The sequence below is a fragment of the Aythya ferina genome (genome assembly GCF_964211825.1).
Source record: "Aythya ferina genome assembly, chromosome: 4".
NCBI lineage: Eukaryota > Metazoa > Chordata > Aves > Anseriformes > Anatidae > Aythya > Aythya ferina.
In genome coordinates, this window is record NC_140300.1 from 75,826,572 (window position 1) to 75,887,519 (window position 60,948).

General features: G+C 36.4%; 1 long non-coding RNA gene across 1 annotated transcript; it reads left to right on the plus strand.

The window, feature by feature from the left end:
- The first annotated feature begins 26,029 nt into the window (after nucleotides 1-26,029).
- Nucleotides 26,030-57,757, plus strand: LOC311436116. The gene is made up of 2 exons (XR_014692609.1): nucleotides 26,030-28,198; nucleotides 57,022-57,757. It is a non-coding gene; the product is annotated as an uncharacterized lncRNA (long non-coding RNA).
- Nucleotides 57,758-60,948: the final 3,191 nt, after the last annotated feature.

Sequence of the window (60,948 nt, forward strand, 5' to 3'; positions counted from 1 at the left end):
TTGTCTTTCTCTTCAAAAATATCTTAGTTATCTAAGATTTTGTATGAATTATCATCTTCCCACAGGTTCCAGTTAAGTTAGCTCTGCGATGATCTGTTTGCTTTGCACGGTATATTATTGTGACCACTCCTGTTTCTTTTCTGAAATTTCCGAGTGCTAGTAACTTTTTAATCCCATCTTCTGTTGTCTATGCACCTTACCTATTTTTAACTTAATTCAGTTGACTCTTCTTGTACAATACTTTTTTTTCAGCAACCACAGTGACCAGGGAATATTGTTCTAAAGAAATGCACAGAAAAATCACAAGAAACCTAAGGTTGAAAATAATTGAATGTGCCTGATACACCAAATTGGCCAGATCCTCTTCTCTTAAGACTTTACAATTTTTAGTAATTTCACAAGAGTATATCTTTGTTGTCAGAGTATCTATATCCAGTGTCTGAAGGTAAGAAAACTTAATAACTGGGTACGACTTCAGTTCTTTGTAACTCTTCAAGCTTTGGTTTAAATGACACCTATGCTTAGAGACCTTGAACTGTCCCTTTCTGGTTAGATCAGTTTCATTGATAAAAGAAAAAAAATGCAGTTATTTTTCAAAGTGTATATAAAAATGATACACTGGGTCCTTTTATTAAAGTGTTATGTGATCCTCCTGATCCTCATGTATTGAGTGAGGAAGAAATAATGTAAATTACTTATTTTCTGTGATTTTAAGTAGTTATACAAAAAATTTCTCTCACCAACCATACGTTATTTGAGAAAACAGAATCTTAGTAAAGAAACACCTGACTAGAAAAAGACATGAAATGTTAGACTGAAATAGGTTAAAGATTACAATGGGCCAAACTTTGTTGGCATAGTACACGGACTATGATTCAGTAGTATGTCATATCAACAGCATAGGATAATGGGCAGGAAAGTAGCAATAAATGTAAATAAGTGTTCCATGGCTAGTCATATCTTAAATTCTGAACAATATTGGTTTATGAATGTAGATAATACAGATAATGTAGATAATACAGAAAATAAGCACAGATAGATATACAACAGGTTCTACCAGAACACCTTTTTTAGCACTAACCATAAAAACTGCGTTCTCTCTTCCTCCCTTTCCGTCTTCCAAGGTATAATGGTTTTAGCTAGCACTTTGGAACTTATCGTAAATCTTATTTTCTTTCTTGTCAGTAATTCCCTGGTCTTGTTTGAAACTTGAGAGAGTAGGGAGAATGGCAGGAAGGCAATGATCATTCATTTCTTTGTAACTGTTACCTTGTTGTAAAATGAGATCAGACATGGCTTTTGCCTATCAAAAAGCTCTTTCTCAGGCATAGCACAGACAAACTGAATATATAGTGATCTTTCCTATTCCTCTTTAAACATAGATATAAATGATTTCATATCATTTTATTCAAGTGATAACATCAAAAAGATATGCAATAAAACAAGTTACATTGCTGAAAAAGAGGACACTCATTTCTAAAGAACATCTGCAGGTCCAAATCTTGAAATTCAATGAGACAAAGACTGAATTAAGTGTTTGCATGTTGGTTTTGATTTCAGTCACCAAGTGAAACAAACATTTCTGAGATTAAGTTTTTGTCTTTAAATATGCAGTTATTCCATTTCGTCACCTCTGTTTCCCAGTCACAGACAGCATAGTGTTTCCCAATTAAGACTTCTAGTTCAGCACTAGTTCTTTAGCAAGGGACTTGCATAAAAGAGAAGTAGGGGGAGATTTTCAAAGTACCCATGCTAATTAGGTGTCCAGCTCTCACTGATTTAGAATAGGCTGTATGTCCTTAAGAACTCTTCTTGCCTTTGAGAATTTCTCCTGTAATCTTTCTCTGTTCTACTTGTACAGCCCCTAGCATTCAAAAGCTTAAAGTTTTTTTTTTTTTTTTTTTTTTTTTTTTTTTAAAAAAGTAGAAAGGGTACATAATGCCTAGTCTAAATTATCCTTCATGATGTCTATATGCATTAAATACATTTCTCCTGGAAGGACCATAGCACTACTGCTTAACTCTCAGTTAAATCATCTTCTGAAACAGAATATCAAGTCAGGATAACAGACTGAAATGATTTTACAATTTTCTAGAACAACGACAAATTACGAGGCAACTTGGAAATTAGTTATTCCATGTGCCGTGCTCAAATGTGCAAGGTTGAATAATGTCATATATTCAAAAAATTGCACATGTACGTATTATGTAACTTTTATAAATCTATTTTAATGACCAGTTGTTAACAATTAATTACCCTTAAGATTCGAAGTATTCTCCTAGTTGTGCAGAAAATCTGTTCAAATAGACTTTTATAAAATGTCTTGAGTCTTTTTCTATGAAGTGTTTTTTTGTTTTGTTTTGTTTTGGTTTTTAGTGTAATAGTTAAAGTGAAATACAACAAAGTGAAGGTTCACTGACTTACACTACTGATACATCAAATCAAAACTTTTTCACCTCTACCTCTTAATTGTTGGGGACTCTGATTTTAGAGAGATGGAGGAAGACAAAAAGAGAGGGAGGGAGAGAAAGAGGATTCTGTTCTGCAGACAGTCTTAATAGGAGATATGCACTTCTAATCCCACATATCTTAATAGGCACACAACTAGCAATAAAATACAAATTGAATCTAAATATAATTCTACACTGCTGGAAATGCTTCTTATGTCTTACAAGTGAAACTCCTCTAAAGTTTAGAAGACAATTAAGACTGCACTCTTAATTAGGATCCACAAACAAGCAGGAATTCTTATTAATGCATGATCAAATGCCTTGCTGAACAAAACATAATCACAGTCTATCATGCGCAATCAAATTGGAAAGGACCTTGTTCTACGATCTGCTCACCCATATATGGTGGAATAATTGCTTCTTCAGAATGAACTGTTAATAATGGCTCTTTAGACTTTGAACATAACTCAGATGCTACATACCAAAATAAAACCATTCATTTACAACATCCAGCTGCTTGGAACAACTCTGAAAAAAATAGAAGTCTCTGGTTTAGATTGCCTAAACCATATATGGTGGTGTCATATCAGAAAGTTAGCTGCAGTTTTAATGCTTCTAATTTTAGTCAAAATAAGAAAAATGAAGCTAATAAGAAGAGATCTGTAGTTTCTTCTGATCTCATTCAGCATCAGTATCTCCATTGGTCTAAAAAAATAACAGCAAATCCTCCAAACAAACACTGAAAGCTAAACACTATTTTCACCCTCAAATGCAGTTAACTGGAATTTACTTCACCTATCCTAGCTGTAATCTATTAAGAAGCAAGTAATCTTCATTTTAAAATAAATAAATACAGATAGTGAATGCTAATGAAGAAGGCAAAATCCAAAAACAACAAATGGAAAAAGCCCAACAACTAATAGATAAAAATCACTAAGTTTGAAGTTGGCCCAAAATCATGAAGGCACTGACTACTTCAGTCTTCCCCCTTTTGTGGATTTCCTCAAAACATTATTTATTGAGGAATCAGTTACATGTGATCATCAGCCTTCTTGAACTGGTCTACTGCCCAGGTTGCTTCCGAGAAACTAGTCAAATGGCTTTCCTGAAACCTCTTTCATCATACACATCTGCCTGTTCACTTTTTGTTTTATGGTTAACGTAAATATTATCCATTCAAAAGCTGTGTTGCTTCTTTTTCAAGACAGCCGTAAGACAAAGACCCTGCACTACCCAGCACAATGCCAAACGCTAACCAAGGTCTGATGAATCTTTAAGAGAGCATGCATTGCAAATGTCTATCCAGTGTTGAATCTACATATAAGAATTAATGTACTGTTTCTATTCAAACTCTTGGAAAACATCCTGAGAATACTGGTTTAGCATTCAAAAATTTTAATAAAAATAACTACCTGTATTCCTTCAACTTTTAAGAACAAAGCTAAATTTAGGGTATTAAAAGTGTGGTTTTGCTATACTTTAGTTATTTCAGTCTTTATGTCTTTATTTCTGTCTTGTTTCACGTAGGTCCACCCAAACCACAGTGTGTTATATAAAGTTACTGGAAGTATACCTGGATAGTATTTCAGGAGCAAGTGAATTTCTGTGAAATTTATCTGTGAATTTCTGTCAGTGTTGGTTGAAATATCTCACTTAGATCAACATTGAACTCCTGCTCTGAAATGCACATGGTGGTACAGAATATATTTTTAAAAGGGGTACCTTTTAAGCATTTAAACAAGTTTCTAACATTACTTAGAGATAAATACATACATTTAAGAAAACTGTTCTATAGAAAACTATTTTTAATTAGCTGGATTATGCAATAAATGTAGCCTTTTACTGGAACATAAGCACGTTATTACTGCTGCAGAGCTTTTATGAAAACAAACTGTTACTATGAATGTTGAGGTTTAGCTTCCAGTTTTAGTAAATCAGGGACCAGAATGGATATCTGTTTTAAATCATTCATCCCATGGCTCATTGCCAGTCACATTGCTTTTTATTTAATCTTTGTACAAACAGTTTGGTTTTAAAGAAATTTCTGTTAATATAAGCAAAAGTAATTCTCTCTGATTTTTAAATACATTTCTATTTTTTCACCATGGTGATTGCCTAAGCCATAGCTATATTTTCTGAGTTTTCAAATCATAAAAAAATGAAGCTTATGCATTTTTAGAAAAATTATTTTAACAGCTTTTTTTTTTTCCTTTTTTTTTCTTTTTAATGTTTATAGTTCATCTAAACTCCATCAGAATAAGAATGAAAAGATGTGGCATTGTCTTCTTTGAGACCAGGAGACAATCATAATTTTCTAGATGGTCTGCTCTGTCTGTTCTGAAACAAAGCACATACAATTGCCCAAGGCCTATGCAAGAATTCTGAAAGTCTTTTGTCCTATTTTTTTTCAAAATAAGTTGAATGAAAGCTCAGCATACGCTGACATTACAAGCGTAAGTGGTGCATGATGTCCCAGGCCAGTGAGTTCAGGAAAGGGCAGAAAAACAAGGATCCACCTCCAAATTCATGTTTTTAGGACATTTTTATATGTGCTTGCATAAAAGATTGTTCTCAAAACTACAAGAAAATTATTTCATTATTTCCTTGTAACATTTTATGGATTTTAGAAAATATTTCCTCTCTGTTTGACCCATTAGGAAAACTATCATTTCAATTTCTGGTTCTTTGTCATTTGAAATTCCTGAAGTAAGGAAATTAAGGGTTTCCTTGAGGTCATTGCAGATATATGCAGACTTCATCTGAGAAAGCAATTGCATTGGAAATACTTTTCAGGAAATATGCAAATGCTTTTGTAGCAGCATTGTTCTTCATCACACTTGTAGGCTTTCTTGCCAAACTAGCTTTTTATGTATAGTATGTGTTTAACAGCAAGTTGGCGTCTTGAATCTGTGATCAACTGTAAAAGTGATATGAAAGATACATGGAAAATGCAGCAGATCAGAATGCACTTCGATTAGCTCTCTATCAGGCATTCTCTCTATATATGCAAGATCACCAGTGATACAGTTTTGCATCTCTTTTGCATCGTGGGCATCTCTTACTCTTCTAGAAATTTGATTGTCAAAAATCCCTATGCTGGGATATTGTCTCTCATAAAGGCAAGGAAAGAATGTGTTAACTGCTGGCACCTCTCCCAGTTCTGCAATTGTATTAACAATAGGAAGAAAAATAAAATATAAAATTAAATTAAAACAAAACAAAACAACTAAATGCTCTCCTAGTTCTTTTTGAAAATAGTCACTCATATCCAGGAGAAGTTATGTCAAGTCAATGGCATAGATGTGTGTTTTGTTAGGAATCAAATAGATAATGCGTCTGAATACCAGAATTAAATGACAACTTAGCCATGATATATGGCCCAAGCATAATTTCATCATGAGTTGCATTTACTCTTCTTCTACCATAATGTTGTCGTTGATCTTGTTATATTTCAAATTCATTCTGTTAACTTTTATGTTGTAACTCATGCTGTTTAGTCTCCTTGCAATATTTTCTAGTGACTTTTTTTCAACCTATGTTCTCAAATAATTTGAGCACTTGTCAGTACTGTTATTACATGAGCTCCTGTTGACTTACTGAATAGTGAATGCTGCACCAAAATAATCAAGACCAATCAATCAAAATCATAATTATATGAGGAAAACAATTAGAGCACAGAATTATGTAATGAAATATCAGATTATTTAATCAGTACTTTAGAGGGGATTATTTAAAAATATGTATTCTCTAAACCTTATTACCATTACAAAAATATTATCAGGCCTAGTTGTTAATACCTACAGAAATAAACATACTGACTTGTATTGGTTTATAGCAGGTTCAGGGTGAATGGCTGTTACTGCAGTAGTGTTCTTAAGAAGTAATTTGGCTACTGACTCACAAAATAAAAGTCCCTTACTGTATGCAGGACTCTGTCCTGTGTTTTGCAAGTAACATTATTTTCTTCTCAACACTTAAAAAATGTAGATGCACTGGGCAATTCAGAGCCAGTGTGCCATGGTCTGCTTGGCAATTCAGATTGATTGAACAATCTTGAAAATCATAAATTTGCAGTTTTCAGTGCTTTCAGTGTATTGTACCAAAATGAATACATAAAATAGTATTGTTAATTTTATATGTAAATAGCAAGTATTGTCTGGCGCTACCTGAGTGCTAAGGCTTTAAATAAGTCAGAAGTAAGTAATACCTTCTAGATGTTTCTGCCGTTCTGGATTTAGTCATATCTTACCTAAAAGTTTACTAAAGGCTAATTTTGTGTTTTGAAATAAAATAATATTCCATCTATATTTTAATCATATACTTTCCAGCATTCTTTTATATACAGTATATTTCCTTTCTAAAACAAAAATCCAGTAATTACAAGGAGGCATTCTATATTTTTCTCTCTTGAATCTGGAAGATATCTGTGTAATCAAGTATATTTATATCACCAAAATATTTATTTGTTTTAAAGAAGCTGAGGTTAAATTTCACCTAACTATAACTACATCACAGTACAGATGATTTTCTAGATATGCACCTAGAGAGTTTCTTTCCCTCTTGGCAACATAGGGGATTTTGGAGAACGCTTTCCTAAATTTATGCTCTTCATTTAGGTGGAAAGGTAGGGCTTGATAATCTAGGTCAAATAGGAGAGTTCAGTTTAGCATAGTGGCATGGGTCTAATTTGGCTTTCCATAGACTGAACATTTCATTCACAGAATATTTAGAATGATCATGATAAAGGTAGACTAATTTAATAAAAGTGAAATAAGTATTCTAATTATTTTGTTAAAGGTAAAAGCAATAGCATATTATTACTCACAATTTCTTATTAATTTAAGTGCATTCTTGGAATAGACTTTGAAAGGTTGTCCTGATCAAAATCACGTGTTATTAAACCTTGAAATTTAATCCTAATCATTGAATTTTAATCTGAATTCACTGAATACAAATGAAAAAATAATATAAGACCATAGCATTGAAATATTAACACTATCTTTCAGTGTCAGGGGTTTTAACCCTTTATCAAGTCCTAACCCATATGAATCCTTCAGTGTATGCCATGCTATGAGTGAAATAAATTAGTAGTTCTTTGCTGTATTAGTGACTTGATAAGAATGATTGGAAATGTACCTCTTGGCTTGTGGCTAGAATTGTAAGTCATCTGACTTCAGATTCTATTTTTTTGGTTACTGGAAGGGATTCTTGATGATTCTGAAAAGTAGTGCATTCTGTTTTCTAACTTCAAAAAAAAAAAAAAGTGTGTAAGTATGTTTTATACAAACATAAGCAGCTGGTATAGAACAGCAAAGATTCCACAAGTGAACATTTTTTTGTTAAATACAGGAGATATGCTATTCTTTAAGCGGATAAAATTCATATAGGTAATTTTTTTCAAATACAATATTTTTGTTTCTTGTTTCAAAGTCCTACATCAATAACAAGCTTAACATTGAACTTATAAAGAGTTGCAAACAAATTAAATTACTTTTATTTTTCTGAAGTTCTGGGGACACTGACTCATCTCATTTATCTAGAACAAGAAACAATTTAAAATGTGGTAGCTCAATTTGCTCTGTTTTTCTAAAGAATTCTTCAGATCTCATAGTGGGGGATGGGGAGAAGAAAGGTAGGAGGTGAAGATGACAGGGCACTATCATCAATTCAATTTAATCTTAAATTCCAAAAAGCTTTTCAAAATCAAATCAAATATAGAGGGGAAAATTAGCATAAGAATCACCAGTAATAAAAGTAAAGAGAAAGAATAAAGTAATTGCTTTTCACCAAAGTTTAAAGCAAAGCAATAACAGAGAAAATACAGCAGCTTAGAAAATGATTTGCCATTGCAGTGATTCATTTCTAGCCTATAATAGGTTTGATTTCCCTGCTTTGCAGTAATGCATTCATTACATGCCCAATTTAGAGCAAAGTTAGCCACAGAATTCTCTATAAATATACTACTGAGTCACTTTTCAGCTCATCTTGAATGCTACATCAGCATGACAAAACAGATGATATCAGTGTAGCACAACAACAAATGTAGACAATAGTTGTCTAACACCATCTTATTAGCTAAAAAAAAAAAAAAAAAAAAAAAAAAAAAGGTTAATATAACAAGAGTTCATTGCATAATTGATTAGACCAGGTTCTAGTCCTGTTGGAGTTTGTAGCTCATTGTTTTGAATGAGTTTAGTGTCAGAGGTACATGTTTTTCTAATGCTTGCCAGGTGTAATGGTTGTTGTATGAACAGCTTTAATCTGATGGAGATCTTTGTGATTTGATATGTCATATGCAGTCAGTTTGCACACGGACAGCTCCAGTCAACTACAGGGATAACTGGTAAGACTTTTCTGATCTAGTAATTTTACATATTCTCTGCATAATGTACAAGGTAGGGGAAAGCTGCATTCATTTAAGTCAGCGAAATAACATCACAGACAGATGGGTTTGGGCACTAAGTAAGCCAAACAGTAATTTATCATCATAAATTCTCACGCATTTTGTGGCTACTGTTAGTAATATTAATTTTCAGAAGAGGAAATGGGCCAGAGTTTGTGAATCATTTTTCCAAAGATGCACACCTGAAGAAAGATCCCATCTATCTAATATAGGTCCCTAACTTTCTCTTACATAACTTCAGGAATTTATTGAATTTTCAATGCTTCTATCATCTTATTCTCTGTAGATGTAGTTTTGGCATCTTATAAAAAAGGAAGCCTTGGCTTTTAAATTTAGGTTCCCAAGGTAGACAGACACCAACTACATCAAGCAGTTTTCAGAGGCATCTCTGCCTTACTGTTGAACATCTGTGAAACCTGCACATTTATTTTCATTGCAGTGTTCATCAGGGACCTTAAAATTAGGTGAAAACGCATAAACCATATCCAAAACATCATATTTTGTCAGCTGAACTTGTTACAATAACTCACTTCCAAGTTATTAAAGAAACATCTGAAATGAAACATGTTTCAGTAAGCTTTAATAGCACCTGTTTTTTACAGGCTAACAATTGCAGGTTGTGTCTATACTAACCTGTCAATAAGAGGAAAGTAGAATATCTTTTTATAGGTGCGAAAGGAATAAAGAAATACATGCATTATCAAATGTCACTCAAAATAATAGTCCAAAGATTTAGACTTTACCACTGTCAACATGTCATTGTTTAATGTCCTTAAATGCTTCCTTGCACCACTCTCATATCCTAAAGATTGTATAGTGAAGCAATAATACAAGGAAGCAATCTATCTATCTTGAAAAGTCATCATCAAAATTAAACAGAAATATATTCACCTCTGTCGTACCACAGTGATAAAAATATAGCACTACAGAAGTCAATGGCAGAAATGTCACTGAATTAGGTAGGATTGAGTTTGAATCTCAGGGCTTCTCTTTTTTGTGATTTTACATATTAATTTACTGCCCTAAAATGATACATTAAAAAATACAAGCATGTAATTATTCTGACATGCAGACCAGGAGAGCAGGCCATCTGGCAACTGAAAAATATTATGACTAGTGGAGACTTGCTTCAGAAATATGAGTTTCTGGATTGGTATTTTCATTTCACCAAAACAAACAGGTTAAGAGTGTTCACTTTGAAGTTGATATTATTTCTTTGCAATACAACAGATGGAAGTGGTATTCACCCCACTCACCACTAGGCAGGAGGATGTCATCTTATTTTGATAAGTTTACCAGTTGAAGTTTACAGCTTCATCAAGAACATATTCTAACTTCTGGTATCATTTATTCAACAATTTACAGCTTTTTGCATTGTTTTCTCTCTGGGCAACATTCCAAGTTTGAGAATGGTTCTCCTCTAACTTACAACAGATGGAGATTGGAAAGTAAAACGTCTTTCTAAAAAGAGGCTGCAGATTTACAGCAAATAACTGCAGTCAACAGTGCACAAAATGACACATCTATGGCCAAGAACACCTTTATGGAAAGTTACTAGCTCTTAATTAGTTGCCTAGGAATATCTTCAGCTAGTTCAGAAAGCAGCTAAGTGTTTTTTTGCAGCAGCTTGTCTACAAAATGGAATTGTTTTATTTATTGAAATAAAATTAGAGATGATATTAAACCAATCAGTTGCACAAAAGCCAACAAACCATCTGCAGCCATGTTAGATGTCTGACTATATGCCTCAGGTAAAAAATAAAGTGAAATAATAGAACACGAATGTCAGTGGCATGATGTCCAACTTTGATTATCCCGTTACAACCACTTCAGTTGTAATTCATGTGTATTAAAGGCAATAATTCAGTTTTTCTCAGCAGGCAACAAATTCATATAAATCAAAACTGTATCACCCATGGTTAAAAGCTATTAGAAGGACTGGACAGGTTATTAACTGTTAATGTTCTTCCCAGCAGTGGATGGCAAATTACATTTTAATGAGTATGCCATGACAAGAAGAAACACAATACATTTTTGGATTGTATGCCTAGATTCAAGACATCACGAGAGACGTTAATAATTATATTCTGTTGTATAACTCTAGAATAAGTAAACGTAACACAAAAAGAAAACAATAAAAAAATCAGGGAACCAAACCAAAATGAATGAATGTTGGATGATAGGTGCTAGTGTTGGGTATACAGTTATAAGGGCTATTTATTTGAGGCACATAGAAATGCTGGAGTTATTAATTTAACAGTTTAAGCTACAAAAATTCAAGTATCCCTGCCCAATACGGGGAGAGGGGACGAGGGGAGGTTGGAACTAGATGATCTTTAAGGGCCCTCCTAATAAAGCAGTTTAATGTATCATAGCAACAAAACAAAACCGAAAAAAAAAAAAAAAAAAAAAAAAAGTAATTCAGCTCCAGGTGATCTAATAAATATTGCAGATTTTTACCTTTTAAGCCTATGAAAAGTGTAGAATGGAAGAAAGGTGGACAGTGACTTGGTGGACATTTGAGAGAACATTCAAAATTCAAGTTGAATTCTCTGGAACTAAGCTTGATGAAGCAGGTCATGTAAAATGAAACTGAAAGACTATGCTTGTCTGACTGAAAATGTCAGAAAAGAATGAGGGAAAATGTCTGTTTTCTTCTGTCCCTCAATCCCTTGTTGCATAAATAACTAGCACAGAGGACTGCACTGTTTCTTACAGTGCACTGTAAGAAACACTGAAAAAGAAGACAGTTATTTTATGAAGGATTACTTCAGTGATTACAGGAGTTGATATTAGTGAGATGAAAGGACACAAACAGGTTTTACCAATCCATTAAAACAGAATCACAGAATCACAGAATTTCTAGGTTGGAAGAGACCTCAAGATCATCAAGTCCAACCTCTGACCTAACACTAACAGCCCCCACTAAACCATATCCCTAAGCTCTACATCTAAACGTCTTTTAAAGACTTCCAGGGATGGTGACTCCACCACTTCCCTGGGCAGCCTGTTCCAATGCCTAACAACCCTTTCGGTAAAGAAGTTCTTCCTAACATCCAACCTAAAACTCCCCTGGCACAACTTAAGCCCATTCCCCCTCGTCCTGTCACCAGGCACGTGGGAGAACAGGCCAACCCCCACCTCACTACAGCCTCCTTTAAGGTATCTGTAAAGAGCAATAAGGTTGCCCCTGAGCCTCCTCTTCTCCAGGCTGAACAAGCCCAGCTCCCTCAGCCGCTCCTCGTAGGATTTCCTCGTAGGAAAACAATTCTTCCTGGCTGCCATGTTGCAGCTTGGCTGAATATTCAGGCCGCTGGAAAACAGTCATGCATCCCTGCTTGTAACTGGATTCAATGCATTTAAATTCAGCTGGTTAGCATGTAGTAGAACAGCTTAACTTCAGTGGTTTTGTCATTATTGGTCAGTAGGGCATATCCTTTCAGTTCTTTGTGATTTAATTTCTCCATCTCTAACCAGGACTTAGATTAATCTTTAAATGCATTTAAAAAATATTGTATACAGGTGTAAGATGAGAAGCAGCTGTATAGTATAGGAGGAAAAGCCCACACCTTAGATCACAGATGTCCGATACATTTTAAATTTTGCCCAGCCCATTAAGACTTTCAGATTTGCATCTTCTGGAGACAAATCTGAGAAACTGAAGAAGCATTTTTATTAACTGTAGTTCAAAGAAGAAGGTGAGCTTTTTTATTACCTTCTGCAGTCTATGTATTGTGGTTATATCAAATCCTATTGATGTTAATTTATATTGCAAGAACTAATGTAATATCAGTACAGATAACATGGTAATACATCGAATTCAATTAATTCTTTGGTGAATTAATTCTTAATATGTATGTAAACAATGGTTGCTGTTAGTTAATTAAATGTCAAATGACTGTTCAAAGTGTACTTACTGATACTTGTAAATGTAGTTAACTCAGAAACAACTTGGCCATAGAAGCATAATTTGAGACATGTTTGTTTGGAGTTGGTAATACTAGAATATTCCAGAAACTGAATTTTGCTCCCTGAAAATAGGACATTTGTGGATAGTTACTTTCCTGACTACAATACTAGCATAGCAGCAGGACTGCTGTCTGTGCAAATAAGAAGTGAACCTGCAGTATGTTTTTTAAGTTATTGTATTTTCTGACAGAAACTGGAGCTATAACACAGAGCAAGAATGATTTCTTCATTTTGGTAAAACAGAAGCAACTCATATTGACAGAAGACTTTATTGTGTATGCTGTCAATTGTACAGTTCATTATTTCTCCTTAGGTTTAGTTTATGGCTAGAAAATTTTATATTGGCAGCTGTGTGTTTTATTTTGTTTTCTGATGTTGATCTTTACTGATTCTTCCCTACAGCGTATTTCTGAATTTGAACAGTTTATGGTAAAGGAAAAAGAGGAACGTATATGAATGACAGAGACTAACAGAGAAGAGAGGAATTGGAAGGACCCTATGGCCTTTAAATTCTATCAGAGCAATTTCATTTATAATCAAAGACTTTATTTATTATCCTGGCATCACTTGTCATCCTGATAAGGGTAATGATTAAAGTGCGGTACACAGAATGTTATTTAAGTATTCCTTTAAACTAAAAATAGTCTCTTTTTAGCTCAGTCCATTTTACATGTAGTTTTTAATTTTTCTTTGATAACTCAATATTGCTTTTCTTTTTGCCTTGGAAATAGTTAATAAACTTAGAAATAGTTCATAAATTACATGTATAGAAATTCTGTCAGGGAACATGTTTTTTTTAAATGTTCGGTGATGCATTATTTGTGGAACAATGTCACATTTTCTAAATGTTTTCTATATACAATAAATATTTTTTAAAAATTGATATGTAACAGATAACAGAAAGAAACTTGAAATAACTTTTTTTATGAAAAAGTAGCTATTTATAATAATGTGAACTAGACATATTTTAGCAAAATTCAATATTCTCACTCAGCTGAAACACTGACTAATGGACTAAATGCTGTGAAACTCAGCTGGAAGTCCTTATTTTCATAATCTCTTACAAACTTGATGGATTAGGAAGTGTTATAGTTAACCTTTTAGGAAAAAAACGTGTTTTTCTTAAGGAGTATATGTTGTGACACCGCTGAAATCCTTACTTATCTGGTATGGAGAAGTCATACACATGGTTACTGTTCAAGAACATACATATATGTGTTGGTTTTTGGTTTGTTTCTTTATTAGCACTTGTTTATACATCACCTTGTGATGTATTTTTCCTTTTTTTTATTATTTTTTTTAATGAATGTGTTATTTTTTCTGTAACTGGGATCCTTCAACTATCAAACATGGTTTAGATGTGGGTGCTAGGATGATAGTGTATGAGAAGGGTCAAATGGGAAGCATAAACAATGTAAGTAAAGATCTCTAAAATGGAAAGACATCTAAGCTGAGCTACATGAAACAGAACTATGAGTATATTACCCACAGAAAGATTATTATTCACCATTCATTTTTGAATGGCACCCTGACTGGAGGAAAAAATGTCCTCTAAAGACAACCAGTGTTCTGTATCATGAGGCTATCTGAAAAATTATTGTTAGGATTCCTGTTAGTAGAGATAGAAATAAATACTAAACTAATGAAGCTATATGTATTCTTGGGAGGCAGATCTATCTTGTTGACCCAGACTGATGATGTGATCAAGTTACTTTCTGATTTCAATTCAATTGCTAAGAACAACTATTGCCAGATGTCCCATGAAGAGATAAAGAGTCCTCTCTTTGCCTAGTTGTATAGTGTGCTTTTCACTCTGTGAAGCTCTTCCTTGACAGTTTACTGTTAACTGCATTCAAATGCTTATATTTTCTAAGGTAATTGGACTGTATTGATCTGAGGGTTGGGGAACAAAGCTGTAGTGGCAGCCCAAAGACCAGCAAATACAGCTGCCAAAGAATACATTTTGGAAATCTTTTTCAGAGGTTTCTCATCACTCAAATTTATTATTTTTTAAACTTTTCTCATTTGTAATTATCAAGTACATATATTTGGAAGGAAATAGATATATACAGCATGATAACAAATTCTGAATAAAAGCAAACTGGTGACAGTCCTTGAAAGGAAATTGTAAATCAATAGGGTTTGTTTCTTTGTTTGTTTGTTTTTTAATTATTACTGCTTCTATATTCATTCATGTCTGAACACCAGCATATGATAAGAAAATCTGTATCTCATAGAGCTGTGAGGCAAAGGCTTTCCATTAGTCATCACACCCTGCATAATGAGTGGCACTGATAATAAAATGCAACAGACTTTGAAGTTATTCAATCAACAGTCTGAATATGAGATTTTACATTAAAATGTAAATATTGAGCATGCAACAAAAAGGTGGATTATAAAGTTTTCTTTTTAGCCAACACAAATTGATAAATTCAAATGAAAATATTTACATTTTATAAGTAATCTAGAGCATTCCTCATATTCTTTGTATAGAAGAATGGGCCAACACACTCCTAGAAGAACAGGAACTTCAATAATAGATGTAAGTGCTAAGAATAAGCTTTATTGGAATATGTAACTTTATGCTTAAATCTTGGTGGAAAATATCTGCCAACTATTTCTTGCAACAACTGATAAGACTGCTGATACCAAATTTAACAAACATACCACACTTACAGATCAGCCCCTTGTATACATTGCTGTAATTTACATAAATACGTAACATAATTGCTTAGCATCTCTTTGGGAAAGAATGATTTGTGTAATTGTTTTATGTGTTGAATCATGTATTTTTACTCTTAGAACTTGAGAGAGGTAAAATTAAAGGACCTTAAACTACCATGAAAACCCAGCAGCCTCAGAAGCTGTTGAAGCTACTGGCAGCTTTGTGGTAGATATTACTGTAAAATAAAAATTTGGAAATATGAGCATTTGGGGTTCAAGTTTAGATGTTTTGGAGGCTGTATGTTACAGCATCAAATATTTGTAGAATATATTTCTTATATCTATATAGACAGATATATGTAAATATGTATTAAATATAAATATGTAAATTTAATGCAAAATTGCTTAAGCACCTGACCAAAATTTCTTAACGTCCACTCCCCTCCTGTTACATAGAACATACCGTATTTTATAGCATGACAATCTACATTAGAGCTAAAATGGTCAAATAAAAACAAAAAACATGCATGTTACAGTGCAGAGAAGCAGAACATTATGCAGTCAATTGGGATAGCACCACAGAAAGGTCAAGTGGCTTAGAGCAGACAGCAGAATTATGAGACCCAACTGGGGCATGTTCTGTAATAAAATATACCAATAAGTTCAAGACAAACAGAGCTGGTAGAAGAAAACTGTTTCTTTTATTTGGTAAATGGGGGTAGGGAACTGGCAAAATAAGTGTAGTTTATCTGAAATGAAGTAGCATGTTTAAGCCTGGAAGATGACCTAAGAAATAGTCACATGCAAGTGAAAAACCTGGAGATAAATGATGAAGTACATAAAATAGAGGCTGGAGATAAGTGGCATAAAGGCAAACAGTTCAAACTCAAATGAGATTCAGATTTCTGTGACTACTTAGTAAATTCAGACCTGATTCACAGCCACTTAATGTCATCCCCATCCACCTGCTTGTGAAAATATATGAGGACAAAAATTGTGTAACAGATTTTCTTTGCTCGTTTTCTCTCCTAACCAAGGTTTTTTTTTTTTACAGGCAAAAATAACTGCAGGAAACCTGGGATGAAAACAAGGAATTTAAAGGGCCACTCTAAGCAGGTATCTGCAAAGAGAAGAAAAATCTTTCTCAAATAAAAGGCTGGAGAAGCAATAACATTTTTAAATTACGAATATTGTGTAGAAAGTAGTCATTCCATTCTAAATATTTAAGAAAAAAAAAAAAAAAAAAGAGAGAGAGAAAGGAGACAGTGTCTATAATCCTTGGAATGTTATAACCCGTATTTTTTAAATACTAAATTTTCAATCTTCTTTAGGTAGCATCTGCTTCATCCATATTCAGATTTATAAGTTAATAGCAATTATATAGCATGAACTAGTGAAAATAGGTTGAAGCTTGTTACTGTAAAAGACAAAACTCAAAACTTTTGGTTCAATTTTGGTTTGATTTACAGATTCTGTCCTAGAATACAATGAGAGATTATGGCACTATCAGATACAGTTTTCATGGAAAAAATATGAATAGACTGGCATATATCTGTATAATGTCTCAGAAAAGGTTTGGTTTTGCTACAGGTTAGAAAATATAGATAAGCACCTCAATAACAAAATTGTAGAATTTAACATCTAGAACAATTTTTTTTACATGGAAAATGTTTCTTATACAACTTTCTATTTTGGGTCTGGTACAAAATAATGATGGCAAATGCTTTAGTTCACCCCTGTAGCAGGTCACTGTAACACTAATTTCTGACCAACATCAAGAATCTTTATAGGGATCTCAAGCATTAATTTTTACCAAATCTGTTCCATCATTTTGCATGCCAGCTCAATGAGTTAGTGCTACTGCTAGCTGCAATCTGCAAATTCTCATGATTTATTATTTTTCATTCTTGGCAAGTCATCCTTTAATACAAAGCTCTAACATGTTTGGCTGATAGAATTGCTGTGTGAAATCAGGTGCTTCCAGGTAGAAGTGTCAAATACTCATACTACTCAAACATATTTAACACAACTTTTATTTAGCACAACTATCCCTAACAGATAATAGGATTTAATCAAAGATTTGATATTTTTCTACAGATTTTTTAAGTTGTAACAATGATTTAATGAAAGGTTTTATTCCATAGCTTGTTCTGTATTAAAATTACCATTTCCATTGATTCTTTAGGATGGCTGTAAAGACTTCTAAAAACTTATGCTGAGCTGCAGCAGCAAACTTAATTTCTTTTAAAGCCATTTAGAAGTATCTGAATTTCATTCCAGACACTAACCCGATCTATGATAAGTTTTTATACCAGGTTTTCACACACAACCTCTAAAAATGAAATTGCAAAAAAAATTTACAAACATAAGAGAATTGGGTACACAAAGATGTGGGAAAGTATACATTGGTGGATTGACAGTAAGCCTCTGTGGTAGAGACAAGCAAAGGTTGCTTTGAAATCCAGTCTTCTGAACTGGATTTCTGGTCTTCTGGAATTCTAAAATATCTGGTCTTCTTATTTTGGCCGCTTCTTCTTATTTTCTCCTTATTTTGGCCACTTTACTTAAAAAATCTAGCAGTGCAAAGAAAAAGCATTGCAATGATCATCTGAATTGTGTGAAAAACTATGTTGTGTAGTATATATACTATGTCTCCTGATACTTTGTATTAAGCAATGCATGAAACACATTTTAAAAGTAATTAAGAGTAGTAGCAAGCTCCATTTTATAGCAGCATGCTCCCTTATGATCATGTCAGCAGCTAAAAGCTTTGTTGCAGGCCGTCTGACATGCAGGTAGGCTATACTACCCTTTAGCCTGTCTGAAAGAGTAAATCTGCTCTTTAAAAAAAGACACCAGAACTCTATTTAAAAACATCAGCTTGAGCTGCTGGAATAAATAAATAAATACTTTTAAAAGTCTTCAGCACTAATGACTTCAGTATAACTTATTTATGACTTAGAATGAATTTAAGAGAAATACATTGTATGAGACCAACAAAAGTCTCTTAAGTAAACTAATAATACCATATTTACAACTCTATTAGCTAATAGCTAAGAATGCTATTTTGCTAACTTATTCCCAAGTGTTGAATAGGATCTGTAATCTGAGTACTGACACTTCTTTATTTCCTAACCTGAATTTCTCATTAAATGCTATGACACTTTTGGGGACAAAAGCAAATAGAATTTTGGGAGAAAAAAAAAAAAAAAAGACAAATGCTTTTAGTTTTGTGCATGAATATTGGTATCAGTAACAATACATTGTAGAAAGGTTTCTAGTAAATGTTTCACACATTGCTGATTTTACTAAGTCTATTTAAAAAAAAAAAAGGCATAAATATCTCTGGTTATCAAAAGTGTTGAGTAGTCTTCTCACAGATTTTTGAAGTTCTTTAATATAACACATCAAAGCTATATCAAAGCTATTATACTTCTAGATATAAAATCATTGTCAGGTATAGTGACTGGTATAAATACAGATGTGTCTGCAAAATTCGTAAATAGTAAATGAACGTGGACATTTTTCTGTTGCTCAGAAAAGAAAAAATGAATGAAGGGTTCAACAGATTTTGGATAAATGTATGTCTTGGTAATACACATGTAGGATAGGTTTGCTTCAGGAATGTCAGGTGTTCATATAAAAGCAAGACAGATGCCGTAGAAAGAAGCTACAGTGAAAACGTAAACAAATGAAATTATTTAAAAATGCATATAAATGGATAGTGAAAGCAATAAAGCAAAACTGCACTTATGCTTAAAAAAATAAATAAATAAAAAGGTTTGCTATTGTGAAAATGTTAAGTTATAGGTCATTCTTTAGATCATTCCAGTACTTCAAGGAGAATGAGTAACTGAATTTGAAGTTGGTTAGTTTAAAGCATTCCATCAAATAAACATTTAAAAGTAATGATAGCCCAAAGCTGTTCTTTTGCCTTAGTTATTTTAAAAGAGAGGAATACTATGAAACAAATGAATTGATGATGATGATGATGTTTTTTTAATACTTATTATTATTATTATTATTATTATTATTGTTGTTTGATGACAAAAATGAGTTGTTATTACAGTCCTTAATACTGCCATCCTAATTAAAATTTGGTGGGGCCGGGGGCTAATTGTTTCATTGTTATGGTTCAGAAACACTAAGATTCTGAATATTTCCCTCAGTAAGCACAGAAGTACTTCAAAATTGCAAGAAAAAAAATCTGCCCCACAGATTTTTCCATAGCAGGTAAAGGAGAAAATAAGCTAATTCTATTTCTGTATGAATGCAACTTTAAGTGCAAACCATGAATGTTATTCTTTCCCAGTTAGCTTAGAAGAAATCCTGCCAAAATCAGTAAGTTTCAGTTGTAAGAAACCTGTACAAGCAGCGTCTGAGACTTGTATTTACAAGTTTATCTGTTAAAAAGAGGTTACAACAAAAAGAAGAGAATCTCTTGATCTTCGGACACTTCCTCTTATTTATAAATAACTAACAGTTTAAGTACCATTCCACACATTGTTTCTATGATCAACTATATTTTAGCTCAGAAGCATGTTCTGTCATACTGTGAAGTAGGTCTAAACTTGACAATGTCTCAAAATAATGGCTCTATCATGTTTAATTGTTCTGATATTATAGTAATAATATTGATGATTATGAACTCATTTAGTATTATTGTGGTTGTCATAAAATGCTTATATAGATACTCTAAATTAATTCATTTGACCTTAATTTTGAAGGGTAACTCACAAGTGCCTAGTACAAAAACTTGACGGAGTAGAAGGCAGACTGGGAGCATGATTCCTGAGCATGATGCTTGGTTTTTCAGAATTTCCTTCTCACACCTTAACAATAACTCTGTTGGATAAATGCAACATTGACCAGGTGTTGTGATTATACGTGAATAATAGAGGCCGATATGTTCAAAGGAAATGTTTTCTGGATCTTCTTTCTGTAAAACATGCAGAATTTATTCAATGTGAGCACCTTGGTGTCTTCAGCCTTTCAGTATATATACAGATTGCAGAGACAGAGAGTGAGTTAATTTCTGCAATGTCTGATATAGTTGAAAGATTTTTACTCTTCTGACAGTAATGGTACTGGTGCATCAGCACAGAAATAATTCATTAAGAATCTCTGATTTAAAAAAAAAAAAAGCATATTGTTATATGACCTATACCTCTACCCTAGATTTTGATGTCCCTGCAAGCCATACATATAACATTTTAGGCATCAAGCCATACATATAACATTTTAGGCATTTGGATTTTACAGTGAAAAGCTTGTCATTTTCTGCTCTTCAAAAATCCAGTTCTCTGCTTGGTAAAATATATATTTGTCAATACACAACAATCAGTTTGTGATGGACCCCTACTTAACTGTCATATCAGTATTTTTCATCTATTCTGTGCCGAAATTCTATGTACCAAAAAGATTCACTGGAACACTGGTAGATATTTAAGCTACAGTTTTTCAAGAGGGACCCCACACCACATCCAGAAGAAGAGAAAGATCATTCTCTGGGGGGAGAGAAAAAAAAAAAAAAAAAAAAAAAAAAGTTTTCATTTGTCCTGCATCATCCAGGACCTGATAGCTTTAAAAGGTTCTTAAAAATCTCTGTGTAAATTCTATAATAGATAAGAGAAAGATAGTACATACCACTTCCTTTGCTGTGTCTTCCTTCTATTATTCTAATATACCTGCACTGACTCACTAGGACACAGAGTTTAAAAATGTTAGTATTAAACTCTTAAAATTGCCTGCAAGCCACTAATAAAAACGAGTGTTGTCATGGGACCCTGTCACATGGACATGCATAGCTATACTATATATATAAACAACCTTAAAATGGGTTTTATTCCCAGGTGCTTCTTGGTGAAATCTTAAAGTCCATTGTAGCTGATCTTTTACTAAATCCAGCATAAGAAAGCAGGGGAAAGACAAGTCAGTGGTGTTTCTATATGTTCACGTCTTGAGAACACTAGTTTGAGATGCCACTGTTCTAAAGTCAGCTACAAAGTCTCCTGACATTCTCATTTAAAATAAAAATTTGTGGAAGGACAGCTACAATTTTCTCAAGTTTTACTCTTAATTCAGTTCCAAAACACTTTGTTTAACATGCAAATTCTTTTATAGTAGGGATAAAAAACACTAGTTACAGTTTATAATTGCAAGATTAAACAAATAATTTATTTTCTTCATTCAATAGGGAAAGTACCTATGCATCAGTTGTATATTACTATGGTGGATCTCATTCTTTTTGTGTACCCCATTTTCCAGGGCCGTCTTTTGGTACAGAATTGAGCAGTATGTATTTACATTCAAACATTCTTTGGATTCCTGAACTACTTCTTAATTTGTCAGACTGTTTTTTCTCAACTCAGAGCCAACTACATATTGACACCTTTATATTTGAAACAGATTGGAATATGATCAGGTGTCTTTCTGCTTTTGATTTAATCTCAGACAGTAACTTATATTTATGGCCAGAGTTAGTGAGAGAGTAAAAGATCCCATCTCAGCTGTATGCTATCTGACTGTTGTTTCTCACAACTTGTAATCAGTTCTGTATGCCTAAAAACAGAGATTCTGATCATTTGAGCTCAGCCAGGGAATGGAATACTCTAAGCTATTCCAACTCCATTAACCTTACCATTTCAGATATGGTGTGGAAATACGTGATAGATATGGGCTTTAATGGTAAATATTTTGGAGTATTTTTATCCATCTTCTAAATTATACACCAACTAAATAAAATCACTAAAATTGTTTTTCAGTAATCAATATCCCAGCAGGAGTCAGATTTGTAATTTCTTTTGTTCTGTATTTTCAAAACTGAACTTTTCAAGAAATACTGATGATTTTACTAAATGAGGCTTTTAGAACAGTAATAAGTGACAGATACAGGTAGATACTTTAAAGACACTTACTTGATTGCCAGAGTACAATTTAAAAATGGATATTAAATTCAGATGTGTGGTAAATCCAATGACAAAACTAACTTGAGTTGCACTTAGCAAGAGGAAGAGAATTATAGCCCAAGTTATGGTCAGTAGACATACTGCTAAAGTGTAAGAACACCATCAAATAAGAGAGGCATAAATCCTGTATAAGTGATTGAATGCTGTGTGGAAAGTCTGATCATTGTTACTGTTCTGATCCTTAGCTCTTCTGTAGAAACCTGCAGAAACTAGGGCTCTCAGTGACTCAGCTTCTCTCTTTCAGCCATATTTGATTTAATGCCTTACTAATGAATATTCAGCAAAATGTTTTACAAAGAAAGAGCTTCCCTATGCTTCAATGGTATAATGTAGATAATGTATTTTATCCTTTTAATGCACTAGATTTTATATTCTCCTTACAGGGGCATTTGTGATATATTTTCTGAGAATCAGTTCATCTTACGTGGTTCTCTAGAGGATTTCAAAACTGTAGCCAGGAGAAAGAAAACTGAAAACCCTGTAATATAAAACCTTAATATAAATTAGGACAAAAATAATGTCTATTGTTTGCACATACACAAAAAAGTCTAATTAAGATATGGCAAGGCAAACTAATACTTGAGTCTCTCCAGAAAAGAATGTCATGCTGTTTTAAGACAGGATTTACATTTCATGAAACGAGAAGAGGCAGAGAAGATAAGCAGCTCAGGTTAGATAGGATCAATAAATCACTCAAGTCCTTAACTAATGGAAACTCAGACAGAAAGAAATACATTTTAAAATTAAGAAGCAGCAGAAGAGCGGTAAAAAACAACCTTGCTAAACAGACTGAATTTGCTATGAAGAACATTTCGTAAGAAATATCTCAAAACCATTTAAAAACAAGACACTCAGCTTCTGCCAGGAGACAAGAAAATTTTGTGCATAGCTGAAACCAATCAGTTGCACTGAAACCAATGACTGCATGAGATGAACAGAAAGTATTTAGTTGCTTTTGGTCTACAGAAGACAGAAGTGGATTCAGTCATTTCTAGCCATTTACCTTATTACTTGTGTGAATCTATTTGTATAAATTCACACCAGAGGTTCACATAGCATATTATATAGCATCATTATTTTGCAAACTCAAATTATACTGATGTAACTAATAAAATTTACTTACCACGTTCCAAGATAGAGGGATACAAAGATCCACAGTAGAAGGTTTCGTTCTACGTAAGGCTTGAAAGAATGCAGTAAAGAAAAAAATAAATGTTTCACATCATATGTTTCATTACCTTACAGCGCTCATCATATTTTCTCAAAATCTGACTTACTTCCTGGCATCTCATCAGACTTCTTTATCAGTATAGAAATTCTGCTTCAGTTCTTTTCACCTTCACTGCAATCCAGATTTTTTACCGTCACCACATGGGCCATTGCGTTCCTGCTTTAGATCTTCCCTACTGTGTTAACTCTTCTTGTTTCTATTCAGCACTTCAATTCTCTTGCCTTGCTTCAGAAAACCTGCATCTTCCATCTAACTAATGCAATTCTTTCATTTGGCTACTTTCAGATGATTTTGACCAGGCTGCTAAGCCTGAACCCAACTATAGGCCCAAGCCTGTAGACCCATATGGAACTGAAAGCAGTTTCTGTGAGGCTTGGCTTCAGCATTAGCATTATGACTGGTATTATAAAACTGGTGTTGTCAGACTCTGACATTTCCTCAGACTTGGGTGTTCTGAATATTTTCCTGTTCAACTGATTTTTTTTCCAAGGCAATGCATTTTCCAACTTAAAGAGAAGCTGAACTTCTACACCTTCTCATTTAGTTTTCTGTGCATTCATTATTCATAAAATACCATAAAAACGGAAGGAAACCTATTATGTGCTTCCAAAACGCTCTGACTTTATGTGCAAGAAAGACACCCCAAAAAAAAGTGTTTTGTTTTTTTTCCTAAGACTGTGGTTTAATAATATTAATGTTTTCTCTATTTCTTCTGCCTAGTTCCCCTACTCATATGCAAACACATGTAGAATTTGTGAGTTGTTGTTTAAAGAAGATACAGTAGTAGTTTATCTTATTCTTCTAAATGAAATATTCCAACCAATTTTCCTGGTATTCTTTTCCCCTTTCCCATACCACCTGTTTCCTATTATTGCAGGCAGCATAAGCCTGTAGGAAAAAAAAAAATCTATATAGAAGCTAGAAGTAAAGAATTAAGTCCGTTAGAATTTCCCGGGAAGAATAAATGCTAGACAGATGTTTTCAAAAGAAAACAGCTGGTTTTAATATTTTGAGGGTGTGTAATGTAATGTATTTTAGAGATGAAAACTTCTCACCATTTTTGAAAGTGATTTCCTTGTAAAATATATTATTTTATTAGTACTAATAATATATATTATAATAATATATTATTATATAATTATATATATTATATATATATGTATATAATTATATATATATTAATAATATATTATTAGTATATTAGAGTATTAGTTGATGGTCCATAAGCCTTTCACACTATGTATTTAAAAAGTTTGGGTGACCAAATAATGCCTTTCAGAGAAATTCACCATCAGCTATAGTTCTCATTAATAAAGCCAATGAAGACTCCTCTTTCAATTACCAGTGGAACTGAAATAATCAAGTCCATTTATTGAAATTTATTGATCATTTATTGAAATAATCAATATTATATCCTCTGTCTTCTTGGCTTCTCAGGGAGAATATAAAAATTTAATTTTTCTTATAAAAATATTTTGTTTGGCTCAACGCATCAACATTACTTTGGTTTCCATTATTCTAATATCGGTTCTTGTGCTTCAATTATCTGTTCTGTCATCCACTTCCAGAAGTCTTCTGCATTTCATAAGTCACTCCTTGCATGAATCTCTGTGATCAGAGATTCATCATAATGTTGTCAGAAGATGTTCAAACATAATTATTATTTCAAATGTTAATGAATATATTCCTAGTAAATGGTTCTGTGAACACTTGAGGTATTACAAGTAAATGAGTTGACACTGAAATCAGTAACCAGCATCATAACTTTGATTTTTAGTAAGAAACTTTGTAAATTGAAATTAAGATATGTCATAATTACTAACGGACTTTCTTTTCCAAGGTGTTGTGGTATTTGGAACAGTTTTTTCTTGTCTTTTTTTTTCTTTTCTTTTCTTTTTTTTTTTTCCCTTTTCTTTTCTTTTCTTTTCTTTTCTTTTCTTTTCTTTTCTTTTCTTTTCTTTTCTTTTCTTTTTTCTTTTCTTTTCTTTTTTCTTTTCTTTTCTTTTCTTCTTCCATTTTTCCTAATATAAAGATTTTTATTAGAACTCTTTATTGAATTAAATATTTAATAGTTATTTAATCTCAAGATTGGACTGACACAAAATTAAAATGAATTTTCTTCAGTTAAGGTAAAGGATTTCTTGCCATGGTATTGATATGAAGTTTGTTTTAAAACATGAAAGATCATATTAGACTCCTGAAAAGTGGTATTAAAATTTATTGTTATATATTGCTGATTGTGATTGAAAATCACTTCATTAAATTACAGTACAGAGAGATGAAAGACATCTTGCAGAAATTAAAATGGTTGCAAATTTAATTAAAACATTAAATTATTGTTGGAATAAAGATCATAATCTTAAAATGTAATTGAAGAGAGTACATTAGCATGTACCCTAATGTATCCTTTCTATTTCAAAATATAAATTACATATTTGACATTTAAAGAGGAAATGGGTACCATTTTATCTAGATGGATGAACTACGATGGTAAGCATTGTTATACATAGAACGATTTAAGAGCCCAATTTTTCAAAAAATCATTTGCTCCTTGCATAGGTGCAACATACTATTTTTATGTCTCTGAGAAAATTCGCCTTCTTATTTATTGACCATCATGGGCCTGCACAGAGAGTAGGACATTGTATTGTATACTAAGACGTTATCTCTGTGCTAAATGTATAACACTACTGACCGCAAAGACTGTTCTTGTCAGACTCTGGTTAAATTTATGATGGTGTGTAGCATTTATCACTGTATTTTTTCTCCCTTACAGCAGATTAGGAAGGCAAACAGTACATAGCAAGAGAAAGTAGAAATGGCACGTAGAACATATATCCATGAAAACGTTGTTGAAGCATACTGATAATGCTGCTACAGGACCTCTGTCATACCATGCCCCAAGGATTTCTTTTTCTAAACAGAAAATACTCAAGAATTGAAGCAACCTTATTCTTGACTATTTCTCCCAAATGCTTAGCAATATTCAGTGAATTCAGTCAATGTCTTTTAAAATGTTCTGTATTTTATTCACTTCCTATATTTACTAAGCTACTTTTTTGGAAAGGGGGAAGGGGTGTTGGCTGAAATCTTTCAGAGGGGAAAATCAGGGTGAGTATAGTTGGAAATTTGAAGAAAGTCAGGATAGCCAAACTGGATTTCAGCAGCAGTTATGCTGATATATGAATGCTGCAGATTTAAATGCTTAATTGTATGGCTACTGAATCAGTTTATTTTTGTAGCCGTTTCTAGATTTTAGAATGACAATTTTACTCATTGGATAAAATTACTGTACTATAGATACTGCATTGCAAATACATGTGCACATCTGTCAGTCTATTCAGTACATTAAGAGATTTTTCTTTCCCTAAAGTAATTATCAATTTTTTCATCAAAACGTCTCATGTATGTATCCCATATACTAAAAGGTTCCTACAAGAGGATGATCATATTCATACTGATTTTGAAAATAATACAGATTGCTGACTAAGGGTGGTAACAAGCAGAACAACAAGCAGAAGGAAGGAGAGAAGCTCTTAATTCTTTCTCTTCTCCAATTACAGTTCTTGTTGATTCTGTTAAGAATTTTTTTCTGAAGGCCTAACATGAAAGTTACACCAGTTTTGAGCTATATGCCATTTAGGAAACACTCATGAGGCATCCCATCTCTAGACTAAAACAAAGCCAAAGGCGCATGCAGGAATTAGTAAATGTTGGAGACATTTCAAAGGAAGAAGCCCTACCTCACAAAACAATTTTAGTACTTCTACATGTGTGGTCTTCCACTGCCATTAGTGAGTTCACAGAATCACAGAATCATCTAGGTTGGAAGAGACCTCCAAGATCACTTAGTCCAACCTCTGACCTAACACTAACCAGTCCTCCACTAAACCATATCACTAAGCTCAACATCTAAACGTCTTTGAAAGACCTCCAGGGATGGTGACTCCACCACCTCCCTGTGCAGCCCATTCCAATGCCTCACAACCCTCCCAGTAAAGTTCCTCCTAGTATCCAATCTAAACCTCCCTGGTGCAACTTCTCCACCTCAACCTCTCAACCTCTCCACCTCCCCCTTGAGCTCTGCCACCAGGCTGACCACATCATCCACCTGCTCGCACCTCACACACACGATGTCTCCGCCGCCCTCAGAGGGCAGCAACAGGCTCAGACACTCCCTGCATCATGAACTGCTGCATTTTTGAGCAGTCTGGGTGTATACAGACTTCTTAGAGGGAGCTTTCTGCCTGGTGTAGACCATTGCAGCCTAGCTAGTGGAAGACAGCCGTTAGAGCCGTCGTTGGTATGGGCGGGGGGGAACGCTGTGCCCCGCCTGCTCGCCCTGCCTTGCCCTTCTGTCGCACCCCGCCCTGTTTGCACGTCCTCTTCGCCGGCTGCTGGTCGCTCGCGCTCCCTAGGGGCTGCTTTATGCCGGAAAAAAAACTCGGCCTGTCCCGAGCCCCCCCTCCGCTGTAGAACGCGTCTGCCCCGGAGCCCATCGCCTCGGCAAGCTGTAAGAGTTCTTACAATATAGATCATAATACAAGTACTTTTGGTTCACAGATACTGTGAGGTCATCCAGTGGGTGCCTGCTTTCCTAATTAAGTACATCTTTTTTTCTTTTCATAGCAAGCACTTGATCTGTAAGGATCACTGGTGTGGTGGTTGGGTCTTCAAGATGCATTGTGTAAAATCTCTTTTTCCATTGAAAAAGGGCGCGTTTTCCACTGCTGCACAGCTTTTCCTTGCCAATATAATCTTCAGGCTCAAGTGTCGGCTCTTTCTGGGTTGGTGCGAAGTCTGCCTAATTTCTGTAGCTCAAAGCACTCAGCTGTTCAGGTATTTGCGTGTAGGTTTCTGGGGACATCTCTCATATGGCATCTGTAGGGTTTCTGTAGTATTTTCATTAAAAGTCCTTGTACTTTTATGAGTGATCTTGTATAAATACTCTTTTCAGACAAGAACTTCTGAGGGGTGATTTAGTTAAGAAGCTATTTTGATTTTTTTTTTCTTGATATGTAAAAATGTATTGAGTTAAATGTTTTTTGTAATTCCACAGAGTGGTTGGCCATGATTTAAAGAGCAATTACAGAAATATTTGTTTTGTGTAAGGGATATATATTCCACCAATTCAGAATGTGTCCTTACAGTAAATAGAAATTCTTAAGATAAAAGTGTGTGGAGTGCAGGAATATCTACCCTGTGAAAACTTTTTGCACCTTTTGAATGAATGGGATGCATTCCAGTCGTGTGTTCATAGGAACTATCTTTGTAACTAGAGGTGAAAACATATTACTACTAATACTCAAATTACAGTTAATTCTGTCATAGGCAGGCTAAGACATTTCTCCCATTTTGTTATAAGTTGCCCCCTTAATTAATTTTCAGAGAGCATTGCATTAATAATAGAAAGGAATTTATTGAGTAAGCAACAGCAAGCAAAACAGCGCTGGGCGGCCGGGGAGTCTCGGCTCCACCAACAGCGCGCACCTCACCCCCGCCAGGGTCCCTTTTTATATCTTGGTAATTCTGGGATTACGCAGCACATCCTGGTATACTCTGCGACTGCGCGCACTGTTGCTAGGGGGTCGTCTCTGTCCCTCTGGTGGTCGTGAAGATGAAGGCCGTAGTCTTCCTCCGCGTTGTGGTTCAACTTCTTTTTTTTTTATTTGGTCATGTTGGCCCAGCGTGAGACAGGAATGCAGGATGTTGATACACTAGTTTAGCAACTTATCAGGAGATGGTTACATGAACTTTGCAGCAGTGTCTTTGAACAAAAGAGGCAACTGAGATGCAGAAGGAGAGAAGGGGAGGGGGTTCTCTTTTTTGTTACATTAAGCAAAAGAATTTTCATAGTGTCTAGCCAAGTATTATACATCTTACTTCAGCAGGGAGCTTTTGCAACTCCTGCTCCTCAAACGGAACTCCTTGTTTTATAATACAAAAGACAATGAACAAACATTTATTGTGTATTACACATTTCATCCTTCCTTTCAGTTTTTGTATCATTTTTTTAGCAATGCTTGTAGATAGACTGCTTTTTTCTTTGAAGAGTATTGTAGAAATTTTGGTAGTCTTGGAAGGATCTGACAAAGAGGGGTACCTAGTAAGTATATTTTTATAATCATATAAACTGGGTAAGAATGTAATATTTATGAATGCAAATACAAAAACTTCAGATTGTGTCTACAACTAAGTATAAGAAATTGGATTTTCATAAAAGCAATGAGAAGCATATATATATGTATATTCCACAAACATTCCTTGGAAATTTTGGCTAGAAATGCGTGCTATTATGAACATAATTTATGCTATGGCACTAATCAAAAGACATGTTATTAGGAAAGCTCAGTAGCATGAGAAATTAGGTAAGGATTGAATTTGATAAACTGTATTTAGATGTAGCCAGTAAGATGGTTATTAAGGATCTCAAACACAGAACTCTGTGTTTTACAGATGTTGCATGATTGGAATAGGGTACCTTTTATTAAATAAATAAATACATAAACTCTTGCAGCTTTCTTGTTAATTTAAACAGTAAACAGAGTAGTCACATCTATAGTTTGCAGTCATATGGGAAGACATGTAATTAATCTTACAATATAAAAAATGATTTGTAAAATGCAACAGGTGTATCTTTGAAAAATACTGCTGTCAAATCTAACAGTGAACAAATAGATTTTATATGTATTTGAAATAAAGATTCACCTTTGTTTTCTTTTAAGTTTGTAGGGCCAATTAATCAATTCAAATGGAAATGAATTTGTACTTTAAAATCAAATAATTGGTATGTAATCATTACAGCAAAAGAAATTATTAGATTAGTTAAAAGATTAGTTAATACTATCTGATAATTTTGAGTGTGATATGAGAAGCATTTGTATGCAGTTAAGAACAATTTATGGACAAAGATTCCTAAGCTTAAATCTATTTCTTAGAATATACAAGACCCCACTCTCCCCCGCCTAAAAAAAATAAAATAAAATAAAATAAAAATAAGAGCCATACTATGTTATTTTTATATGCTGTTATATTGATTTATTTTTTTCTGAATTCTTCAGTATTTCTTTTCCAGCAAATTGTTAAGCTGGCATATTACAATATGCAATAAGACACAATACAGATCTGAACATCCTGAGAGGCATCCTTTTCCACATTGGGATCTCCAAGAACCCTCATGTACAAGTGAAATCTAGAATCTGTCTGTTACTACAGGTGGAAGTGCTAGCAAATGAGTTGGTAGCAGCACCCCATTGCCTGGAGAGAAAATAATAATAATAAAACAGGCCATATTTCCTAGATCCTTTTGTTCAGTTGTCAAGATACAAGTTCTTATTGTCAGCACTGCTAGAATAAAAAGATAGTGAATATCTTACATCCAAAAGTCAAATAGTCTAAAAGAAATGAAAGGCCACTCCAATCCCAAGCAATATAGATGTTTCTTAACTGAGCATACATATCCATGCAAACATCTGTGCCTGCAATTTTACATATTTTATGGAAGAGAAGATCAGGCTGAAATTCCAGGCTTTAATATTGCATCATACTGAACTACAGCATATAAACATCTACTTTCTGAAAGGAACAGGAAATACACATTGTATTTCCATTGTTTACCTGTTGGTCTCATTGGCTTTTTCCAATATATTGCCAAAATCCATTACGTTGTCACTTCCTGATGACTTGGAATACCTAAAAACTATTATATTAGAAGTCTGTTTGAATACAAAAGCCATGCCCATTACTCACAGCTTAATGAAAGTATCTCAGAAATTGGCGTAGTTCACAAGGAGTTATGAAAAGTCTCTATAGTACCATTTTTCCAAGAGGCATTTCCAAATCTTCAGCATATTGCTGTCTTACAAACCTGAGCTGAAACAGAGAAATAGAGTAACAATTACACTTGACCAGTAGAATGCATGTACCGTGGGCTTGCAATGTATCTTGAGGTTATCAAAGTGATTAGATTAATTCAAATCCATCTGAAACTATTTTGTAGGCTAAAATCTCTTTCCTGCTATGAGCTTTACATGTTGAGAGTATTAAGCGACCTCAATGAATTGAGAAAAAAAAAAATCCTTCATTTTACCTGAAATCAATGATACTATTGTTTACAATTTATAGTTTATAAAATATAGTATATATATAGTGTGTGTTTTATATATACTTTATATAGCATATATAGACTATATAAAATGAAAAACTATATATGGAAAGTATATACTATATACTATTCTATATGTACTATATACTATACTATATATAGTATGTATACATACTAGTAGTATGTATAGTATATAGTATATAATATATGTACTGTGAATATTATATGTATGAAACTGGCAGTAACTGGTAGTATTTTTTAAAACTAAAGAAAATAGACTATATAAAATGAAAGTTTTGCTACCATTATATTTGTGACAGAAAAATTGTTAGGCTTATCAGTGCTTCATTTACATTAATGGATAATCTGTCCCCTTCCAGCCTGCCTTGGAGAAAACGTCACAGACGTTATTTAAGTAGGGAGCTCTAATCTATTGTCTAAATTCATCCAGATATTCTGAAAGGCAATACGAAATAATCAGCCTGGAGACAGTTGTATTTTATTTGTGCAGCGTAGCCTCCAGTGCTCTGTTTTCTATAAACTGCTAATGTTACCCCTTATTTCTTCTCCTCTAAAAGAACTATCCAAAGAAACAAATACAAAAATAAAGATCCTTGCTTCTTCATTTTGAATCTTATGATTTCAAAGGTAATCATCATGCATTATTTAATACCTCTTTTTTCCCCTTTAAATACTGAAATAACTAGATAAAGTGGATTATAGTCTTTGCTACTTAAAACATCTAAAAGAAATATAGTAGGAAAATGAATACTTGACGCTCCTACCAGTTAATGAAATTGGGAGGCGGGGATATATGTTTTACTGAGAAGTCATTTCTGAAGACCTCTTAGGAGTTCCAGTCTAAGCCATGACCATGTAGTGAAGAAAGAAGTGAAGGAAAAGTATAAATAGATAAATGAAATAAAGATTACATAGCAGAAACGTTTAGATGATGGAAGACTGAAATGGTATTGGGTAACTACAATAATTTCAGGTAATACAGGAGAAAGAAGTGCATCAGAAAAAGTCGTATGTATTGTAAAAGAACTAAACTAAACTTGAAGCTGAGACTGAGGCTTTGTCTACATTTCTATTGCACAAATAAGCAGAAGAATTTCTATATGATAAAAATTCATTATCCCCATATCAAATAAGGCAGGTATTCCAGAACAGGCAAGGCGTGAAACTTACAGAGAAAAACGTATAGGTCTTTCATTTGCCAATTACCAAAAGAAAAATCTAACTGTAGTTTATTGTTAAGTGAGAAAAGATTGTCCATAGTTAAAACAATGACAGTTACTTCTCTATTATAAGCTGTTTTTACACTTTTTCTGTCTATTGTCTTTGAATCAATAAATGCATAAGCATGCTCATATAAATCATAATGGTCTCTTGGTAACTGCTGAAACAAATTAACAAAGTTGAGGAAGATTTATAGTTTAGAGCAAGAAGAAAATTCAAAATTGCTATGACTCGCTTTAGTGAAAAAAAAAGATCTTAGAAAGTCTTAGAAAAAAATAGAGCATGATGGATCTCTTGTTTATTTTTGATCCCTTTTGGAGTACTATGTTATTCTTCTAGAAAAATATGCTGTTTAAGAGTTTTGTGTTTTGAATTTGTTGTATAGTTCTGTTCTATTTCATGTTAGGTAAATGGATCACAGGATATAATCAGTTGCCAAATCAAGCTGGTTTTTTGTTTGTTTGTTTGTTTGTTTTGACATTAGGCTAATATCTTGAATTTGAAATGTACATCATTCTTGAATAACAAAACACCAATCTTCCACTTCAGTCATGTGAATTTGAAGCATAGAAGTAGTGTCAGTTCCTAATTATGAAAAATTATGAAAGCTGAAAAGCAGGAAAAAAAAAAAAAAGACAGGTAAGAAATGGTGAGACAGCTAAACTTTTATTTGTCTTTCAGTACTTCCTAAAGCTGCTCAGTACTGAAATGAAGGCTGCAATATCAAATAAGTGAATTAAAACAGGTAAGAAAAATGAGGACTTTGGTCCCGTATGAAAAGTGAGACAATGCTGTTGTTTCAGTGTGGGTTCAGTTTTGCCACATTAAATTTTAGGAAAATCTTGTAAGATTGCAGTGAAGCATTCAAAGTAATACAGAGTTCTGAATGCTGGCAAAGAAAAAATCAAAACACCGTGAAGAACAGTGTCATCTCAAAATTTACAGTGATTAAAAATTTTCCAGGCTTTTTATTTTCCCTTTTCATCAGTGTTTTTTCCATTCTAACTGACCATTCATTTTCAATGTGTCATTAAACAGTTTTATCAAATTAAGGCTGTGTGGCTATGTAATGAGAATGTATGCAATAAAAATGCTTTCAATTACATTTTTTAACTGCAAAATATCAAATTAATGCTGTGTGAGGATACTCCATTGAAAACACTAAGATTAGAAAAGAGGTCATTATGTTTCTCTACTACATGACTTTGTAGTATAATAGCATAGTGTCACCTTAAACATGATTCATTGGAAGTGTTACAGTGAACAAGATAATTTTTCATTTGTAGAGCCGTGCTATCAATGAATACATTCACGTAAAGAAAGACACAGTGTAAACTTTTATTTCTTTATTTCAATTACTAACAGAACTTTTAGATGATAAAAACAAAAAAATGAGATCTAGTTTTCACTCTGTGATTTCATTAGAATATTTCTCATTGCAGTTATATTCATAAGTGCTAATATCTTTCATATTTTGGTTCTCATTCTGTAGCAAACATTGGATTGATAGAGAAGTGACTGAGTTGTGAGAGATCAGGATTTAGCTCCTTATTTTATAATTCCCATATCTTTGAGAAATTAGTGCTCCAATGTAGTTAAGATCCATTTACAAAAGAGATTTAGTTACACAGAAAACAATGGGACAAAAGTCATAAAACAACTAGTCATTTTTAGAAATCTTGTCCTAATCTCTCCTTAATCAAGTTCCTTAATTATGAATTTATTTTTTCTTTACCATGGTGATGACAAATTTTTCAAGGAGTACATCTCTAGCGCATATCACAATGGCATATATACTGAAGCCTAGGACCACTGCTGTTGTGCAATAATAAGCTGAAAAACTTGCAGGATGTTTTTGGTTATTTCTAAAGTATGTCAAAATATGTAATTTTTAAAATCTTTCCAAACAATTGCATATTGTTGTAAGATTGTGGTTTGGATGGAACTGTGTATAAACTGTGCGTGTTACATAGACATTGTATTCCTGATCAGTACAAAAGGTACTTATCCTTTTACAGTAGAAAGAGAAATCATTTGCCATTACGCAAGCTGCAAGCAAAACAGCTATAAACTGATTATTTTTTCTTGTCTGAATCTCAGAAGCAAGTGACTAACACATTGTTTTATGCACACCAGAGACATTTGCACACCTTTTAGCATGATCCTGAGTATAAGTAAAGTGTATTCTGTTTTGCTTGTTTACTGAAAAGATACCTGCAATGCCAAACAGAAAATCTCATGTGATTCCTAGAAAGTTTATTAAAAATGTATTATATGTTTGTTCTTTATTTTAAAAGTTTTTTTATCAGAAAACATCAAACCATAAGCCTTTCCATTCATAATTTACCTACTTAGCTACTGAATACCAGATACCTATTAATAAAATTGTTCAGGGCAACACAACCGAACAGTTACATTTTCTTCATGCTGTCAAAATGACCTATATGTAGATTAATGTGCAAGAATACAATAGGTGTATCTCAACTAGTAATTTGATGCTCTGGAGTGGCTCTTTTTAGGTGCTAAATTCCCTTGCTTTTATAGGTTGGAGCTGTGTTATGTGCAATATAATACAACACTGCACACAAAGTTATTTCCTTCCCAACGGAATCAAGGTGGAATCCCTGTCCTGCAGCCCCATGTAAAGTGACCTAGTCACAGGGTGGACATAAGCTCCTCCAACACTTTGTTCCCTGGGCATGAATGGAGGGTCCTGTTAATAATGAAAGGTTTGTGTGGAGTACTAGGTTTAGATGGTCAGTAAGAGGTTAGGACCAGCAACCAAGTGAATTTCATTGCCAGTAAACATGCATTGCTCCAAAACATGCATAGTTCCAAAATGATGCACTAGACCAAACTCCAGTCTTTTCCCTCTTTGCACTGCACCACTCAGTAAAGTGCATGCACCAAAAAAGGACCAGTAGGATTCATCTTTATATGAATCCAGACCTCTTCACATGGGCAGATCATTTACAAAGCCTTGTACTGTCTAGGTGTGGAGTAGATACCGTGTACTATGATACACTTTTAGCTGTACAAATACTTAACCATAGAGCCCAATTACTCAAGCATCCCACAGATGGAGGGAATTTCACCTTTCAAGCATCAGCTTAATGTAATTTTCAAGAGCATATTTTACTTTTTACACATTTTTGTGGTATCACAGAACTCTGTATTCCTGCTGACAGATGGAGTGGATGGTTTACCAAAATTAAATTAACTTTTAAGAGTAAATCTGTTTCCTTCTATATTTTACAGACTGTATTCTTATAGTTCTGAATTTATAGGGATATTAAAAGGAATGATCTTTGAATATGTTTTCTGTTGTTTGCTGGGGGAACAAAGCAAAAAATCTGGTGGTTCTTGTGGAAGGTGAAACATTTTGAACACTTTACTGTGTTCCTCATTGCTTCTCCTTTCTTTTAAATGATTATAGAAATGGCTTTTTTTCTTGACATCTATGTCTTTCCTGTCTTAAAACCATCTCTACCTTAAAAGACTGAAAACCAGTTTCTGGATTTTGGCCTCTCCTCTGGATTCCTTAAGTACCAATGAAGAAGTCTATGTACACAGCAATTCCTTGTTCACAGCAGTGAGTGAAGCTATTGGAGCATTTCCAGTCTGGTATTCTGACTACTTTGCAGTCAGACAGAATTTTTCATTGATATCTTCATGGCACTCTATAACCAATAAATAAGCAATGTGATCCCTAGCATTAAGAGTTCATCACTATCACATCTTTTACATTTGTCATTAGAGAAAAAAAAAATATATATGTAACGTGCTGGAAAAAAAAATTACTGAACAAGCAAAAATATAAATGGCAAATTACAATACCTAGCTTCAAATAAGGGACAGAAGAACACTACAGACAGGACTGGAAAGCGCACAAAAGGGAAGACACACACACACACACACAACGATTTGTTTAAAAGTAGAGGCAATGGGAATTTTCCTGTCTACTGTAGTGTTTCCTTTTCATCAGACCTCAGCCTCTTATCAGCATCCATGGGCCTGTATATTTCCCATCCCAAATTTTGTTACAGTTTGCATGTTAGTAATTTTAGTGGCTATTTTGTTGTTCAAAAGAAAACAAAAATTGACTGTCATTTGTCTGTAGTGTTGTTTTGCTTTTTTCCAGTTGTCCATTTAAAAGATTTCATATGTTAGTATTACCCCCAAATTTAAAAGAAAATAAGTTTGTTACAGTTACCGCAGTGAGTTATGAGACATTTTTTGTCCAAAAACAACATAGCTCTGGACTTTGAAGCATTGTGGGAACCATTATTTTGATATTTAAAACCTTTAAGCATAATTTAAAATTAATCCAGACATCTAAATTTAAAACATGCTTTGAATTATGTAAGCTTTTAAATACATATGAATGCTAATTTTTTTTTTCCATAATGCCATCTATTCCTTATGGTTTCTGCTGTATGTAATATATGAAATTCTCCAGGACATCAGTGATTGTTCAGTATTCAGCTGCATAATAATATTCCAAGAATTTTCTCCCATGATGGAAAATCTTTATGAAAAGCAGAGCATGCAACCTGATAAGCATAGTAATGTTACTTTATTAGATATCAGAATATTACAAATAAAAGATAAATTCTGCATAATATAATAAAAAAAGTTTCAAAGCCATTTCCTGTAACTTAAAAAAAAAAGTTTAGGATTCTTTCATTTTTCACCTAGATTTTGGAAACTGCAGGAATCCTGTGTCCAGTGTGTCTTTTTAAATTAAGAAATGAAATAGAACTTCTTTGAGATAAATATTGTTATTCATATGAATTCAGACTTAAGATATATACGAAAAAGTAAATTGAGAGAGTTTGCAACACAGGAAATATTCTGGACCTAGATGGACAACAGTTTTATTTCATATAAAAAGCCCTTTATGCTTTAAATATGTGGGTGTTGGCCAGTAATGGAAATAGAAATGCTACAATAACCTGTTAGAATGGGATTTTAAATTGAAAACAGAGAATAACAGAAATTGTGTAAGCCAGTGTGCCAAAGCAGCAAGGCAGTAGTACATGTGCAGAGATACTTACAATTATATGTACAAACCAAGAAAAAATGTGCTTCATTACTCTAACCTTCAATTATGTTAGTAATTACCTTCATATTTTTCAATGCAAAATAACCATATTTTAATTATATTTATGCACAAATGCATCCAAAGTTTGAATAAACACTCACGAATAAATTATAAACCCAATGAAAACCAGACTTCATAAGAGAAGCACTGACAAAAGAGGTTATTATATCTTTGAAAATGGTTCTGATGTAATATCGTGCCACCTAGCATAAGTTTTAAATTATATTTGATTATAACTTTTCATATAGAGCAATAATTTGACTGACAGTCACATGCAGGAGATAATAGAAGCCTCACAACATCGAAATTTCTATTATTATAGATGAACCCATGGAAGAAAAAAAAATAATCTTTCGTAACTTTGCATTTATTATTTGATGGAAGGTGTGATTCAATTCAGTGACAGAATTAGCCCTTATGTCCTGTGTTTCTGTGATCAGTGGGTGTGTATGTGTATGTATTTGTGTGTGCATGTACTTCATGGATCAAAACCATAATTTCTGAAGGATTTGATGAGGGTTTTGTGAAGTCTTTTTTAAAATGATACTGCATTTGAAATCTTAGCACTATCTCATCACTTTAAGATGTGTGTTGCATACTGAAGCAATCCTAGAAAGTATGTAAGCACATGGAAAAATGGACAGGCAAAGATAAATAGCAGTGCTGGGATATCACTATTATGTCACCGTCTGCCACTAGAGAACTCTGCAGCATGTAAGAGGATGAATCTATAATACAAAATTTAAGACTTTATGTATTCAGTTTTTAAGGGGCTCCCAATATAGCTTTCATGTCCTTACTTTGTCTCTAATACTCCAAAGAATTAAATACTACTGCTACATCTAAGCCATCTAATACAAATACAAGTATTACTACTTTTATTACTACAACAACAACAACTGCTACCACTAGTTCTACTACTACTAAGTAACTGCTTATTTCATAGTTTAAATACAGAATTTCTGTTCTCTAGTTTTAATACTGTTTGGACTATTAAGTGCAAACCATAGTAAAAGGCTGTTTACAAGCCTTATTATGTCTCCCGGATATTTTCAACATTGATGGAAGTTAGAATAAAAGTGGTTTTATTCAAATTCCGAAGAGTAAGTTATTTAACTTTTTAAAAACCACTCCTTTTTTCTGTTAATAAAATGTACTTTCTCTTCTTTAGCTTGATTATTCAAAAATCTCACAATTTGCCATGACAAAAGCAAAAAGAAGAGATACTTTTTAGTGTAATTAATAGGAAGAACTCCGCCTAGCAAAGCTACCAAAATTGATTGGTAAAAATTAAAAAATAAAAATGTTTTGCCCCACTAACGTTTTCTTTTCAAACTCAGTTCAGACTTAAGCACTCATACAGCTGATGGGTGACATCAGAGAGTTATTGATACTATTAAATTCAAGAAGATTCCTCATATGCATAGGGCTAAACATGCTCAAGCAAGGTTTCAAAGAAGAAGGCAAATCAAGATCTGCATATCATTACAGGGTTATAAAATTTAATTTGTAAAATACAGTTTCTAATATTCAGGTTCCATTACTCTTGTGTTGAGGATGATGTTATCAAAAAAAAAAAAAAAAAAAAGACCTTTTTTTCAGCAAAACATAAAAAGAGGCCACCAGGCCACCACTAGTCAGTTGGGACAGCCCAAACTGAGCGAAAGAAGAAGTCAAACTAGGTGTTGTCGTGTCCATACTGACTCTTGAGAGTGAGCCCCTGTGTCACACGGGAGCTTAGGGCTGCTACAAATTCCCCACTTGTGCTGATGATGTGGGGCACACACACACTGCCCAGCTGGTCAAGCCTGGTGAGAAAACACTCCATCAGGTTTTCTTGCCTGGATGCTGTCCAGCTGGATTATTTGGGGGTTTTGAATAAAATATTCCCAGAATTACAGAGAGGTTTTGCTTCTGAGGAAACTGAGTCACTGCAGAGAAAATGCACACAATAAGGGGACCAAGGACAGAGATACTGCTAGGCAGCGAAGACATACTCTCTGAGACAAAGTGCTTGCAATACATCTTCCTTGTTTAGCATCTGAGTTTCCACTGCATCTGTATTAGCAATTGGAAGTCGCTTTTCATAATAATCTTCTTGAACACATATGACACTGAATGTTTAATCCTTATAGCTAGCCTAATAAGCACAATACTATACAGTGTGAAATAAATACTCCTGGTGATCCGCATTGTATTTTGGACTTGACAGTCTCCTTTCTGATATTAGTATTCTGCAAGTCTGTTTAATCAAACAGTACCTTCTCCTGTCTGACTCTTACTTTCCTCACTTTGAGTAGCTGTTGTCTCTACCTTTCAGTGTAGAGCTGCAGGTTTCTTTAGTGTATGTCCATTACAGCTGACAACCTCATAAACCTGAAGCAAATGTCTTTTGAGACAAAATTGCATGTTACAATCACACGTTCTCAACATAGATGTGTACAGTGTCATTTTGTAGTAGAGCTGCCATCTTCTGGGACACTAAATAATACTTTTCCTCAGCCTTATCCATGTCTCTATGTTTCTGCAAATCCTCCATGATTTTGACATCCATTTCTACTCAGTGCAAGTAATCTTGTTTTCAGTTTTCAGTTAAATAAAATGTCAGCAGGTGTCAACCCATGCCTCACTGGTGCCATCTTATAATTTTGCAGAGCTAAATACAGATTGATGTTTCATTCCACTGACGCCTTTGTAGGCACTTTATTCTTTTGACACTCTTTTCTACCAGCCTACTGGGAAAGGGGATAACAAACTAGAGGTCCCATAACTAAATCTATATTTCACAGCAAACTGCTTCTTAAACAGTGGCCCACAGGTAGGCATTACTATGGCTGATACGTCTAGTGAGAATAGATGTGATGCACACAATCATCTGTTTACCTGTACTTTCTCCTTTTAAGGCTATGTCAAAGGAATAAAAGTTTAAAACAAATACATATACATTCCCATTAATTGCAAACAAATCTCTGTGGTAGGCATTCAGTTTTGCTATGTCAGCAGTCTGGGTTGTCTTTATGAACTTGGCCTTCATTTTTAGCATATGCAGTAAGCCTTGACAGCTTCCTCAGTATCCTTGGCCACCTGAGCCCTCAGTACAAATTATCTCCTGCTCTCCTCTTCTATTATTTTTTTTCAACTCACAGATGCCTTATTTATGCAATTATGTTTTCAAGCCATCTAGGAATCATTGTCCTTTAAGCAGAATCCCCGCTTCCCTTTGAAGTAATTGAGAGCTTCTTATTGATTGATTGTATAGGCTGGAAAATTGTTCTTCTGGCCTCACTGTGCTAATAACCTAACTTGCTTTCTGCACGATATCATCCTGGAAGTATAGCTTCAGCAGTTGTTGTCCAGCTTGTGGCTAAGACCAGATAAGAATTTTAAATAAGACTTATTTTCTCACTCTGAACTTGCCTTGGCATAGTGCTACCAAATGCCTTTGGGAAGTCTGTCTGAAATCCTTAAATCTCTTCCAGGTTTCTATTCATTTTGTAAATCATGTCTGTAATTGGCAAACAAAAAGGAGATGACAAACTCGACAAACCCCCCCTCTCTGTTTTGAAGTGGTGTTTGTCAGGCACCATTTGGCAATGGCAGCAGGTGGAACTCTCACAAGGAAAGATGTTAAACTTTGTACATCGAGCCAAGTCCTGCTCCTCAGTCTGAGATTATTAAAATTCTTTTGATATAATAGTTATGATATTTCAGTCTGTTGTGGTTTAACCCGGCCGGCAGCTAAACACCACGCAGCCGTTCGCTCACCCTCACCCTCCCTCTCTGGGACGGGGGAGAGAAATGGAAACTGAAGCCCGTGAGTTGAGATAAAGACAGTTTAATAAGACAGGAAAATAATAATAACAAAAGTAATAATAATAATAATAATAATAATACAATGGTGATAGTAGGAAAATAATAATAATAATATGTACAAACAAGTGATGCACAATGCAATTGCTCACCACCCGCTGACCGATGCCCAGCCTAACCGAGCAGTCTGGCCCCCTCCCCCCGGCTAGCCACCCCTATATATTGTTTAGCATGACGTCAGATGGTATGGAATACCCCTTTGGCTAGTTTGGGTCACCTGTCCTGGGTCTGTCCCCTCCCAGCTCTTACTGCACCCCCAGCCTGCCTGTTGGCAGGACAGAGCAAAAGGCTGAGATGTCCTTGGCTTGGTATAAGCACTGCTCTGCAACAATTAAAACATCGGGGTGTTATCAGCACTCTTCTCCTCCTAAGCCAAAACACAGCATTCCACCAGCTACTAGGAAGAAAATTAATTCTGTTCTATCTGAAACTTCTGTTCTAACTGAAACCAGGACATCTATCCACCCCTTATTCCATACCATTTATGTCATGCTCAGGTTACACTCTTTTCCAGACATTCTAATTAGTTACCTATAGTAGTCATGGTAGTGATAACATACAGTATTATATAGTAATTAACATGGTACAATTCAGTTCATGGGCTATTCTCACCCAGTATTAAATCTCCTTGAGGTACACACCGGACCTCTCCGTTCTTTTGCATCACCCACCAAGTGTATCCAGGTCCCTGAGCAAAAACAATTCCACAAATAGGTTTGCCTTTTCCTGAGGCAGGAGTAGCCCAGACTGTTTTACCCAGCATATTTCTTACATGCACTACAGGAACTTTATCCCCATCTACAGTACGTAACAGGTTTGATTGGGCAGGTCCAGCTCGGTTGGCAGATCCCCTAGTGTTGACTAACCAGGTGGCCTTTGCCAAATGCGTATCCCAATTTTTGAATGTCCCAGCGCCCATTGCTTTCAATGTAGTCTTTAACAGTCCGTTGTATCATTCAACTTTCCCGGAGGCTGGTGCATGATAGAGGATGTGATACACCCACTCAATACCATGTTCTTTGGCCCAAGTGTCTATAAGGTTGTTTCGGAAATGAGTTCCATTGTCTGACTCTATTCTTTCTGGGGTACCATGTCGCCATAGGACTTGCTTTTCAAGGCCCAGGATAGTGTTCCGTGCGGTGGCATGAGGCACAGGATATGTTTCCAGCCATCCGGTGGTTGCTTCCACCATTGTAAGTACGTGGCGCTTGCCATTGCGAGTTTGAGGGAGTGTGATGTAATCAATCTGCCAGGCCTCTCCATATTTATATTTCAGCCATCATCCTCCATACCAAAGAGGCTTTGACCGTTTGGCTTGCTTGATTGCAGCACATGTTTCACAGTCATGAATAACCTGTGCTATAGCGTCCATGGTCAGGTCCACCCGTCGATCACGAGCCCATCTGTATGTTGCATCTCTACCTTGATGGCCTGAGGTGTCATGGGCCCATCGGGCTATAAATAATTCACCTTTATGCTGCCAATCCAGGTCCACCTGAGCTACTTCAATCTTAGCAGCCTGATCCACCTGCTGGTTGTTTTGATGTTCTTCAGTAGCCCGATTCTTGGGCACATGGGCATCTACGTGGCGTACTTTCACAGCCAGGTTCTCTACCCGAGCAGCAATATCTTGCCACAATGCAGCAGCCCAGATGGGTTTGCCCCTACGCCGCCAGTTGTTTTGCTTCCATTGCTGTAACCATCCCCACAGGGCATTTGCTACCATCCATGAATCGGTGTAGAGATAGAGAACTGGCCATTTTTCTCGTTCAGCAATGTCTAAAGCCAGCTGAATGGCTTTCACTTCTGCAAACTGACTCGATTCACCTTCTCCCTCAGCAGCTTCTGCAACTCGTCGTGTAGGACTCCATACAGCAGCCTTCCATCTCCGATGCTTCCCCACAATACGACAGGACCCATCAGTGAACAGGGCATATTTCTTCTCATTCTCTGGTAACTGGTTGTACAGTGGGGCTTCTTCAGCACGACTCACCTCCTCCTCTGATGATATCCCAAAGTATTTGCCTTCTGGCCAGTCCATAATCACTTCCAATATTCCTGGGCGACTGGGGTTTCCTATTCGAGCCCGCTGAGTAATCAGTGCAACCCACTTGCTCCATGTAGCATCAGTTGCATGATGCGTAGAAGAGACCCTTCCCTTGAACATCCAGCCTAGTACCGGCAATCGGGGTGCTAGGAGGAGCTGCGCTTCAGTACCAACCACCTCCGAAGCAGATCGAACTCCTTCATATGCTGCCAATATCTCCTTTTCAGTTGGAGTATAGCGGGCCTCAGACCCTCTGTATCCCCGGCTCCAAAACCCCAGGGGCCGACCTCGAGTTTCCCCAGGTTCTTTCTGCCAGAGGCTCCAGGTGGGGCCGTTCTCCCCGGCTGCAGTGTAGAGCACATTCTTTACATCTGGTCCTGTTCGAACTGGCCCAAGGGCTACTGCATGGACTATTTCCTGCTTGATTTGTTCAAAGGCTTGTCGTTGTTCAGGGCCCCATTCAAACTCATTCTTCTTACGGGTTACTTGGTAGAGTGGGTTTACAATCAGACTGTAATTTGGGATGTGCATTCTCCAAAACCCCACAACACCTAGGAAAGTCTGTGTTTCTTTTTTGTTAGTTGGTGGAGACATAGCTGTTATTTTGTTGATCACATCCATTGGGATTTGACGACGTCCATCTTGCCATTTTATTCCTAAAAACTGGATCTCTCGTGCAGGTCCTTTGACTTTATTTTGTTTTATGGCAAAACCGGCTTTCAGAAGGATTTGGACTATTTTCTTCCCTTTCTCGAAAACTTCCTCTGCTGTATCACCCCACACAATAATGTCATCGATGCACTGCAGGTGTTCAGGAGCTTCCCCCTGCTCTAGCGCAGACTGGATCAGCCCATGGCAAATGGTAGGGCTGTGTTTCCACCCCTGGGGCAGCCGATTCCAAGTATATTGGACTCCCCTCCAAGTGAAGGCAAATTGTGGCCTGCACTCTGCTGCTAGAGGGATGGAGAAAAATGCATTAGCGATATCAATTGTGGCGTACCACTTGGCTGCCTTCGATTCAAGTTCGTACTGAAGTTCCAGCATGTCCGGCACTGCAGCACTCAGTGGTGGCGTCACTTCATTCAGGCCACGATAGTCCACTGTTAGTCTCCACTTGCCATTAGACTTTCGCACTGGCCATATGGGACTATTGAAAGGTGAATGAGTCTTGCTGATCACTCCTTGGCTCTCCAATTGACGAATTAGCTTATGGATGGGAATCAGGGAGTCTCGGTTGGTGCGATATTGCCGCCGGTGCACAGTTGTGGTAGCGATTGGCACTTGCTGTTCTTCGACCCTCAGCAACCCCACAACAGAGGGGTCCTCTGAGAGACCAGGCAAGGTAGATAATTGTTTAATGCCCTCTGTCTCTAAGGCAGCTATACCAAAAGCCCACCGGAACCCTTTTGGGTCCTTGCAATATCCTCTTCTAAGATAGTCTATGCCAAGGATACACGGAGCATCCGGGCCAGTCACAATGCGGTGCTTTTCCCACTCATTCCCAGTCAGACTCACTTCAGGCTCCAATACAGTCAACTGCTGAGATCCCCTGGTCACTCCACAAATATAGATGGGCTCTGCTCCTTTATAGCTCGATGGCATTATAGTACATTGTGCACCGGTGTCTACTAAAGCCTTATACTTCTGTGCGTCTGACGTGCCAGGCCATCGAATCCACACAGTCCAATAAACTCGATTGTCCCTTTCCTCCCCCTGGCTGGAGGCAGGGCTCCCCTAATCCTGGTCAGAATCTTCTTCGTTTCTGTGTTTGAAGGACTGTCTGCTGGAAGTTGGAGCAGCAAACTTTTCAGAGAATCCCTTTTTCTTGATTGTTTTCTTTTGCAACTCACGTACCCGTGCCTCTAGGGTCGCGGTAGATTTTCCATCCCATTTTCTCATGTCCTCTCCATGGTCTCGTAAATAAAACCACAGGGTGGCACGGGGTGAGTACCCACCATATCGTCTTCCTTGTGTGGATAAACGCCTACCCCTGATAGCTGAGATACTGCTTTGTACAGGTGCGGAGGAGAATAATCTCTCTTCAAGTTGGTGAACCTTTTCAGAAAGTTTCTCCCAGGTGTTCTCTTTCGGTCGTTGGACACTGGTTGGTTCAGGTGGGGAAGAAGATAGATTCTCTTTAAGTTGGTGGAACTCTTCAGAAAGTTTCTCCACAGCTGAGACGCAGGCCTGTAAGGAAGAGGAGAGACTTTCTTCGTACTGCCGGAGTCGTTTAGCCACTTCATCCACTGTGGGTTCCTCATCCTCTTTCCAGGCCATTATTGCCAATGAGCTGGCATATGATGATGGTGCACTCCGTACAAACTTCCGCCACATGGGTCGTGTACACCTGACTTCATCTGGATCTTTGGATGTTTGTCTGAGGTCTGGATCCTCATAAATCACTTCCCATACGGCTAATTCTCTCAGGTACTGGATTCCCTTCTCCATAGTGGTCCACTTGCCTGGTAGACATAAAAGTTCTTCCTTGAAGATACCTTTCCCTCACAGCTGAGAGGAGACGCCTCCAGAGGTTGTGAGATTGTGCTCCATCTGCAATTGCTTTGTCAATGCCTGCGTCTCTAGCAAGGGATCCCAGTCGCTTGGCTTCCCTGCCGTCTAATTCCACACAATTGGCTCCAGTGTCCCAGCATCGGAGCAGCCAGGTGATAAGCTGCTCACCTATACAGCGACCAAAATCTTTCCGCACATCTCGTAACTCACGCTCGTTTAGGCTTCGGGTAGTTACTGTTGATTTTTCAGCATCCTCATCTTCCTCCTCCTGAACCCTTGATGGCCCAGCGTCATCGTCGTCTCCGTTGTCTCTATACCTAGATTTGGCAGAAGACTCTCTGCGTTCTAAACGACCTGAATCTCTATACCATTTTTTCACCTTCTCTACAGGGGCAGCTTGCACTGCTACTGCTCGTTTCCCTGACCTTGTTACAGGGTCTGCCACAGAGGTTGGAATACCCTCTGCAGGGTCAACTTGCACTGCTACAGCTCTTTTCTCTGACCCAGCCACAGGAGCTGGAGCGGCTGCAGGAACTAGAGTTGGAGCAGTTGCAGGAGCTGGGACTGGAGCGGCTGCAGGAGCTGGGACTGGAGCGGCTGCAGGAGCTGGGACTGAAGTGGCTGCAGGAGCTGGGACTGGAGCGGATGCAGGAGCTGGGACTGGAGCGGCTGCAGAGTCCACCGTAGGGGTCACAGTGGCCGTTGGATCTGTCACAGGGCTTGGAGTGGCCGCAGGGTCTGTCACTAAGTTGATAGCAGTATCAATGGCAGCTCGATAGGCATGAGCCCGGCCCCAGCATGTTACAATGATTTGTGTTACTTTGGAACTGCCAGAATCATGACACCTTTTTCTCAAGCATTCTGCCAGTTTTTGAGGATTTTGCAGTTGTTCAGGGGTGAATTTCCAAAACACTGGGGGTGCCAACTGCTCTAGATGCCTGCCCATATCCTCCCATACTCCCTGCCACCCACAACTATACTGCCTCCGGGCAGATCTCCGGATGAGCTTCCTAAGTAGTTGTTTAACTTTAAGCAGAATCTGAAGTGCATTCAGGAGGCAGAACAACAAGACTATGCTGGTCTGAGTATCCCAAGAGTATTCAATATCTTGGAGAGCTATTGTAACAAGCTCGGAGGGTAAGAGGGTGGTGAAGGAGGAAGGCAGAGTGATCCAGGAGGATATAGGGGTGGTGAAGGAGAAAGGGAGAGTAATCAAGTAAGAAAAAATATCTTCCCCTTTCCCCTCCACAGATTGACTCCCTAATGAAAAAAACAATAGGTATAATTGCTAATAGTTTCCAAGATACAGTTTCCAAAATACAGAGTTGACGATGTTACTGAGTACAAATACCAAGTTAGAGTCATGACCAGATATCTCATCGTCTCATAAGCCATTGCTACAACACTCAGTACCATAATGATCTGAAACCAGGGCCCGGAGAAGATAAATAACATGACAGAGAGCAAATACGGAAAATAATGTACTATAATACTTAATTTGGAAAACAGGCGCAGCAGAGTTGAGATTAAAGCAATCAGCATTATGACAAGTGACTATTAAGCAGGTCTAATACTTACACCAATTTTAGTTTAACACACTCTGGTCAGATCTGCCGTTATCTCAACCTTTCGGGCCCCACGTTGGGCGCCAAAAAGACTGTCGTGGTTTAACCCGGCAGGCAGCTAAACACCACGCAGCCGTTCGCTCACCCTCACCCTCCCTCTCTGGGATGGGGGAGAGAAATGGAAAGTGAAGCCCGTGAGTTGAGATAAAGACAGTTTAATAAGACAGGAAAATAATAATAACAAAAGTAATAATAACAATAATAATAATAATAATACAATGGTGATAATAGGAAAATAATAATAATAATATGTACAAACAAGTGATGCACAATGCAATTGCTCACCACCCGCTGACCGATGCCCAGCCTAACCAAGCAGTCCGGCCCCCTCCCCCCGGCTAGCCACCCCTATATATTGTTTAGCATGACGTCAGATGGTATGGAATGCCCCTTTGGCTAGTTTGGGTCACCTGTCCTGGGTCTGTCCCCTCCCAGCTCTTACTGCACCCCCAGCCTGCCTGTTGGCAGGACAGAGCAAAAGGCTGAGATGTCCTTGGCTTGGTATAAGCACTGCTCTGCAACAATTAAAACATCGGGGTGTTATCAGCACTCTTCTCCTCCTAAGCCAAAACACAGCATTCCACCAGCTACTAGGAAGAAAATTAATTCTGTTCTATCTGAAACTTCTGTTCTAACTGAAACCAGGACACAGTCAATGGTCTTCCCATATGATCATACTGTTGTGAAAGTGCACTGATTGCTTCCTGGAAGGCACCTAACAGCAGCTTCATCTAGTATGTACTATTATAGTATTTTAAATCTGACTACCTAGGATTCCATTTTTCCAGCTTTTTTAATTCAGCATCTCATCTTCAAAGGATGTTTTTGCTGACATTTGCGATGAAAAATGGGCACAAATGTCCTATAAATTTGTCATGCACAAAATCTTTACATCCCTTACCCAGAGAAGTGGGTATTCTAGTTTTTGCCTTAAATATCAGTAAAATCTGCTTATGATTTTATCACCTTTAAAATTACAGTTTTGACTATTGTTAAGCTGATAAAAAAAATTATTTTATTTTTTTATTTTATTTTATTTTATTTTTTCTCAGTCCAAAACATGGCTAATATAGTCATTGAAATTCTCTGTGACAGTATGCCAAATCAGCCAGGATTCTGAATTAAACCAAAAACACAAAGAGATTTGCATGTAGCCTGAAGTTTCATTAAAACACACATATGAACAACAATCTTATTTAAAGTAGAAAATATTCATATTAAATGGCATAGAAATAAGCAGAAGTTTACAAATAAGCCTTCATCTTTCTAAACTCACAGAGGGAAGGTGCTTAAATATGTGCCGCTACTTGTCAAAATTCTTCTATTTCTAATGTATCTGGGATGGAAAATTATTGTGCCTTATTATTTATTTCTTGATTAAGTTTATGAATATGTTGTGTCTGTGTATGTATTCATAGCTATACCAATCCCCAATGGATTTTATTTTCTTTTTTTAACTAATATAAGGAAAGGAGGCAAGGCTTGAAGTTCCTGCTGCAAAGCAGTTAAGTGGTTTTACTGAACTTTTTTGAACAAGCACAGCTTCATAACAAATTTGGCCTAGAACTCAATGTGAAGATAGCGCAGTGCACATTGTTTTTTCTTTCAAGGAATACCAAAAGAAATGTATAATGGAAGGTGTAGTTTATCGAGTTTAACTTTCCATGAGGTGCCGCGATGCTTTCTATTGTATATCAATGTTTTGTTTCACTGCTGAAAATCAGTAATGCTTCCTTTGTGACCTGAGACCCTGTATGTAGGTAAGCTACCAGATGGTGTTATTACAGGAGAAAATCAGAAACTATGCAACTTGGGAATCTCTGCATTTTCATATGAGGTTAAAAGCTTTCCTGTCAAAGGTGGGCAAACTAATAGATATACAACTATATTTTGACAACTAAACTCTGGACTTGGAATTTGTTCTGAAGTCTGCTTTTGTATTTCAGACTTGGAGAAGGACTTGTCTAGTGTTGTGGTTTTGTTTTGTTTTGTTTTGTTTTATTTTATTTTATTTTATTTTATTTTATTTTATTTTATTTTATTTTATTTTATTTTATTTTATTTTATTTTATTTTATTTTATTTTATTTTAATCTGTTCTAATATATGCTACCTTGATCTAATGCTTTGTCTTTTGTACATGCTTTGGAATAGCATAGCTGCAGTGAAGCAGCCTTAGAGGAACAACTAAACCTATAATTTTAACAATTTGGGATATGATATCTCTTTTTGTTCTGTTCCCTTGATAATAACAGCTTCTGTAATTTTACTCGTGAGATTCTGAAGCCAATTAAATGCCTGTGTAACTCTTCAAATGCAGATTCTGGCTTGCTCAACAGTGCTTGATATAACTATATCTAATATATAAGTACTTTTTAAGCTGATTTTAACAAGTACATAAGTACTTCTTTATATGATACTTCAGTGGAAAGCAAGTATTTCAGAATAAGATTTCTAACATTCTGTATTTTTATTCACATGTGAATTCAGTGACTGTATTCATATAAGTAAGGATTTGCCCCTGAATACAGGTTGTAAAATTAAGCTTATCTGTTCTCTTCCTTGTGTCTTTTGTTAACTGACAATTTATCTTCAACAAGAAGATAAATTGTACATTTTTGTATTTTTGTACATTTATTTACTTCTTGAGGCAGCATCACTTTTTTTTTGCCAAAAATCATGAGTAACTGAATCAACAATAAAGTAGATGTGTCACAGTCATAGCACTGTGACCATTGCAAGCCCTCATATTCCTTTTCTTTCCATGTTAAAACCGTCCCAAGCTTAACATTATACAGTATGACCACTTTTACTGACTGCTCACCACATGCTGAGTTTAAAAGCCATGAGGCCTTTTTAGGAGATTAAGTATAATGTGTTTGGAAGATGGAGGATTAAACTACCATAAAAACTGTGCTCTCTGGTGTCAGATCAGGCTGTTGGCAAAGAAAGCTTCTAAAGATGCTTCTTTCCTGAGATAAGTCATTTCAAATATGAATGCATTTTAAATGAAATGCACAAAGGGTTCCTGGCAAACAGCAACAACAAAAATCAAACTTAAATTTAGATCCTCATACTCTATATGCTTTTTTTGAGAAATGAAACCTTCAGTGATGCATTTATACTGCAGATGAAAATGTATCTGATTTGTCATAAAATCATTAATGAATACCAAACACCATGTGCTCTGAATGGATAAAACTGATCTCCTGTCATGTGGATCCATAAGATGGATTTTCACTGGCTTTTAGAAATGGGTAGCTTCAAAAACATTTAGGCATGCTTTTTCCTTCTCTCCTTTTAGGTTCCATTTTTTTCAGCTCTATGTTTGTTAGTAGTGAACTGCACAGACACAGAAGCAGATTAAACACTGAGTGTTAGAGTTCTTTTTTCAGGATTTCTTAGTCAAGAATCAGCAATGGAGAAAATCATTTGCATTGGTCTGTTAGTCTATGAAACATCAGTTTGTCCCTTTGAATTTTGAAACACAAAGGTAGGATTTCAGTTCACCTGCAAAGTCCTTTCCTTTGAGCTTGTTTAGGTAAATTGACTTTGCATAATGAAATTTTCATTGCTTCTGGAAGTAAGCAGAATAATAAATTTCAAAAAGCATTTACTACATGGGAATTGCTCCATTTCTAATCACAGGCTATATCTATGAAATAGTATTACTAGCTCAGTAAACACCAGATAAACAGCTATAACATTTTGAGGGGGTATAGCTTAAGGACATAAATAAGAGACAAGAAGATAAATAATTCACAAATTTTTTCATTTTAGAGATATCATTGCATCCCAGATCACTATATTCTAAGGGGGGGGGGGAGTAAAGGAGGATGATCTGTCTTTTTGTTTTCACCTTGAAATTATTAATTAAATTTTATACTATATATTTAATAACATATATGTACAGCAAATATAAATGTAGTTTACGTTTCTGAGTAGTCCTATACAGTCAGTGTTAATTTTCACCTTCTTATGTTATCTTTGAAAGTGTTTGAAACAATATAGCACAAGAAAAATAGACACAAGTGTCTTACTAGAATAAACCTTCCTCACATAAGCTTATTTATCCCCTTCCTCTCCATAAAATGTGAGAAATGATCCCTCAGAATGAGTAACCAGATGATTAAACTAAGCATAACAGCGTTATATAGGAGGAGTTTTTCCTTCCAAATACGGAATTTCCTTCATAAAGAGGTTGCATGATTGATTGTTCCCTGCTTATTAAAACATACTCATGTCCAGTAGAAAAGATCACTGCCTAAGTGAAAATTACATTTTAGTGGGGTAAGAGCTAAGCTTCAAAACAGCCTGTACCTCTGGGCTTCTCCTCTCCATGGCTGATGCCCACTTAGTGGAGCCATATCCCACAGGCAGCAAACCGCTCTGGACATTTCTACACCTGCTAGAGCGGAGGTGAGAATGGCAGATAGTGCTGCCTGAACCACGATCATGTTTCATTTATTTTGTTGTACACATTCCATATGTAAGGAATGTTCCAGCAATTTGTGTCAATAGAGGGCTTGAGTCTCTGATATCTGGGGATAAGAGAGCAAAGGGGTTTCAGAATAACTGCTAACGATTGTGACTATTGCATGGGACACTATGCAAGTCTCTGATATCCAGCCAAGAGATTAAGGAGAAAGGGGAAGCTGAAGGACAATTAAAAGACAAAGCTTGCATGGGACGCTGCGCAAGTCTCTGACATCCGGCCAAGATGGACAAAGGAGAAGGAGAAGGACAAGGACAAAGCCTGGGAGGAAGACTACAAGCCTTCATCATGAGAGACCCCCAGAGGGACCACCGGAGACTGATGCATGCGCCAGTGGGAGGGTTCGGATTCCAGGAACTAATTATAATAACTCTGCCTTTTCTAGAAGTAGCCGTGAATATGTATTAGCCTAGGAGCATAAAAACCAGCCACCTGATGTAACGTGTGAGTGTGTTGGAAGAGCACAGACTTCCCGCACACCCAGTGCTGTTTGCTTGCCTTTTATTAACCCCATAAATAGATCTTATAAAGCTAAATTGACTCAGAATTTGTAACACATAGCATCTCATGTTGAGCAATATTAAAGGAATATATCGAGTACACCTGGTTTTTCTGTATGGCACTATTCTGGCACCATTGCTCAGGATCCCGAGTGAATAGATGCAACAGCCCTGAGCAAAAAGTGCAGAGTACTGGTATTAATGAAATTCTGTGCTGTACAAAGCTCTGTCTCCTATTACACTTCTACATATTAAAAAGGAAAAAAAAAAAGTGTCACTCCCCTCTTCTCCCCACCCCCCCATGCCAGCCTCCAGTATGAAGTCTGAATTTTTAATGAGAAACAGTAGATTCAGTTTCTCTGTAAGTGCAAAATTTATTGTGGCCTTAATTGTTGTTCAGAGGCTAATGCATGCACAGGGTTCTGTTTATTACTATCTAGGTCACAGAACTGACTTTCCCTGGAAAATTAAATTACATTGGATATGTGAATTTCTTTATGCAAAATAATGATTCTGGATATACCCTTGACTAGAGAAGTAGGGCCCAGTTAGCATTATTTCTCAGTCCATTTTTTAGGCTTGTTTACTACAGTATAGTAGTTATTTTTTGGCAAATTTAATATAAGAAACCACACATCTGAGTAAAAACTCAGATGAAACCCTCACTAACCAGGCAGTTGCTGTAATCCTATACTGAAAAGTCAAAGAATTGCCCAAGAAATTCATGTGGATTTTTTAAAATTCACTTTACTCTAAATGCCTAATTCTTAAAGCTAGAAGAACTGGTGCACAAGCAAAGGTTTCTTACACATTCTGTACCTTGAGAATCCCTCTTGAATACAAAATTCTCTTGAAGACATAATGAATAGGGCTCAGGTATATGTTCATAAGTGTCTTGTGTCATTTGAGATGCGTTACTGTGTCCAAGAGACCATAACGAGGCTAGAAGATATGACACAAAACAAAAAGACGTGTTCACTGTTGAGAAAGCAGCTGGAGACAAGTCAGGATGCCACAGGCATAGCAATGGCAATTGAGTCCCCCCTCAGCGTTTCACTTGTTACATCTTCCTTAGATACATCTTGTTCATCTTTTCTTTCTCCAGTGTCTTGAAGTAGATTTCAGTAGTGTTTCAGTGGCTAGGCACTACAGGATCAAATAAGGACTCCTATAGGCAAGGAAAAAATACATTGAATTGCTCTTGAAAGGCATAAAATGGGAATCCTCAGCAGGAAAGAACACCTTACTGAAAGGAGGTCAGAGACAAAAGTCCAGTTTGCTTCTTGGTAGCAGAAGGGCAGATGTAAGTTGAGAACTACATGTATTTAACTCAAGTGATGCTAATCAGGAGCTGTCCTCTCTGCTTAGTACTTTACTTTCCTTCTAAGTATTGCCACTGTCATGATATAAATACTTTAACAACCCTAGTATCTGTAACTTCTACTTTAACTGCTTATTGAGTGTCAGACTTATTTCTGCATTGATTGTTAATTTGTTATTTTCTTTACCTTGTCTAAAAATATGGAAAAAAATTTGATGCATATTCCCAACAAGAATGTTTTAATGAGGTTTCATGATACTTTATTCATCCTACCTTCTTTACCAGACAATGGGTATCCTTTAGTATCTTGTCTAGGTTATCCTGTTTTTTACCAGGCTGTATATAACCTTTATCTTTCTTCCTCAGCCCCAACAAAATCTTACATATTAAGCTAGTAAACTGGTGTTCAAGTACACCTTTCTTCTTTTCTAAGAGTTGTTTTTTGTAGAAAGTTAAGAGGAAGACAGTGCTTCTGATGATGCAATATACAGAGATACCAGGTTGTGTTCAGGGTGCTCCTCTTCATGCTGGAATCTTGCCTACTGGACAGCGTGGGTGAAAGGGACACCATCTCATCTACAGGATTTTTGTCCTTTACCTGAACAGTAGAAGAGCTATATATGATTTAATAAGACTTACTCCTCAGTCCATCTGGGTACACAATACCAGTAGCCACCAGAAACATCAGATTTCTGAGCATATATTTACAAACAAAACTACTCTTTCATCAAGGACGTGAGAGAGGCTTCTCAAGAAAACTGCCTGTTCAAAGTATACTTGTTTCCCAAGCCAGATGTTATAATGTGTATCCAGCAAGTTCTTTTTCCTACCACTCCTCCTTCCAAATATCATAACACCTTTGTTGAAATGTGCACATCAAGACTTTTTTCATCTGAGTGTTCAGGCTGGGACTTGGAAGTCTGTCCTGTCTGTGCTTCCACACTCATGATTAGAAGACTTGCCAGCTACTTTCTGGGAAATGCCTGAATTAGTGCTTTATGAATGAGTACTGGTTGCTATAGAAAAGTACAAAACCAAACCACCAATAGTAGAGCTGGTGCATTGCAGCTATGTTCATACTTCATTTCTTTTATTCCCAGGTTGAAAAGAGATTTACATACAGTATGGTAAATTTCTGTTACACTTCGAGATATGACTGAGAGACTTAGGAAATTTTTCTTTCAGAAAAATAGTAGGGGTTATTATCATATTGGCAATTAATTGTTGCTCTCTACAAGCACAGTGTTTGACAGGATGACTACTTCTGCAGTATGAAAACCTTAAGCTCATATATATTTGCATTATGATGACCGGGATGCCCTGCTTGCTGTTCTGCCAAGCTTGACATTGCAATATTTTACTTTTTACAGGGTCATATCTTTAATTGTGTCTTATTACTGGAAATAAAATACTGAATTGAGACTATGCACGAGTGCTTCACTGCCTTTATTTGAGCTGATCTTTTTATAAGTTAACCTATCTGAACTCTGTAAGTGTTCTTCATGTTATACAGCAAACAGCAATATTACATTCCATGTCTGAGCAAGGGAGTTTTACATGAATACAAGTTTAGTGTACCTTATGCATCTCCTGAAAACTGGCACTGAATCATACTTTGTTTTGTTCAGTAATTATATCAAAATTATTTGAAAGAATTGAACACTCAGATATAGGGTCTTGTAAAAATTAACAGTGCTTCTAAATATGTTGCATTTCTTACATATTCTAAATAGTAAATTGTTTCTGAAAACTTACTTTGGGCTCTTACTGCCTAATGAACTAGTCATGTCAAGTAAGAATGATGATTTTAAAATGTCATATTTTAAACACAGTGGTTATTAACTATTTTCAGTCTTTTCCCAGGTTGATTTGTATGTTTTATCTGTGGCATGAGATCTTAAATACTGAACATATGCCAATGAATCTTTTAGAAGACAGACAAACCCTTCTGAATTTACAGTTTGTATTATTAGGCTGTCATAAAGTGGGAGAAGCCTTTCCAGTCACAAGAGTATGTTGAAGTGGGAACACAGAAGTAACTTAGATGAAGACCTGCAATAGTGAGGTCTGGAGGAAGGCACTGGAAAAAGGAAAAAAAAAAAAAAAAAAAAAAAAAAAAAACAGGATAAGAAATATGTATGTAATAAAACCAAAAATAGGAAGCTGGTTGGAATATTGAAAAAGGGGTTCATGTTTCATCTAGCCACCACTCTCAGAAGTAAGGCTATCTTGGCAGCTGAACAGTATAGATTAGAGGCCTCTCTTTGTAACTATCAAACTAAAAGGTTCAAAGTAGGAATCAAGCAAGTGTCTCAATCAGATAGGCAAATTCTGGTTTTAAGGAAGAATATTGACTGCAAGGCCTTTTTATAGTCTGGTGGATCTAGATCATACGGCAGAGTACATTTCTCAGTTTGGAGGAAGTAAATTCTTTCTATACCTAGAATTGGTTTTGTTTAGTGCTTTATGATAAAAAGAATGATAGAACTAACGTTTCAAGGTGAAATTTTCTTTTCAGATAACAATATGGCTGCCTGGAAGTCCTGGTCTGATACATTATAGAGCCTCACAACATCCTCTTGCTACAACAGCAAGAATTTTCCTTCTGTGTAAGCTGTCCTAGGAGGATGACACCAGTATCTAACCACAAACGTAAATGTTTTCATGGGAGGTTTGATCAGTGGGAGGACATTATGTAACTATCCACTGATCAGATAAACTGATAACAAACAAAAAAAAAAGGATTAATCACAGATTTAGGAATGTGGAAAAAGAAACCACTTTCAGTGATGGAATTTCCTGATCAGCCAAAATTTAGTTGTGGTTATACACACAGAAAAAAAAAAATCAAAGAGAAAACAAACAAAAATGCTTTGGTATAATTTACTGTTTAGGAAGTTCATTATTATGATGCTACAGCTAGCTTTAATAAAATTTGTTCTGACTTGTATAGCAATACAAAACTGTAGTTCTTATGACAAAGATCAGGCCTAGGGGAGAAGTTGAAATGAGATAACATGGCGAAATCCAGTTGTGAAAACTAAAGTATAACATTAGATGACATATAATAGCAGAATCAAAATAGTGAAAGTAACCTCACAGGACACCAGAGGAACACACAGATCATAAATCTAAGAGTTACTGTGAATACAAATTTGTAAAAGGGCCCTTCTGAATCAGATCAACTACCTGCAGAGCCTTATCTGCAGTACTTACCTGCAATAGCAGAAAAAAAAAATAAAATTGCAGAAGTTATATATAAAGTGTTCCTTCTCCTGGTAAAAGTCCTAGCTTCCAACAACACCATTTGTACTGCTGGTCTCTACCATATGTTGTGGGAATGAATTCCACAGGAGGAGTCAGAGACTAGGTGGCTGACAACAAAGTCAGCTAATAGAAGGTTAAAACATGATGATTGGTGTTACCTCAGTCAACTCCTAAGTAATCCTAAGTATTGATTTTTAAGTAAAAAACAAACAAACAACAACAACAACAAAACAGAGAGATGAACAAAATGCTTGAAAGTTCACTGAGAATTATTTATTTCTGGTTTTGGTACACTATTTGACAACATTTCACAAGTCATGTCACCTCCTTTTTACAATTAGTGCTTGGTCAAATGTCTTTCCCTCTATTGGTCAGTAGAATCGTAGAATCATAGAATATCCCTAGTTGGAGGGGACCCTTAAGGATCATCGGGTCCAGCTCCTGGCACTGCACAGGTCTACACAAAAGTTTATACCATATGACTAAGTGCACAGTCCAATCGCTTTTTAAATTTGAACAGGCTTGGTGCAGTGACTACTTCACTGGGGAGCCTGTTCCAATGTGCAACCACCCTCTCGGTGAAGAACCTCTTCCTGATGTCAAGCCTAAACTTCCCCTGCCTCAGCTTAACACCATTCCCACAGGTCCTATCACTGGTGATTACGGAGAACAGGTCACCTGCCTCTCCACTCCCCCTCGCAACGAAGTTGTAGACCGCGATGAGGTCCCCCCTCAGCCTCCTCTTCTCCAGACTGAACAGGCCCAGTGACCTCAGCTGCTCCTTATATGTCTTCCCCTCTAGGCCCTTCACCATCTTTGTCACCCTCCTCTGGACACTCTCCAACAGTTTAATGTCCTTCCTGTACTGTGGTGCCCAGAACTGCGCACAGTACTCGAGGTGAAACCGCACCAGCGCAGAGCAGAGCGGGACAATCACCTCCCTCGACTGACTAGCAATGCCGTGCTCAATGCACCCCAGGATACGGTTGGCCCTCCTGGCTGCCAGGGCACACTGCTGGCTCATATTCAACTTGCTGTCAACCACAATCCCCAGATCCCTCTCTGCAGGGCTGCTCTCCAGCATCTCATCACACAGTCTGTATGTATAGCCAGGGTTGCCCCTTCCCAGGTGCAGGACCCGGCACTTGCTTTTGTTATACTTCATGCAGTTGGTTATTGCCCAGCTCTCCAATCTGTCCAGATCTCTCTGCAGGGCCTTTCCACCCTCATCAGAGTCCACAACGCCTCCAAGTTTGGTGTCATCAGCAAATTTGCTCAAAACACCTTCTAGTCGTACATCCAAATCATTGATAAAAACCTTGAAGAGGACTGGCCCTAAAATGAAGCCTTGAGGGACCCCACTAGTGACCATCCGCCAGCCAGATGTGGCCCCATTTACCACAACCCTTTGAGCCCTGCCCATCAGCCCATTGCTCAGCCATCGTATGATGTTTTTGTTAAGTTGTATGGTGGACATCTTGTCCAGTAGGATCCTGTAGAAAACGCTGTCAAAAGCCTTGCTGAAGTCCAAAAATATCACATCAGCTGGTTTCCCTTGGTCGACTAGATGGGTGATCTTATCATAAAAGGAAATCAAATTTGTTAGGCAGGACCTACCCCTCATGAACCAATGTTGGCTGGAACTAGTGACTGCATTGTCCAACAGGTGTGCTTCAATAATTTCAAGAACCATCTTCTCCGTAATTTTACCAGGCACTGACATGAGACTGACAGACCTGTAATTGCTACGGTCTTCTTTCTTACCCTTCTTGAAAATTGGCACAACATTTACCAGCTTCCAGTCTACTGGGACCTCTCCAGATTCCCAAGATTGTTGAAAAATAATTGAGAGAGGTCCTGCAATGACATCAGCCAGCTCTTTAAGCACCCTGGAAGGGATCCCATCCAGACCCATGGATTTTTATGGATCCAGGTGGAGTTGCAAACCCTGCACACGTTCAGGGTTGGTTGGGAGTTTGTCTTTCGCACCGTCATGGTCCTCCAGCTCAGGGTATCCTGGGTCCCGAAGCCCATCATCAGTGTTGAAGACAGAGGCTAAGAAGGAATTAAATGTCTCTGCTTTGCCTGTGTCATTGTCTGTGAGGAGACCTCCCCATCAAGTAGCAGACCTATATTTTCTTTGGTTCTCCTTTTTCTGTTCACGTAGCTAAAATACAACCTTTTTATTGTCTCCCACAGACTTGGCCAGCTTCAACTCTAGTTGGGCTTTGGCCACATGAATTTTCTCCCTACAAACACAAACAGCATCCCTGTATTCCTTCCTTGTCACCTGACCCTCCTTCCAGCAGCTGTACACTTCCTTTTTTCACCTAAGCTCCAGCAGAAGATCCCTGGTCAGGCAGGCCAGCCTTCTGCCCCGCCTGCCTGTCTTCCAATATTTTGGAATTGCCTGATCTCGTGCTTTTAGGAGGCAGTGCTTAAAGACTGACCAGCACTGATGGACACCAGTGCCTTCAAAAGCAGTTTCCCAGGGGACCTTGCTGACTAGTTCCCTGAGCAGCCTGAAGTCTGCTTTCCCCGTATCCAGGGCTGAAGCTTTGGTGGCAGTTTTCCTTCTGTCACCACAAATTCTAAACTCAGCCACTTCATGGTCACTAGGGCAGAGACAGCCACCAATTGCCACGTCTCCCACAAGAGCCTCTCTGTTCTCCAGCAACAGATTTAGGAGGACACCTTTTCTAGTTGGCTCCCTTAGCACCTGCACCAAGAAGTTATCATCTAGGTGCTTTACAAACCTCCTGGACTTGTTTGTGTCAGCCATGTGGTGATCCCAGTTGACGTCTGGCAAGTTGAAATCCCCCGTAAGGACAAGGGGAGTTGATCTCGAGGCATCTCTTAGTTCTGCAAAGAATAATTCATCGGCATTGTCGTCCTGGCCGGGTGGTCTGTAATAGACTCCCACTATGACATCCCCTTTATTTGTTCGTTCCTTAATCCTTACCCAGAGGCTGTCAACTTTGCCATCGCCAACTTGAAGTTCCACACAGTCCAGCCCCTGTCTCACATACATCACCACCCCGCCACCTCGCCTACCCTGCCTGTCCCTCCTGAAGAGCCTGTAACCATCTATTGCAGCACACCAGCCACAGGATTCTTCCCACCAGGTTTCGCTTATGCCGACAATGTCGTAGCTATGGGACTGGGCCAAGACTTCTAG